The 72,089-nt window shown below is 45.7% G+C and overlaps 1 protein-coding gene and 1 long non-coding RNA gene across 2 annotated transcripts; both read right to left on the bottom strand.

Annotated features, from left to right (window-relative positions):
• Nucleotides 1-15,254: 15,254 nt before the first annotated feature.
• Nucleotides 15,255-54,883, bottom strand: LOC143784919 (uncharacterized). The gene is made up of 4 exons (XR_013217909.1): nucleotides 54,402-54,883; nucleotides 41,684-41,891; nucleotides 18,015-18,138; nucleotides 15,255-15,426 (listed from the first exon to the last, which is right to left on the bottom strand). It is a non-coding gene; the product is annotated as an uncharacterized LOC143784919 (long non-coding RNA).
• Nucleotides 54,884-64,592: 9,709 nt separating this feature from the next.
• LOC143786203 (odorant receptor 131-2-like) lies at nucleotides 64,593-65,492 on the bottom strand. Its single transcript, XM_077275491.1, has one exon. It carries the CDS (start codon nucleotides 65,490-65,492, stop codon nucleotides 64,593-64,595), a length of 900 nt encoding a protein of 299 aa, XP_077131606.1.
• Between the last annotated feature and the right edge of the window lie 6,597 nt (nucleotides 65,493-72,089).

Below are 72,089 nucleotides of genomic sequence, written 5' to 3'. Positions count from 1 at the left end.
TTGCAGTCTGGTATTCTGCCCCTGAGGGAGGTGAAATATGGAACGGATCACACCAGCTTGGCTGTCCCTCACTGTGAACATCTTTCTATGTGTACAGGCCTAATTTATAGAGTTAACTTGGATGTCAGATTTCTAGACCAGCCTCCCAGGTCACTATTCTAATCTTTGGTTTTTGGCTGGATACTGGCTATTTTCTAATGAATACATTATTTTCCTCTGAACACTCTTTGTGTACCATTCTTTCTCATAGTAAATAGAAATTGTCATGCTGCACTAGGTCCCATTTGGCATCTGCCTTTGAGGCATCAGAGGTGTTAAATGTTTCCAATTTTGTGTCTTCCCAAGAAGGCCCTCTGTGGTCTGAGAACAGAAAACTGCCTTTTCTCAGGATAGCATATATTATCACCTTGGTGAGACCTGCAATCTTCAAGACAGATGTTAATTAACTGCCAGCCACACATATACATATTTCACTACACCTCCCTCTTTATGAACATGCATGGAGTTGACTTACAGGTCAGCTCCCGAGAGCATATCTGGTTCCCCCCCCACCTTGGTGAGATAAGACATCAGCATTGCCGTGATCGATCCCTTTCTTATGTTGGATGGTAAAATCATATTGCTGGAATATTAGGCTCCATCTAAGCAATTTCCCATTGTCCCCAACTACTCTTTTGAGCCAACTCCATAGGTTATGATGTTATCACAGTGAATTTGAGGTATGGTTGCAGTTTCAGCAGAGCCCACACAATTGGTAAACATTCCTTTTCAATGGTGGCATAAGCCATTTCTCTTGGCAGGAGTTTCCTGCTTAGGTAGAGAATTGGGTGCTCCTCACCTTGCTTGCACTGTAGCTTGGTACAAACCTCTTATAGTAGCCAGCCATACCCAGGAAGGACAGTATCTGCTTCTCGGTTCGTGGGGTGGTCCAGGCTGTAATGGCTTCTACCTTCCCTGGATCAGGTTTTAGCAGCCCTCCCCCCACCCGATGTCCGAGGAACCTGGCTACCTGACACTTCCGTGGCTTAACAGCTGCGTTAATCCTTTGCAACACCTGGGAAAGATGTACGAGGTGTTCCTCCCAAGAATTACTAAAAAAATGGCTATATCATCGAGATTAGCAACGGCAAAGCCCTCAAATCCTTCCAGTTCCAGTAAGTGATTAAGCAACCTCTGGAAGGTGGCAGGGGCATTTTTCATACCAAATGGCATCACCAGAAACTCAAACAGCCCGAATGGCGTTATAAAGGCAGGCCTCTCCTGAGCTTCTCTGGTCAGAAGTATCTGCCAATATCCCCTACTTAGGTCCATGATGGTGAGGTACGATGCCTTAGCTAGCTGCTCTAACAGCTCGTCTATCCTCAACATGGGGTAAACCTCACATGTAGTCAATAGATTTAATTTCCTGTATTCTACACAGAACCGGGTAGTACGGTCCTTTTTCGGGACAAGGACCACAGGCGAGGCCCAGGCACTCTGGGATTTTTGTATTACCTCAAGGTTTAGCATCTCCTCTACCTGTTCCCTCATGTGTGCCTTCACCTCTGCTGACACCGGGTATGCAGACTGCTGTACTGGGGGATTAGTACCAGTGTCCACATGGTGAGTTGCTAAGTGCATCCTCCCAGGCTCCCCTTTGAAGACTTCTGGGAACTCACTAAGCACCCCCATCAGCTCAGACCTCTGACTGTGGGATAGCTCAGGGTTAAACTCTGCTGACTCCAGGGACTCCATGTGCTAAGTCCCAGCCCCCAGATCTAGTAACAGATCAGCCTCCCATTCTTCAGCCTGGCTACAGACAGGTAAGACACAGGTCTCCCTGTCATGATGAGCCTTCAACATATTTACATGAAATACTTTCTGACGCTTTGCATGTTCATCTAGGGTCACCACATAATTAACATCATTTAGCCACTTATGTACAGTGTATGTGACACCCCATGGTCCTGGTCGTCACAGTGGCATTGCTTTCCTCACGGGGAGAGTGATGTCACGCTTGGAAGCGATGAAAGATCTCTTTTGTCAGGTAATCACACACAACATGTTCGTACTCCAGGCCAGATGGAGGAGCTATGAACATGGATTGAGGGGAACTTCCCTGATATATTCTGGCTGGAGGGGAAGTTAGAGAACAGTCTGTCAGGAGGACAGGAAGAGAGCAGTCGGACAGTAAGTGTCAGCAAGACTGAAGGGTCCGTGTAGCCAGAGTCGCTACAGCTCCTGGAAAAAGAGAACAGAGAAGGAAAGGACAGCTTGTAGAAAGTGTGTCGGAGAGTAAAGCACAGGAGATTGATACCAGTGGAGCAGAGTAGTGATTTGGCTACCTCCCTGGCTGAGCGTAGAATTCTGGTAGCTGGTAGACCGAGGCTGTGTCAGTCTCTAAGAGGCATAGCGGAAACTGGCAGGACAGCTGGACTTTAATTTACCATTATACTCAGGAGGCACAGTGGCATATAGAGCCCGGGTCATGATAGAGACCCTGTAAATAGGCTCGAGCCACCTGTCATACGGGTTTGTGTCCTAACCTTCATGGGGGACAGAGAGGAACTGCGAGGACCTTATCAGAAGCCATAGGCAGTAAGGGACTACAACACCACCACGCTTTGAAGAAGGCTTTTATCTCCACCAGGTAAAGGGGACTCTGGATTCCCTTCCAAGCTGGCCGGACCCTGCCTGTACCTGTGATCTGGTGCCCTGGACTGCGGTTGCCTGAAGCTTCAGTAAACCAGGTAAAGAGACTGCAAACCTGTGTCCTCGTTCTTTATTGCACCTCTCACCATGTTCCATCTATACACCGGGAGCCCTGGGGACCTACTTCACCTGTGGGAAGTTACCCCATCTTTGCTGCCATAACATCACCCCAGAGGACCCATTTAAGCAGTGTCGGTCCCTACTGACCGAATACCACAGGTGGTGTCACGAACACAACATAGGGACCAATACCCAAACCTTCTGCCCCTCCTCGTAGGCCCTCAGTCTGGCATTGCGGTCATACCAGACCTTCTGGTTGATTTGGGCCTGGGTCACGTCCTCATGGGCTAGGTTGCTCAGTTTTTGCATTCTTTCTCTGAGTCGCAGTATATATTCAACCACTGAGACTCCTGTAGTTTTGGGGTCACCCTCCCAACAGTCCTTAAACAAATCAAGTGGCCCCCTTACCCTCCCATAAACCAGTTCAAAGGGGGGAAATCCTGTAGACCCCTGGGGTACCTCTCTGTACATAAAAAGCAGATGGGGAGGTACCGCTCCCTTTCTCTCCCTTCAGTCTCCACCAGCATTTTCAGCATTTGTTTTAATGTTCCATTAAAAAGCTCGCAGAGTCCGTTGGTTTGGGGATGATATGCGCTGGCCACAAAATGCTGCACTTGTGTTTTCTCGTAGAGGCTATCCATCAGACTGCACATGAATTGGGTTCCCTGATCGGTTGACATTTCCTTGGGGAACCCCACACAAGAGAAAACAGTCAGTAAAACATCCACCACTTTGTCTGCTCGGATGGAGGACAGTGCCACAGCTTCCAGGTATCGTGTAGCATAGTCCACCACTGTGATAATGAACATTTTGCCAGAGCTGCTAGGGATGGCAAGTGGCCCTATGATATCCACAGCCACTCGCTGGAAAGGCTCATCTATCACTGGCAGTGGTATCAATGGAGCTTTCTGTATATTCCCGAACTTTCCAACTCTCTGACAAACTACATATGACCGACAGTAATTGGCAATATCTGTACCCATCTTGGGACAATAGAAGTTATGTGTCAGTTGAGCTTTAAGGCCCCGTCTCACTTAGCGACGCTAAAGCGATCCCGACAATGATACGACCTGTCAGGGATCGTTGCTGCGTCACTATGTGGTCGCTGGTGAGATGTCAAACAGTGAGATCTTCCCAACGATCGCTGCTGCGATCTCACTGTTTGACATCTCACCAGCGACCTGTAGCGACCTGTACAACGATGTCACATGGGAGCTATTATGACGATTCAGTGTCTGAGTCGTCAACGAGGTCGTTGGTAAGGTGTCAAACACAGCGATGTGTGCTACCCAGCGGGACCTCAACGATCAAAAAAAGGTCCAGGCCATTCCGACACGACCAGCGATCTCACAGCAGGGGCCTGGTCGCTGCTGCGTGTCACACATAGCAAGATCGCTACTGAGGTCGCTGTTGCGTCACAAAACTTGTGACTCAGCAGCGATCTCGCTAGCGATCTCGCTTAGTGAGACGGGGGCTTTAGTCTTGTGTCAGTTGAGCTTTAGCCTTTTGTATTACAAAGTGTCCGGCCAGAGGAATTTTATGAGCAATTCTCAATAATTGTTCTCTGAATAGATAAGGAACGACCAGTCGCTTTTCACAGTCCCAAGATTCTGTAGTATCCGTGGGGAGTGTCTCTTTATACAGTCTGCCCTGGTCCCAGTATACTCTCTCTTTGTCAGAAGCAGTAGGGGGTTGGTCTGCAAGACATCAGAGCTTCTGCAGACTGACATGTGTCCTCAGGGCCTACTGGAGGCTCTGACTGTCAGTTTGCAGGCTCTGGCCTAGTGTGACTGCCAGGCCCTGGTCTGAAGCTGAGTCTTCAGTGTCGGTTATCAGGGACCTTGTTGGGTCTGCCATGTGAGGAGGTTCTGGGACCACAGTATGGTCCTCCTGTTCTGGCAGTTCTGTCTGAGACTTATCCTCTAATCTCTGGAGTTGATTCTGAGCCGTAGCCTGACTCTGGGTCACAGCTGCCACATACGTTCATTCCTGTGCACCCCCATAGGCAGCCTCTATAGCATAATGCACCCCCATAGGCAGCCTCTGAAGTGTAATGTACTCCCCAGAGGCATCCTCTATAATCTAATGCACCCCTATAGGCAGACTCTATAATGTAATGCACCCCCATAGGCAGCCTCTATAGCATAATGTACCCCCATAGGCAGCCTCTGTAGCATAATGCTCCCCCATAGGCAGCCTCTATAGTGTCATGCACCCCCATAGGTATCCTCTATAATATAATGCACCCCCTTATCCACCCTCTGTAGTATAATACACCCCCATAGCCACCCTCTGTAGTGTAATGTAGCCCCATAAACAAAATACTCACCTCTCTTCCTCCTGGTTCCTGCGCTGCTCCCGCTCATTTTTGACTGCAGGCGCCGAGTACTGGCATCATTGCAACCACTGTCAATGTCGGGGTCAGTGACATTAGATGCTGACAGAGGGATAATGGGAGAGGGAGCGTAAAGCTCCCTCTCTTATTACTGCGGTCAGCTGTATCGGCATCCAGCTGATACAGCTGGCCCTGCGATGATGTGCGGGGGGCCCACTGCTGGCACAGGGCCCCCCACCTGCTCAGGGGCCCCATTGTGGCCGGGCGGCAGAGCAGTGAGATCAATTCTCCCTGCACTGCTGCAGAATGTAACTGTATCGGCGCGATGTGCACACCGATACAGTTCCAGTAGTGTAGTTCCGGGTGGGCCCCCTCAGAACGAGGGACCTGGGGCGATGGCCCCCTCTGCCCCTGGTAGCTGCGCTGCTGAACTTGGCCTTACACATTATATAGCTGCTGGATTCACGATGGATCCGATCCCTGACCCATATACAGGAACATTCCTGTGTTCTCTATGACAGAGCCGGGTTTGGATGACTGTTATCTAATGTGTATGAGGCCATAACCCCAATTATGTATTTATGAACGAAGCTACAAGTCGTCAGTCATTACCTCCATCCCGCTGGCATAGTGCTGATGCCTCTTATTTTGTGCCATTGAACCTCAGTCCTCAATCCTACGACACCAATAAATAATGGAATTCTCATATATTTCTTAATCGTTTTTTATTTTTACATTCCAATCAGATTCATCTGATTTCCTTTTCTCACACTTCATATTCTGGATCTGATATCAGAGGAAGTTTTTGGTTCCTAAGGTTCGCGCTCAGGTGTAGTAGGCCATGTTAATGCTGGGTGGTGGTCAGAGCCCTGTGTAGGTACACAAGGTCTCCTTCGTAGCCTTACGGTACATAGCGGATTGGTGCTGGAGCCGCTTCCAAGGCAGGTATGTCCGCCAGGAGTTGGATGGCTGCCATATCAGTTCCCAGATCAGTGAGTAGAAGGTTTGATTTACAGAAGGTTTTTATGTTGTAAGAAAAGGAATAATAGTTGTTAGTGTCCTCTTTACGAGATGGGGATGGACACGAGCACATGTTGGGATTTAGGCTCTTCTCTGTCTGTTGTGTTGGAAACAGTTTTGGCGGCAGAGAGGACAGATGCGATTTTCGCGGAGCCACAGAAAATGTCATAAATGACAGGTAGAAATCTATCTATTATCTATCTATCTATCTATCTATCTATCTATCTATCTATCTATCTATCTATCTATCTATCTATTATCTATAATCTATTATCTGTCTACCATCTATTATCTATCTATTATCTAACTATCAATCTATTATCTATTATCTATCTATCTACTATATATGTATCTATCTATCTATAAATCTATCTATATTATCTATTATCTATCTTTTATCTATTATCTATCTATTATCTAGTATCTATCTACAGTATATATCTATTAATTATTATCTATCTATTATCTATCTATCACAGATGACACAAGAAGGAATCTCCTCCTGGCCTGTGGCGCTCCTGGTAGGAAGGCGTTGGATTTGCCATATCCTTCTCATTCCTCTCTGCCATTTTCTTTCCTGCAAGAGTGCAACCTGAGCTCCTGGATGGATCTCTAGCTCTTCTTCTCTCTGGAGAAGGTACAAAATTTCTGTCATCTTCTGTAAGCCGCCTCCTCTCTATTTCCATCCCTCCTCCTCCTGTCTGGGAAGACCTGAGTTATCCGACCACAGGGCTCTGATCTAAAGAGAAAAGTTGTATTAGAATGTCAGAAAATGTCATAAATGACAGGTAGAAATGTATCTTTCTATTATCTATCTATAATCTATCTATTATCTATCTATATTATCTATCTATTATCTAGAAGCCTCAGAAGAGCTGGGACGGTCAGTGAGCATGCTCGGTTGTGAAGACTCAGCAGAGCTAGGACGGTCAGTGAGCATGCTCGGTTGTGAAGACTCAGCAGAGCTGGGACGGTCAGTGAGCATGCTCGGTTGTGAAGACTCAGCAGAGCTAGGATGGTCAGTGAGCATGCTCGGTTGTGAAGACTCAGCAGAGCTGGGACGGTCAGTGAGCATGCTCGGTTGTGAAGACTCAGCAGAGCTAGGACGGTCAGTGAGCATGCTCGGTTGTGAAGACTCAGCAGAGCTAGGACGGTCAGTGAGCATGCTCGGTTGTGAAGACTCAGCAGAGCTGGGACGGTCAGTGAGCATGCTCGGTTGTGAAGACTCAGCAGAGCTAGGATGGTCAGTGAGCATGCTCGGTTGTGAAGACTCAGCAGAGCTAGGATGGTCAGTGAGCATGCTCGGTTGTGAAGACTCAGCAGAGCTAGGGCGGTCAGGAAACATGCTCGGTGGTGAAGCCTCAGGAGAGCTGGGATGGTCAGAAAGCGGCTTATGTGGCGAACGGCTCCTGTATCTGGTCTCCTTTGGTACCGAGCTCCTGGATGGATCTCTAGCTCTTCTTCTCTCTGGAGGAGGTACAGAATCTCTGTCATGTTCTGTAAGCCACCTCCTCACCATTTCTCTCCTTCCTCCTCCTGTCTGAGAAGACCTGAGTCTTCCAACCACGTGGCTCTGATCTAAAGAGAAAAGTCGGGATTCTGCTCGGACTCTAGTTTGTCTGTCCCGGATCCAACAGGAAAATATTGTGAGCAGAGCATTGGTGCAGAGGCTTTCCTCCTCTGGATTCTGTGAATCTATGGAGCAGACCTGTGATGCTTAAGGAATAAAATGTGTGACAGCTCTTCAGTATGGCCCATCTGTGGTTCCACACAGTCAATGGGGTGATTGGAATTTTGTGAAACAAGGGTGATTTGGGTGCAATCTATGAGGATTGTACTGTGTGTGATGCTAAGGTGGAGGAAGAGGAGGAGAGGCGAATTGATGCAGCGCTTGCAATCCACTGGAAAGGGACTCAAGTAGACCTTCAGGTAACAGATATTGTCAGTTGTCTTTGGATAGGACGAGACAGTGTTTGTTCAGTTGAGCTTTCATTAACAATAACACCTAACCCACGTACACGTCGAATACCAAGCCCATTCCCCTTCCATCAGGACCGCGCTTCTTCCCACTCATTTTGTATGTAGCCTTCCCCTCTAGTACCCTGCTGTTTAGCAACCTTAGGCTCACATCCGTCAGTCACCTGTCACTAAATGAACAATCACTATTTATTTTCTTAGATACTGTGATTGAACAATACTATTAGCCCTAACGATTTTGATTAGCAAATAGGGCCTCCTTGCTGAACCCCAATATTAGGCCTAACAATTTTGATTAGCCAATGGGGACTCCTGATTACTGACTACAACACAGTTTTTGCCCAAACAATTTTACATACGAAATGTGGACTCCTGCCTCCACAAAACTATTAGCAAAAACTAGTTAGATGCTGGAAGATCGATTTCAAGCAGGAGATGATCCTGTCTAACTTAATGGCAAGTTCACTTTCCGCAGCAGCAAGAGCGGCCTCTCTTCGCTGTTACACTAAGAAAATGGCCCCGGCAAAACAACATGTCAGCTTTGTATATGGAGGGAAACGTGACTTCGGTTTCTAATCACAGAAGCCCTCGTGTCATGACATTGTGGATGGTTTCTGGGCCCTTTGACTGCCGGAGTGTTCACATATTAAGTTATTTTAAAAAAATTACACTCAGCAGCTCCTCTGACTTAGATACACTCCTTCCCCTCATAAAACACATCTCCCTGTCCCCCCACTTATCTTCATCACTATCCTAGACAAGTGAAATCAAAAGCATTAGTAGAAGTGCGATCATTTTACCGATCTGTGGCCGAATTTTGCCAACTTTGAGGTAAAATGCTTGGAAAATTGAACACGAATCTGAATGTGCTACGTTCGTGTCGAACTTAAGATTGGCGAACGCTTTTCCATTCGCTGATCTCTAGTGGTGAGCTGTCCAATGGAAAAAGCTAACAATGTTCGTGACTAATCAGCTGAAGTTTCCAAGCTGCCTGATGATGATGATGATGATGATGATACACATGATGAGAACATTATACTGCCTCTGTAAAAATCCCTGGTTAGACTGCACATGGAGGACTGTGTACAGTTTTGGGCACCGGTGCTCAGGAAGGATATAATGGAACTAGAGCGAGTACAAAGGAGGGCAACAAAATTAATAAAGGGGATGGGAGAACTACAATACCCAGAGTGATTAGCAAAATTAGGATTTTTTAGTCTAGGAAAAAGACAACTGGTGGGCAATCTAATAACCATGTATAAGTATATAAGGGGACAATACAAATATCTCTCCGAGGATCTGTTTATACCAAGGAAGGTGACGGGCACAAGGGGGCATTCTCTGCGTCTGGTGGAGAGAAGGTTTTTCCACCAACATAGAAGAGGATTCTTTACTGTTAGGGCAGTGAGAATCTGGAATTGCTTGCCTGAGGAGGTGGTGATGGCGAACTCAGTCGAGGGGTTCAAGAGAGGCCTGGATGTCTTCCTGGAGCGTAACGATATAGTATCTTACAGTTATTAGGTTCTTTATAAGGACGTAGATCTGGGGATTTATTCTGACTAAATATAGGCTGAACTGGATGGACAAATGTCTTTTTTTGCTAGCTGTGTTACTGTGCCTGATCATCTGGATCACCAGGATCCCGGAAATCTCATCTTTTATGCAGTTTGCCACGTTGGATTTACTGTCATTAATATTGGCGGTGTTGGTGTGGACGCCTGTTGGAGTCATGAAGGCTTCTCGTAACTTTACAGCAGATATGTTCTTGGACGCCTTGACCTTACATGGCTCAAAATAAAAATGTCTGTGTTTTTGACAACTTGCCAGGCATACGTTTTTTTGGTTGTCAATGTCCCTCTAGTTTTACAACCACTAGTGGAACTCTGTGGCAATTGTAGGATATTTTCTATAGATCCTGTTCTAGTAATTACATTCTGCTTTTTAGGACAATAGAAGGGGTCGTTGTCCTCATTCGGCTTTTGTGACTTTTTTTGTTTTGAGATTAAATTGGATGTAGTTTTTGATCCCAATTGGGGGGACAAAAGCCATAGATGACTGGCAAATCGGAGACTGTTGTCCAATCCTGTATGTGATGGTATTTCCGCAGGCATTGGGATGTCCTTGACTCACCTCTCCAGCTGACCTGACATGACCAGATCCAGGGGCTTCAATTAAATCCATTTAGCATTCAGCGAGTTTGTTGTCACTTGAGAGTATATAACTCTTTTATTCCTATTTTTCTAAACTTGTATTATTAAATGGCCGAGAGGAACTTTTTAGAGCAGTGGTATAAAAAAAAATCAAATTTAAAAATAAATAATTATAAAGTAAAAATGAAAAAAAAGTTTGTTTTTGCTTCCATTTTTCGAGGCCCGTAACATTTTCGCTTCTTGGGATATAGGGCTGTGAGAGATTTTTTTTTTGTGCCCTGAGCTGACGTTTTACTGATATTATTTTGGGGTAGATATAATGTTTGGATCTCCTCTTTTGCGTTTTATTGCAGTGCGGCCAAAAAAACCCATAATTTTTTGCTATTTGCTTTTTTTTCTTCTTACGCCGTTTATAGAAGAAATTAATTTATTTTATATATTGACAGATCAGACTTTTACAAGCGCAGCGATAGCAAGTGTGTGTGTGTTTTGTTTTTTATTTGTTTGATGTTCTAATAGGGGAGAATTTGAACTTTCGATTTCTATTTTTTTCATATTTTTACTTCTCCCTTCTCCCTTTTTTACTTTATTTAATAGTCCCTTTAGGGGACTTGAAACTGCGATCATTTGATTACTTGTGCTATACATAGCAGGGCATCAACACTGCTATGTGTAGTGAAAATCATGATGATCTATGAATGCTAACTAAAAGCCAGCTTTCATGGGAGTATTGTAATTACAGGCATGGGGGTCATCAACCGAACCAATCCATCGGTGCTCCGCCATCGCATCATGGGTGTGCCAGTGAGAGTATTGAATGACTCTCCTCCCTGTTGGTGCGTGCTAAATGCTGCTGTCAAAGCGACTGTCGGAGGCACCCAATGACTGATTAAATCAGCTTTTTCATGGTGTTGTCTGAGCATGCTCAGGTAATAAATGATCGTCTTCGGCGTGCTCGAATAGTATGTTCGAGTCCCAGTGGCTGCATATTTCACAGCCTAACAAGCAGACAATCTTGGTATATGTTGTGGCTGTCGAACAGTCATGAGACATGCAGCCACGGGAACGCGAACATATTTTCGACTATACCGAAGACCCTCGGTTAGCACCGGAGCATCATAACACCTTATCCGAGCATGCTCGCTCATCACTAGTACACGTACACATCTGACTTAAAAGGAACCTGCCCGATGTGTTCATCATCTCCTGACTCCTCCTGTAAACACCCCCAAAATACTACTTGAATTGAACCCTTGCTGGATTTAAATGAGGGTGGTTGGTCTATTGGGCGTCTGTGCCTCCTCTCTGCTCCTCACGTCCATCCTCTTGCTTGGATTGATGTGGATGATGTGACCTACGTCACCAAAGTCTCGCACCTGCCCAGTAGCATCACCAGATTTGTGTAGAAAAAGAGGTATGTAAAGCCAAGAGGTCACCTACGGATATTAATATTTCACACATGAGCCAAAAACATACATTTAAAAAATGTAAATAAAATAACTAGAACAAAGGCCGAAAATAAGACTCCAGTCTCCCCCATCTGTCACTGTTTTGAATAAGAACCCGCTATAAATGATAAAAGCTGATCAGTCAGTAATGTCAACATAAATATCAGTATGATAAATGCTGGAATTGCGTAGCATCCCCAAATGACCTGATAATGAGGTATAGTCAAATGGTTCAAGACCATAACCAACATCCTACCGACACAGTCCAAGAAGCCGATGATAAGTCCAAGAGGAAAATACGGTGTCAACCTATAAAGAGATCGGGGTAGAGACCCACACGTATCGCCATGAAAACTGTGGCTTCATCAGAGGCAAAAGGGAACAAGCTGAAAACATATGAAGTTCTGTTTATATGCATATAGATAGATAATAAATCAATTAAATTATTAGCAGCTATGGAAGACAAGGTCCATGTGCTCAGCCTCACTGAGCGTTTGTTCAAAAATGATATGTTACTAAAGCTACATGAACAGTGAAAGTGTGTGATGAAATGAAGTAATCATGTTTGCATCTGGGTACACTCATGACGCGTGCGCAGTCAATCTTCCAAAGCCTGTTCAGTGCGCTCATGTGTAAATCAGCATCTGTAAATCCTTGCTAAATCTTTGCACAGGCGTGAAAAGTAACAGATGCCGATTTATCCATGCCTCTTGGTTATCCATGCCTCTTGGTTATCCATGCCTCTTGGTTATCCATGCCTCTTGGTTATCCATGCCTCTTCGTTATCCATGCCTCTTCGTTATCCATGCCTCTTCGTTATCCATGCCTCTTCGTTATCCATGCCTCTTGGTTATCCATGCCTCTTGGTTATCCATGCCTCTTCGTTATCCATGCCTCTTGGTTATCCATGCCTCTTGGTTATCCATGCCTCTTGGTTATCCATGCCTCTTGGTTATCCATGCCTCTTCGTTATCCATGCCTCATCGTTATCCATGCCTCATCGTTATCCATGCCTCTTCGTTATCCATGCCTCTTCGTTATCCATGCCTCTTCGTTATCCATGCCTCTTCGTTATCCATGCCTCTTGGTTATCCATGCCTCTTGGTTATCCATGCCTCTTGGTTATCCATGCCTCTTCGTTATCCATGCCTCATCGTTATCCATGCCTCTTCGTTATCCATGCCTCTTCGTTATCCATGCCTCTTCGTTATCCATGCCTCTTCGTTATCCACGCCTCTTGGTTATCCATGCCTCTTCGTTATCCATGCCTCTTCGTTATCCATGCCTCTTGGTTATCCATGCCTCTTCGTTATCCATGCCTCTTCGTTATCCATGCCTCTTGGTTATCCATGCCTCTTGGTTATCCATGCCTCTTGGTTATCCATGCCTCTTGGTTATCCATGCCTCTTCGTTATCCATGCCTCATCATTATCCATGCCTCTTCGTTATCCATGCCTCTTCGTTATCCATGCCTCTTCGTTATCCATGCCTCTTCGTTATCCATGCCTCTTTTTCTTTACACATTGTGCTTCTTCTGGTGTGTTCCCCCACTGTGGGCAGAGCAAAGGACATCACTGCTCGTGCACAAAAAACTCGTCATTCCAGCTCCAGTGGAAGTGCGCCTGCTCAGGCTGGTGATGCTACTGCGCAGCCGCAGCAATCAGAGCTGGAGGACGGTGATTAAGAGCAGAGAAGAGGCACAGACGCTGCAGTGAGGACGCACAGAGTGAATCGAAATAGTGAGGACTCCAGGAGTGAATTGAAATAGTATTTTGGGGGGGTCTACAGGGGAAGTTGGGAGATGATTAACACTTTTGTAGGAGCAGATAAAGGTGGTGGCATAGGTTGCGTTCACACGGTCAGTATTGGTCATTATTTCACATCAGTATTTATAAGACAAAACCAGGAGTGGAACAATTAGGGTATGTATCCATGTTCAGGATGGCCGGCGCTTTGGACGGAGCGGAAAACTCGCTCCGCCCAAAGTGCCGCCCCCTTCTGTAGACACAATGATTCCGGATGTGCATTGCACACATCCAGAATCATCGCACCCCACACATAGGGCCCTGTGTTTTACCTTGCGGCGGCGCAATGTCGCCACAAGGTAAACGGATATGCTGCGTTCTAAAAAGACGCGCCGCATGTCCGGAAATGCGGGGCCACTGGGTGCGTGTTCGCACACATAGTGGAGACGGGATTTCACAAAATCCCCTCCACTATGCTGTAACATCTGGACGCTGCGGATTGAACACTGCGGCTCTATGCAGCGTTCAATCCGCAGCTATTCCGGATGTAATATGGCCCATGGACACATACCATAAAAGTGAGATGATGCCATGAGCTTTACCTGTGTATAGAAACTTAATGATATTTTGCAGCCAGTGACGTTACGTTTTATTAGACATAGGATTCATGAATCCACCTAGCACAGGTGGTGGATGATGAATACTCCCATCAGCCACTCCTGCTGTCACTGTCATTAGCAGCAGCAGGTGAAGGCTGATGGGAGTAGTAGTCCCATCAGCCACTGCTTGCTCTCGCTGTTATCAGTTGAATATAACTCATCATTTTCACCTGCTCGCGCCAATCACTGGCAGAGCAGGGGAGAATGATGAGTCATCTTCAGCACCCGGCGCCGGGGAACAGCGCTTACTGTAGCGCCTCTTCCCTGGAGCCCGTCTGTGTGGTACTGATGTGGCACATGGTTGCCACACATGTGCTGCAAGTATTGGACACTAACACTGTCATCTCTGGTACTGGAAAATAACGGACGTGTGAAACTTAGTCTGCGCTTTCTCCAAGGCTTTCTTTTTTTTTCTCCCCTCCTCTACTGCTCATCTCAGTCTCCATTTGCCTTTTTTTTGTATGACCTCCGTGACCTACCAAACCTTTTTCTGTAAAGAATGTTGCAGTTCCATTGATGAAGGATCTACAGCAATTGCTGCAGATGGTGAACTAATTAAAAACCATGGAGGCTTAAATATAAAAAAAAAAACATAGCACCACATTTGGCCACAGGTTATGTCTGGTATTGCAGATTAGCTCTATTTAAGTGAATGACCCGGAACTGCAATACCACACATGACCCATACATGGAGGTGGCGCTGTATTTGTAGAAATTCTACCACTATTCAATTAAATCAGTAACTAAACAGTATGTGTCAAGCTGTAAAGGAAGTGTGGGGTCCGAGTGCATGCCAGCCCAGTGATATAAGATACTTATTCCAACTCCAGTATCGTTGATCCATTTGCTGTTTCCATTCATGATGGACTGCGGAGTGCAAGTCAGAGACATTTCTTTTTTCACATTGACACATCGGAACCTTCACTAATGAAATCTGAGACTACGGCTGATAAAGCTTCCTCTGCCCCTCTCCCAGCAGAAACTCCCAGCACTGAATACTTCTGGCCAGTGAGCAGCACCGGACACCTGGTCTCATACTGCCCGATACTGAGCACTCTCCATTAAGGTGACTTCGTCCTCAGCAGATCCTTTTTTCGTAGGGAAATCATGTTGGCCAGGGACAAGACCATGCATAAAAAAGACGGACCTGCCAACCGGATACACAGATTTCTAATAAATAAATTTTATTACTTCAGTATCTCGTTCACATTGTTGAGGGATTGGAAGGCTTCTGCTGCATTTTCTTTCTGTAACCGTCAGGCCATTTTTATGATTGGACCCGCAACTTGTAGGCGATCCTCAGTCTCAACAAGGAAGATTTAAGTCCCGGGGATGCAACATCTGGAAGAGCAGAGAATTCTGATCAAAGAACAGTATAACGATTGTCAGACCCCATTACAGATCCCTTGGGGGCGGGCACTCAGATTTTCTACTGTCCTGATTGGTGTATCCCTATCCAGACAGTTTTCTGTCTCTGTAGGGAATATATTGACTCCAAAAACTTTTTTCTTAGACTGTTCTTTTAAGAAATTGAGTAAATTTTATGCAGATTTAAGGAGGTTTCCGATCATATGTAAAGTTTTAAGGGAAAAAATGTTGTTTTTTTAAAAAAAGTGTTTCTCCTTTTAAAGGGAACTGTAACATAAGTGTTAAACTATCCTATAAGAAGCAGCTCGATCACAGATTCTCAGTTAATTCTATGCTAAATTTTCGATGAAACTCAATTGAAAAACAAAACAATTGAAAGCCCAAAATACAGTGGGGCAAAAAAGTATTTAGTCAGTCAGCAATAGTGCAAGTTCCACCACTTAAAAAGATGAGAGGCGTCTGTAATTTACATCATAGGTAGACCTCAACTATGGGAGACAAACTGAGAAAAAAAATCCAGAAAATCACATTGTCTGTTTTTTTAACATTTTATTTGCATATTATGGTGGAAAATAAGTATTTGGTCAGAAACAAAATTTCATCTCAATACTTTGTAATATATCCTTTGTTGGCAATGACAGAGGTCAAACGTTTTCTGTAAGTCTTCACAAGGTTGCCACACACTGTTGTTGGTATGTTGGCCCATTCCTCCATGCAGATCTCCTCTAGAGCAGTGATGTTTTTGGCTTTTCGCTTGGCAACACGGACTTTCAACTCCCTCCAAAGGTTTTCTATAGGGTTGAGATCTGGAGACTGGCTAGGCCACTCCAGGACCTTGTAATGCTTCTTACGAAGCCACTCCTTCGTTGCCCTGGCGGTGTGCTTTGGATCATTGTCATGTTGAAAGACCCAGCCACGTTTCATCTTCAATGCCCTTGCTGATGGAAGGAGGTTTGCACTCAAAATCTCACGATACATGGCCCCATTCATTCTTTCATGTACCTGGATCAGTCGTCCTGGCCCCTTTGCAGAGAAACAGCCCCAAAGCATGATGTTTCCACCACTATGCTTTACAGTAGGTATGGTGTTTGATGGATGCAACTCAGTATTCTTTTTCCTCCAAACACGACAAGTTGTGTTTCTACCAAACAGTTCCAGTTTGGTTTCATCAGACCATAGGACATTCTCCCAAAACTCCTCTGGATCATCCAAATGCTCTCTAGCAAACTTCAGACGGGCCCGGACATGTACTGGCTTAAGCAGTGGGACACGTCTGGCACTGCAGGATCTGAGTCCATGGTGGCGTAGTGTGTTACTTATGGTAGGCCTTGTTACATTGGTCCCAGCTCTCTGCAGGTCATTCACTAGGTCCCCCCGCGTGGTTCTGGGATTTTTGCTCACCGTTCTTGTGATCATTCTGACCCCACGGGGTGGGATTTTGCGTGGAGCCCCAGATCGAGGGAGATTATCAGTGGTCTTGAATGTCTTCCATTTTCTAATTATTGCTCCCACTGTTGATTTCATCACTCCAAGCTGGTTGGCTATTGCAGATTCAGTCTTCCCAGCCTGGTGCAGGGCTACAATTTTGTTTCTGGTGTCCTTTGACAGCTCTTTGGTCTTCACCATAGTGGAGTTTGGAGTCAGACTGTTTGAGGGTGTGCACAGGTGTCTTTTTATACTGATAACAAGTTTAAACAGGCGCCATTACTACAGGTAATGAGTGGAGGAAAGAGGAGACTCTTAAAGAAGAAGTTACAGGTCTGTGAGAGCCAGAAATCTTGATTGTTTGTTTCTGACCAAATACTTATTTTTCACCATAATATGCAAATAAAATGTTAAAAAAACAGACAATGTGATTTTCTGTATTTTTTTTTCTCAGTTTGTCTCCCATAGTTGAGGTCTACCTATGATGTAAATTACAGACGCCTCTCATCTTTTTAAGTGGTGGAACTTGCACTATTGCTGACTGACTAAATACTTTTTTGCCCCACTGTATATGCATTTAAAGAGAATTGGAAATCGGGATTTCTATACCCCAAACTAATTTCATGTATGTAAAGACACGTTGCTGCTGAGAAAATCCTTACCTTGCAGATTTCTTTGTGCGAATATAGGATTTAATCAGGATTAAAGCCCCTTTACCTACATGCCACTAGTTAATGACAGGCTCCCTTTAAAGGAGAAAGAAGCCTTCAAAAATTTTTAGGCTATCCCTTTAAATTTAGCATTGAGTTAACTGAGAATCCATCAGTGAGCGGCTTCTGATGGGAGAGTTTAACACTTACCTTCCGTCCTCTAAGCTCCTTTTGGCTGATTTATTTCTACAAAGTTCAGTCCAACCATCCTATAGTCATAAATTGGCTATAAAAAGCTCAGAAGAAGGAAGATAATAAGTTATAAACTCTTGCTATCAAGATTTTATTTTGTGCAGTTAAAGATGAATAATCTACTAGACAAAGACAAAAAGATAAGACAGAAAAATGACTGTAAAAAAAAAGTGTGGACCTAATTTACAAGAAAATATTGCGACCGCTCCAAGCACCAGGAAAACTTTACGCTACCTGAATTTTCGAGGACAACCAAATGCCCCTACGGAGCTCTCATGGGTAAAGCAGTAGCGACGACAGTAACCCTGGTGGTTTCCACATGTCCATAAGGAGAACTTCAGGTCCTTACTGCTGCCAGCTGCAATAATAATGACTTTATTAAAGGGGAACTCCATCGACACTCTGATTTCTGTCACAGGATTAACAATGTTCCTAAGATACTGAGCCCTAGTACTAAAGCATCAGCCGCTCCATGTGCAAGTGTTGACAACCTGCCTCTCTACATAGTGTAAATCGATAGGAAGTTGTCACATCATCGCCCCATTTCCCAGCATAACTGATTAGCAGGGTGTGACTTTGAGTGGCAGAAACCTTATGTGTAATTGTTTTGTACCATCTGCATCCATTTCTAGAAGAGGACCCCGATGCGCGCTCTCAGTAATTGAGTGATGGACGCGTTTGAGCACATTTTTTCCATTGCTGTGAAAGTTCTGAAAATTGCTGAGTGAGAGCAAAGAAAGTGGCTAAAACTCTCGTGAGAAATATGTTCTACCACCCCCATAAATCAAGAAGTGGAGTTATCTGGCTTCCTTAAGAAGAAAACTTGTTAAAACATCCTAAAAAGTAGGCCGAGAAGCTCCTGGAACCATATGGACTCCAGAGCCACCATTTACGAGAAGTGCAATCTTCTTGAAATTTAGACCTAAAGCTAATTTTACAAACGACTCAAGGCTTGTGACCCAAAGGCTAATCTTAAAATGTAGTTTTGTCACCGAGCATTGAGAGGAGGAGGACTCTTGATGGATAAGTAGTTTATTAATGGATATGGAGTCCAAGTTTTAGAAATCTAGGAACCGAGAGTCCATCCAAGGTAGATGTTCTGAAGTGTCCTCCAGACATTCATTGCTGGTGTCTGACCATTCAATAAATGATGATCACAAAATGTAATTACTTTAAATCTGACTAGATGTTCTGCACAATAAATTCTGGTTAACGCAAATATATTTTCCAGTAATGGAATCATTTTGGAGGTCTTCCATATGTTTGAGGGTCATGACCCAATGTCAAGAAAAGCCTTAAGATCTCAAAGTTTAGCAGATGAGTGGAGAAAGTGATAGGAAGTGGATCTGTAGCTACAAGGGATGTGATACCAGTTTACACTGGACCTGTCACATGCCAAAAATTTGGAATTTTGTTACCTGGTGTAAATGCCGCTGTTCTCCTGAATCCAGCATTGCTTTTCTTTCGTTCCTGCTCCTCTACATTCCTGAGATGTGACCTCCTCTTTCATGCACACTTGGCCAAAAGACAAATTTATAGACAAGGAAGATGGGGCCGTATCTCGGGAACGGAGAGGAGCAGGAACAAAAGAAAAACATCGCCAAATTCAGGAAAACAGCAGCATTTATACGCTAGGTAACTAGGGTTGAGCGAAACGGATCGGTCATTTTCATAAGTCGCCAACTTTTGGCAAAGTCGGGTTTCATGAAACCCGACCAGATCCCAGCATGGGATCGGCCATGCGGTACGCGATCTTTGTGCCAAAGTCGCGTTTCATATGATGCTTAAAGCGCCATTTCTCAGCCAATGAAGCTGCACGCAGAGTGTGGGCAGCGTGATGACATAGGTCCTGGTCCCCACCATCTTAGAGAAGGGCATGGCAGTGATTGGCTTGTTTTCTGCGGCTTCACAGGGGCTATAAAGGGGCGTTCCCGCCGACCGCCATCTTACTGCTGCTGATCTGAGCATAGGGAGAGGTTGCTGCAGCTTCGTCAGAAGCAGGGAGAGCGTTAGGCAGGGTCCATTAACCCCAAAACCGCTTGTGCTGTAGCGATTTCCACTGTCCAACACCACCTTTTCTTTGCAGGGACAGTGGAGGCAAGATTTCTGTGCAACAGCTCTGTAGCTTATAAGGCTCCCTGATAGCTGCATTGCTGTGTGTACGCCGCTGTGCAAACCAACTGCTTTTTTAAAAGCACAAATCCTGTTGCTCCTTCCTTTCTGCACAGCTATCTTGTTTGTTTGTCCTCATTTTTTGTGTGCAGCAGTCCTTTTTATTGCTGCCTGCCATACTTTTCAGAGATTATTGTAGGGAGATAGTGATTGTAGTACAGTCCCTTTTTTTTTATTATTATTATCTTCCAGCCACTTTCAGCCCCTGAAACTGTGTAGTGTAAAACAGTGGGCCTGTATTTTTCTGCACTGTCCCACACCTAAAAAGGGAGATTTATATTGCCAATCAGTGCATCTGTGCTTGTGCTGTCTGTGGTATCTGTCTTTCATTTTGTGCCACAGAAACTATACTGTGATATAGTGGGCCTGATTAAATCACTTGTCTCCCATATAAAAAAAAATTTAAATAAAGGGAGAATAATCTTGCCAAATCTGTGCATCTGTGCCAGTGCTGTCTGTGGTATCTGTCATTCATTTTTTGCCACAGAAACTATACTGTGACATAGTGGGCCTGATTAAATCCTGCATTCTCCCACACATAAAGAGGGAAATTTCTATTGACAGTGTGTGCATCTGCATCAGTCCTGTTAGTGGCATATCTGCCAGCCTCTTTCTGCCAATCAAACTGTGTAGTGTAATCCAGTGGGCCTGATTGTTCCCTGCATTCTCCCACACATAAAGAGTGAGATTTCTATTGCCAGTGTGTGCATCTGCGTGCGTCAGTCCTGTTCGTGGCATATCTGCCAGCCTCTTTCTGCCAATCAAACTGTGTAGTGTAATACAGTGGGCCCCATTTTTTCCAGCATTCTCCCACACATAAAAAAGGGAGATTTAAATTCACAACAAGTTTACGTACACCTTCTACCTGCTTGTACAGGACCACATAATGGTTGTTAGTTTGGTTAAATTTTTCCAAGAATGAGGAAGTCTGGTGGAAGAGGTCGTGGCCGTGGGCGGTCATTGCCAGCTGGTAATGATGGTGGTGGTGGAGCATCTGGTGGTAGTGGGAAAAGCAAAATAGCACCTAAGGCTCAAGTTGTTGAGCCAGCGGCATCGTCTGGCTACACAAGGCCTCGAAGGCTCCCTTTTCTGGGAGTAGGAAAACTGCTTTTAAAGCCGGAGCAGCAGAAACAAGTTTTGGCTTTCATTGCTGACTCTGCCTCTAGCTCTTTCGCCTCCTCCTCGGAAAGTACCAAATGTAAAAGCAGTCAGTGGATGTTCCTGGTCAGGGACAAGTCGCTTCTTTGTGTTCTTCACCCAGAACAACAGAGAAGGATACTTCAGGCGACACAACAGGTTACTCCATGGAGCTATTTACACATACCATTCCTGGGTTAGAAAGTGAAATTGTTAACAGGCCATGCCCATTACAAGATGAATCGGACATGGAGTGCACAGATGCACAGCCAGATTATTATGCTGTTCCTTTGACTCAGATCAGAACATTGCCCTCGCAGTGTACTGATCCAGAATCTGACCCTGATGACACTATTAAGCCCCATCACGAACACTATAGCACCGGCTTACACGGTGACCCACAGGAAGATGCCCAGGACATAGAAGAGGAGGTCATAGATGACACAGTTGTTGACCCCGATTGGCAGCCATTGGGGGAACAGGGTGCAGGCAGCAGTAGCTCTGAAGCGGAGGAGGAGGAGCCGCAGGAGGCATCAACATCACAACAGGTTCCATCTGGCAGGCCCGTATCTGGTCAAAAACGTGTGGCAAAACTAAAACCAGTTGTAGGACAGCGTGGCCATCCGGTTAAAGTAGCTCAGTGTGCAATGCCTGAAAAGGTATCCGATAGTAGGAAGAGTGCAGTCTGGCATTTTTTTAACCAAGATCCAAATGATCAGTGCAAAGTCATCTGTAAGAAATGCTCAAGGACCTTCAGCAGAGGTCAGAATGTTAAAAATCTAAATACAAGTTGCATGCGTAGACATTTAACCACCTCGCACTTGCAAGCCTGGACTAACTACCAAACGTCCCTTAACGTTGTAGCACCCTCTCGCAATGAAGCTAGTCAGCAACGCTACATCCCTTCCCTCACTGTAAGCCCACCGTTTACCACACCACCTGCAGTAAATGTGGCGGTTTCGTCGCAAGGCCAAAGCCGTCAGGGAATCACCAGGTTCGTGGTAGGAAACACTGTATGTAGGGCAACAGCAAGAATACCATCACCAACACTCTCTCAGTCTGCCATGTCCACCGACACCCCCGCTAGTTCCACCCTATGCAGCTCTCCAGTCCAGCTCACCCTACATGAGACTCTCGTTAGGAAAAGGAAGTACTCATCCTCGTATCCGCGTACACAGGGTTTGAACGCCCACATTGCTAGACTAATCTCGTTAGAGATGATGCCCTACCGGTTAGTTGAAACCGAAGCTTTCAAAGCCCTGATGGACTACGCTGTACCATGCTACGAGCTACCCAGTCGACACTTCTTTTCGAGAAAAGCCATCCCAGCCCTCCACAAGCATGTAAAAGACCGCATTGTCCATGCACTCAGGCAATCTGTGAGTAGAAAGGTGCACCTGACAACAGATGCATGGACCAGTAGGCATGGCCAGGGGTGTTACGTCTCCATCACTGCACACTGGGTTAATGTGGTGGATGCAGGGTCCACAGGGGACAGCAATATTGGGACAGTTCTTCCTAGCCCACGGTCTAGGAAACAGTTGGCTGTAGGCGTTCGTACCCCTCCTCCTCCTCGTCCTCCAGCAGAAGTGAGAGCTCGTCCACAGACCGCAGTCGCACGACCAGTCCATCCGCAGCTGCCACTGTTGCACATGAGGTGTCCCATTATGGAACAGCTAGTGGCAAGCGTCAGCAGGCTGTATTAGCAATGAAGTGTTTGGGGGACAACAGACACACCTTACCGAAGTACTGTCCGAGTTCTTGCAGCAAGAAACTCAGTCATGGCTGGGCACTGTACATCTTGAGGCAGGCAAGGTAGTGAGTCATAACAGAAGGAACTTTATGGCTGCCATAGCCCTTTCACAACTGAACACATTCCTTGCCTGGCTCACACCTTAAACCTGGTGGTGCAGTGCTTTCTGAAAAGTTATCCGGGGTTACCCGACCTGCTCCTGAGAGTGTGCAGACTTTGCTCGCACATTCGCCGTTCGCCCGTACACTCCAGCCGTATACAGAACCATCAGCGGTCTTTGCAACTTCCCCAGCATTGCCTAATCATCGACGTTGCAACAAGGTGGAACTCCACACTGCACATGCTTCAGAGACTGTGCGAACAGAGGCGTGCTGTTATGTATTTGGGAGGATACACATACACGGGCAGGCAGTTGGATGGCAGACATGGAGTTGTCAGGTGTGCAGTGGTCGAAGCTACAAGACCTGTGTCAAGTCCTTCAGTGTTTTGAGGAATGCACACGGCTGGTTAGTGCAGACAACGCCATAATAAGTATGAGCATCCCCCTAATGCGTCTGCTGATGCAAAGTTTGACGCACATTAAGGAGCAGGCGTCTGCAGCTGAGGACGAGGGAAGCTTAGATGACAGTCAGCCATTGTCTGCTCAGGGAAGTCAACAGGACGAGGTGGCGGGCGAAGAGGAGGATGATGGGGATGAATATTTTTTGGATGAGGAAGCTTCTCAGGGGGCAACAGAAACTGCTGGCGTTGCAAGGCTGGGTTCTGTTTTTTTGAGGAAGACAAGTGACGTTGATTTGCCCGAAAGTGCTCCTCAACCCAACACATGCACAGATTTGACAACTGGAACATTGGCACACATGGCGGATTATGCCTTGCGTATCCTCAAAAGGGACCCACGCATTATTAAAATGATGACCGATGACGATTACTGGTTGGCCTGCCTCCTTGATCCTCGCTATAAAGGCAAATTGCAAAATATCATGCCACATGAGAACCTTGAACAAATATTGGCAACCAAACAAGCAACTCTTGTAGACCGTTTGATTCAGGCATTCCCAGCACACAGCGCCGGTGATGGTTTTCACACGAGCTGCAGGGGGCAACAGGGCAGAGGTGTTAGAGGTTCACAAATCAGAAGTGGCGTTGGACAGAGGGGTTTTCTGACCAGGTTGTGGAGTGATTTCGCAATGACCGCAGACACGACAGGTACTGCAGCATCAATTCAAAGTGAAAGGAGACATTTGTCCAGTATGGTTACTAACTATTTTTCCGCCATTGTCGATGTTCTCCCTCAACCGTCATTCCCCTTTGATTACTGGGCATCCAAAATAGACACCTGGCCTGAATTGGCCGAATATGCATTGCAGGAGCTTGCTTGCCCAGCAGCTAGTGTGCTATCAGAAAGAGTATTTAAAATAGGCAGGAATAAAAACTCAAAATGCACTGTACCAAATTGTTATGCACAGTAGGATTTCTAAACATTTGATATGTTTTAAAGAACTGAAAATGCTCATTTGTGGAATTTGCAGCATTAGGAGGTCACATTCACTGGACAAAAAAGCTATTTAACTCTAAAACATCCTAACAGGCCAAGTTACATGTTAACATAGGAACCTTTCTTTGAGATCACCTTCACAATTCTTGCATCCTTTGAACTTGTGAGTTTTTGGAGAGCTTCTGCTTGTATTTCTTTGCATGAAGTCAGAATAGCCTCCCAGAGCTGCTGTTTTGATGTGAACTGCTTCCCACCCTCATAGATCTTTTGCTTGATGATAATCCAAAGGTTCTCTATAGGGTTGAGGTCAGGGGAGGATGGTGGCCACACTGTTATGATACCCCAATGGCAGGGGGAAAAAATAACAAACGGACTAGCTCTCGGGTGATGGAAACTAAGTTGACCGTGACCTGAACCTGACACAACACTGGAAGTAGCCAGGGGATGTACCTACGATGCCCTAGACACCACGCGCCAGCCGGAGATCTAACTACCCCTATAAGAGGAATACACAGGCCTGCCTTACCTCCAGTGATGAACCCCAAAAGGTGATAGTAGCCCCCCACAGATATTGACGGTGAGTTCAGAGGAAATGACATACGTAGGATGAACAGCAGATTTAGCACAGTGAGGTCCGCTTACTAGATAGCAGAAGGACAGGAAAGAGTTACTTCACGGTCAACTTAAAAAACACTACTCAAAAAACACCATCCAGAAATTACTTTAAACTCCAGTGACAACTCATGCCACTGGAGTAGTGATTTCCGTCCACAAGAGCTTCCAGCACTGAAGAGTCACATTGCAGATAGCTGGACAAAAATAGCATTAACAAGAAACGAAATTCAACTTAGCTGAACTGGAACTTGAGGCAGGAGAATGCAACAGAATGCTACTGATACATTGTTGGCCGGCATAAGACTAACAGCCAAGCAGCCTTAAATAGGAAACTCCCCTAAAGGGTGGCGACAAGTAATCAGAGATGGAGGAAGGCACATAAGAGGCACTACCATAACAGACCACCGGGGGAGCCCACAAACTGAATTCACAACAGTACCCCCCCCTTAAGGAGGAGGCACCGAACCCTCACCAGAACCACCAGGGCGATCTGGATGAGCACTATGAAATGCACGAACCAAATCGGGAGCATGAACATCAGATGCTGTCACCCAAGAATTATCCTCCTGGCCATAACCTTTCCACTTAACCAGATACTGAAGTTTCCGTCTGGAAACACGGGAGTCCAAGATTTTTTCCACCACATACTCCAATTCACCCTCAACCAACACAGGAGCAGGTGGATCAGCAGAAGGAACAACCGGTACCTCATACCTCCGCAATAATGACCGATGGAAAACATTATGGATAGTAAAAGATGCTGGGAGGTCCAAACGAAAGGACACAGGATTAAGAACCTCCAGAATCCTATAAGGGCCGATAAACCGAGGCTTAAACTTAGGAGACGAGACCTTCATAGGAACAAATCGAGAAGACAGCCACACCAGGTCCCCAACACAAAGACGAGGACCAATACGCCGATGACGATTAGTGAACTGTTGAGTCTTCTCCTGGGACAACTTCAGATTGTCCACAACCTGTCCCCAAATCCGATGCATCCTATCAACCACAGCATCCACTCCAGGACAATCCGAAGACTCCAATTGACCGGACGAAAACCGAGGGTGAAACCCTGAATTACAAAAAAATGGAGAAACCAAAGTGGCAGAACTGGCCCGATTGTTAAGGGCAAACTCTGCCAATGGCAAAAAGTCAAGCCAATCATCCTGATCAGCGGACACAAAACACCTCAAGTAAGTCTCCAAGGTCTGATTAGTACGCTCAGTCTGGCCATTAGTCTGAGGATGGAATGCAGACGAAATAGACAAGTCGATGCCCATCCTGGCACAGAACGTCCGCCAAAATCTAGACACAAACTGAGTACCCCTGTCAGACACTATATTCTCAGGAATACCATGCAAACGCACCACATTCTGAAAAAATAGAGGAACCAACTCAGAGGAGGAGGGCAATTTGGGCAAAGGTACCAAATGAACCATTTTGGAAAAACGGTCACAAATCACCCAGATGACAGACATCCTACGAGAAACCGGAAGGTCAGAAATAAAGTCCATAGAGATGTGCGTCCAAGGCCTCTTAGGAATAGGCAAGGGCAACAACAACCCACTAGCCCTAGAACAGCAGGGCTTGGCCCGAGCACAAACATCACAAGACTGCACAAACATGCGCACATCTCGAGACAAAGAAGGCCACCAGAAGGACCTAGACACCAAATCCCTGGTGCCAAAAATTCCAGGATGACCTGTCAACGCGGAAGAATGAACCTCCGAGATAACTCTACTGGTCCAATCATCAGGGACAAACAGTCTACCAGGCGGACAGCGATCAGGCCTATCCACCTGAAACTCCTGCAAAGAACGCCGCAGGTCTGGGGAGACAGCTGACAATATCACCCCATCCTTCAGGATGCCGGTAGGTTCGGAATCACCCGGCGAGTCAGGCTCAAAACTCCTAGAGAGGGCATCCGCCTTCACATTCTTAGACCCAGGCAGATATGATACCACAAAGTTAAATCGGGAGAAAAACAACGACCAGCGCGCCTGTCTAGGATTCAGACGCCTGGCCGACTCAAGATAAATTAGATTCTTGTGGTCAGTGAGGACCACCACCTGGTGTCTAGCACCCTCAAGCCAATGACGCCACTCCTCAAACGCCCACTTCATGGCCAGAAGTTCCCGATTTCCCACATCATAATTTCGCTCAGCGGGCGAAAACTTTCGGGAGAAAAACGCACATGGTCTCATCACTGAGCAGTCAGGATCTTTCTGCGACAAAACTGCACCTGCTCCGATCTCCGAAGCATCTACTTCAACCTGGAACGGAAGCAACACATCAGGCTGGCGCAACACAGGAGCGGAAGAAAAGCGGCGCTTAAGCTCCTGAAAGGCCTCCACAGCCGCAGAGGACCAATTAGCAACATCAGCACCCTTTTTGGTCAAATCAGTCAAAGGTTTAGCAATGGCAGAAAAACCCGCTATAAATCGGCGATAGAAATTAGCAAAACCCAAGAACTTCTGCAGACTCTTCAAAGAAGTAGGTTGTATCCAATCACAAATAGCCTGAACCTTGACAGGGTCCATCTCCATAGATGAAGGGGAAAAAATATATCCCAGAAAGGAAATTCTCTGAACTCCAAAACTACACTTTGAGCCCTTTACAAAAAGAGAATTAGCTCGCAAAACCTGAAAAACTCTCCTGACTTGTTGAACATGAGATTCCCAGTCCTCCGAAAAAACAAGAATATCATCCAAATACACAATCATAAACTTATCCAGATATTCACGGAAAATATCGTGCATAAAGGACTGAAAAACGGAAGGAGCATTCGCGAGACCGAAAGGCATTACCAGTTACTCGAAATGGCCTTCAGGCGTATTAAATGCGGTCTTCCACTCATCCCCCTGCTTAATCCGCACCAAATTATACGCACCACGTAGATCGATCTTAGTGAACCACTTAGCCCCCTTTATGCGAGCAAACAGATCAGTCAGTAAAGGTAACGGGTACTGGTATTTAACTGTAATCTTATTCAGAAGTCGATAGTCGATACAAGGTCTCAATGAACCATCCTTTTTACCCACAAAGAAAAATCCTGCCCCTAGTGGAGACAACGAGGGGCGAATATGACCCTTTTCCAAAGATTCTCTAATATACTCCCGCATAGCAGTATGTTCAGGTACAGACAAATTAAACAAGCGACCCTTAGGAAATTTACTACCGGGGATCAATTCAATAGCGCAGTCACACTCTCTGTGAGGAGGGAGAGAATCAATTTTAGGCTCTTGAAAGACATCATAAAAATCTGACAGAAATGCTGGGATCTCAGAGGGAGTAGATGAAGAAATGGGAACCAAAGGTGTATCCCCATGAATACCCCGACATCCCCAGCTCAACACAGACATAGATTTCCAGTCCAAGACGGGATTATGAATCTGTAACCATGGTAATCCAAGCACTAAGACATCATGTAGGTTGTATAACACAAGGAAACGAATAATCTCCTGATGGTCTGGGGTAAGACGCATAGTCACTTGTGTCCAATATTGTGGTTTATTGCTAGCCAAAGGTGTAGAATCAATACCCTTCAGGGGAATAGAAACTTCCAACGGCTCCAAATCAAACCCACAACGCTTGGCAAAGGACCAATCCATGAGACTCAGAGCGGCGCCAGAATCCACATAAGCATTCACAGTAACAGATGATAAGGTACAAATCAATGTCACGGACAAAAGAAATTTTGACTGCAAGGTACCTGTAGAAAAAGATTTATCAACCTTTTTATCAACCTTATTTATACGTTTAGAGCATGCAGATATAACATGAGCTGGATCTCCACAGTAGAAGCACAACCCATTTTTGCGCCTGTAATTCTGACGTTCGCCTCTAGACAAAACACGATCGCATTGCATATGCTCTAGTGCCTTTTCAGCGGTCACCGCCAAATGGTGCACAGGTTTTTTCTCAGAAGACACCGCCATATGGTGCACAGGTTTTTGCTCAGAAGATACCGCCATATGGTGCACCGATTTTTCCTCAGAAGACACCGCCATATGGTGCACAGATTTGCGCTCCCGTAAACGCCGATCAATCTGGATAGCCAATTTCATGGCATCATTCAGACCTGTAGGCACAGGGAACCCCACCATGACATCCTTCACGGCATCAGAGAGACCTTCTCTGAAATTAGCTGCTAAAGCGCACTCATTCCATTTAGTAAGCACCGACCATTTACGGAATTTCTGGCAGTATATCTCAGCTTCATCTTGCCCTTGGGAAAGAGCTATCAAGGCTTTCTCAGCCAAACTCTCTAAATTAGGTTCTTCATAAAGCAACCCCAAAGCTTGAAAAAACGCATCTACATTTAACAACGCAGGATCCCCTGGCGATAATGCAAAAGCCCAACTTTGTGGGTCACCCCGCAGTAGAGAAATAACAATTTTAACTTGTTGTATATGATCACCAGCAGAGTGAGATCTCAGAGACAAAAACAATTTACAATTTTCTCTGAAACTCAAAAACCGGGATCTGTCTCCGGTAAAGTATTCAGGCAGAGGAATCTTCGGTTCAGACATTGGAGCAAGTATAACAAAATCTTGTAAGTTCTGTACTTTTGTCGCAAGGTTATTCAAACCTGCAACTAAACTCTGTGGATCCATGATTCAGATGGGTGTAACCCAAGCCATTCAGAGGTTAAGAGGAGAGGAGGAAAAAAAAAAAAAGGCTGAAGACTGCAGTTTAAGCAAGAAATACAATGAGCAACCAGGGTGCACTTTCAAACACAGAAAAAAAAAAAAAAAAAACTTTTCTCCTCCTTCCTGCTTTAGTGCATATTTTACACATAGATTTTTTACTGGCCGGCCAAACTGTTATGATACCCCAATGGCAGGGGGAAAAAATAACAAACGGACTAGCTCTCGGGTGATGGAAACTAAGTTGACCGTGACCTGAACCTGACACAACACTGGAAGTAGCCAGGGGATGTACCTACGATGCCCTAGACACCACGCGCCAGCCGGAGATCTAACTACCCCTATAAGAGGAATACACAGGCCTGCCTTACCTCCAGTGATGAACCCCAAAAGGTGATAGTAGCCCCCCACAGATATTGACGGTGAGTTCAGAGGAAATGACATACGTAGGATGAACAGCAGATTTAGCACAGTGAGGTCCGCTTACTAGATAGCAGAAGGACAGGAAAGAGTTACTTCACGGTCAACTTAAAAAACACTACTCAAAAAACACCATCCAGAAATTACTTTAAACTCCAGTGACAACTCATGCCACTGGAGTAGTGATTTCCGTCCACAAGAGCTTCCAGCACTGAAGAGTCACATTGCAGATAGCTGGACAAAAATAGCATTAACAAGAAACGAAATTCAACTTAGCTGAACTGGAACTTGAGGCAGGAGAATGCAACAGAATGCTACTGATACATTGTTGGCCGGCATAAGACTAACAGCCAAGCAGCCTTAAATAGGAAACTCCCCTAAAGGGTGGCGACAAGTAATCAGAGATGGAGGAAGGCACATAAGAGGCACTACCATAACAGACCACCGGGGGAGCCCACAAACTGAATTCACAACACCACACCATGAGTTTATCTCCTTTTATGCCCATTGCAGCCAATGACTCAGATGTATTCTTTGCAGCATGACAGCATGAGATAGTGCATTGTCAGCATGAAGATGCTTCTGCTCCTGAAGGCACATTTCTGCTTTTTATACCATGAAAGAAAGTTGTCAGTCAGAAACTCTATATACTTTGCAGAGGTCATTTTCACACCTTCAGGAACCTTAAAGGGCCCTACCAGCTGTTCTGGACCAAAACATGACTCCTCAACCTCCTTGCTGACGTCGCAGCCTTGTTGGGACATGGTGGCCATCCACCAACCATCCACTACTCCATCCATGTGGACCATCCGGGGTTGCTCGACACTCATCAGTAAACAAGACTGCTTGAAAAATAGTCTTCATGTATGTCTGAGCCCACTGCAACCATTTCTGCTTGTGATCACTGTTTAGGGGTGGCCGAATAGTAGGTTTTTGCACCAAAGCAAGCCTTTGAAGGATCCTACACCTTGAGGTTTGAGGGACTCCAGAGGCACCAGCAACTTCAAATAACTTTTTGCTGCTTTGTAATGGTATTTTGGCAGCTGCTCTCTTAATTCAATGAATTTATCTGGCAGAAACCTTCCTCAATATGCCTTTATCTGCATGAACTCTGTTTCAGTCATAAATCTCTTCATAGTATGATGATCACTCCTAAGTTTTCATGAAATATCTAATATTTTCAAACCTTGTCCAAGGCATTGCACTATTTAACACTGTTCAGCAGCAGATAGATCCTTTTTATTTCCTATATTGCTTGAAACCTGTGGCCTGCTTAATAATGTGGAACATCATTTTTAAGTAGTTTTCCTTTAATTAGAATCACCTGGAAAACCAATTATCACATGTATTTAAGATTGATTTCAGTGATCCATTGAGCCCTGAGATACAATACCATCCATGAGTTTATTTGAAAAACAAATTGATTAAATCTTTATGACACTTAAATCCAATTTGCATAATAATTTGGAACACAGTGTATTTAGTTTTTTGGAGTACTTACTGTCTGCGGTCCCTCCTTCCAATTGTCCTCCACCGAGCACACCAATGCTGCCTGTGTACTCCTGCCACATAATGGAAGCTGCATAGCACCTTGGTGTTGCCCTGTGTTATTTTCCAGAGCTTCAATCTTCAGGCTTTCGGCCTTTATTTGTAATATTAAACTGCATTTGGCCTACTACTGTGGTTGGGCCCTTAAAACGGTGTCTGCCGCTCCTGTGTTTTATTCTCCACTAAACAAACCAATGCCGCCTGGTTAGTCCTGTTACCAATTTTGAACTGCATTTATCCCACTTTATTATTTGGGCCTATATCTGTGTTTCATCCTCATCCTGCCCATTGCCCAGCCAGTGCTAGATGACTCTTGTGGTACATTGACCCAGACCACTACATTCCCCTTGCACGCTACACAGCCACAATCTGACCCTGCTGAAAGTCAGGCTCCGCTTCCCGCATACTATACCACCTTACACAGGGACAAAGAGAAAGGTGCAGAAGAAAGTGCATACTCATTGACGACGTCACAGGCACAGGGCCCGCAGAAGTGTCGCTGCCGGTGGGAGGCGCCCCCGCCATGCAAACACACCGCCATACTTTGAGGGGCCCTGTGCCAGTGCCAATGCGAACGAGTGCCCCCCCCCCTGCTTGCTCAGGATCACAGCACTTGCAAAGTGGAAATACTTACCTCTCACTGCTCCACCGCCGTGACGTAGTGCACCTTTCCTGGGCCCACTAAAAACTTGAACCGGCCCTACCCCCACAACTTTAGCCAAATGACCTCCAATTTCCAATGCCTAACTATTATTATAAAGTTAATTAAGATTGACAAGCTTCACAACCAAGAATGGATGTTTTTGCCATCAAAATGGGCACTGTAGGTGTTTTCCTGGCCCCCACTCACTGCCGACTATGCTTCCCCATTGACTTGCATTGGGTTTCGTGTTTCGATCGATCCCCGACTTTACGCGATTATCGGCCGATTGCACTCGACTCGACTTTTGAGATAGTCGGGTTTCGCAAAACCCGACTCGACCCCCAAAAAGTTAAAGTCGCTCAACTCTATAGGTAACAAGATTACATTTTAATGCCGGTGTGCTAACCAAGTGTCTTCGGCATGCTCGAAAAATATGTTGGAGTCCCCGCAGCTGCAATTCTCGCTTGTGTTCTCTTATCACTACTGCTCAGTAATTTTTGAATAAAAGATGTATTTAAAAATCTACATTCTGTTTTTGCTTTTTTCTCCAAACAAAAGGGATACAAGAAGGAAAAAAACAATAAGACCACAATATTGTTTGAGGACACTGTTGTTTTTTTATGGTCCAAAACCAATCTGCATCCTGCAAGAAAAATAAAGGTTCCTTCTAGGAGGTCACTCTTCTTTCTTTTGGTGGGATCCCTTTCTCCAGATGTCAAAACTTTGAATAGCGACTCGAATTTTAGATTTAATCCTCATGCTCCAATTCTGGAAAAAAAATCTGCCAACGTTAGTCTGAACAGGGACTATAGTGAATATTTTCTTGGAGATCTAGCGGCGGACACCGCGTTGTGTGGCGTTTCAGCACCAGGCACATAGAGGTACGCCTCTTATTTCAGGTCCCACGTATACTCTACCACACTCTGGAGACCCTTACATTACGGCTACATACCGTATCACATGGCTACATTTACATGTCCTGTATGGTCCAGTTGTCATGCATAAGGATTCCTACTGCTAATAGCTACGCCATTCCTGGTTGGAATTCCATTATCCACTTACAACACGATCCTTCAGACCATAACGGAGCGACCACCTCTAATCCTCCTCACTGGTCCAATATATGGACTCACGTTATATCCTGAGATATATTTTCCATCTATCCCCTGAGCAGTCGGTCTACTGAAGAAGGTCTAGGTAGACCGAAACGTTTAATTTTGGGACTGCTATTTGAAATAAAAAAGCATATTCAAAACCATCTACATATCCAAGTTGAGTGCCAAGTTACTTTATTTTGTCTGGAAATTTCCAAGCACAATATTCTGAGGTTTTCACCAGTGTCAACTCATGGGTCCTCACAGATTAATCGTTGATTCTATGTGTCCCTCATGAATCCACAATACAAAGGGTTGTCCACCATGAGTTGTCCACCATGACTCCACCGTGCACGAGGTGTAATGGCTTCCATGAAGGTCGTATGATAAAGGTATACAACTTCTATGGCAGGATAAATCTACATGATAAGCCCTACCTTACCCCAGGCAGGTGTCACGCTCCACAAATAACACATGCAGCTCTGCTACATCCAACAGAAGGCAGTCATGCTCTGAAGACAACAAGTATACGAACCAAGCAGCAGAATCGCAGTAAACAAGAGCAGCAGGGCCAGCGTCCCGAGGCAGCGCATGGTGGTGTGGTGCTGATGCCCAGATGATCACACTGCCCCTGCATTTATCCCCTGATACCATACAATAGAAGGGAGGGGGCAGCGTGCCAGGGCTCAGATAATGCACAGTGTCACTCCGTGCCCAGTCTAGACAACAAGCAAGCTGGATTTCTACATGTTCCGAAGAGAAATGGGTCAAAACAGACTTTTTTTTGTACTCGGAAAATGCAAAAAAACCCATCAATATTTCAGAAAATTTGAATTTAACCAGTTGTTGTAATAATTAGTGCACTGTGTATGATCAGCTCCTGTCTTGGTGACGGGTGGTCCAGTAAGGAGTGGCTGGAGACCATCTTTGTGAGAACATAGTGTCCTGGAGCCCTCAGGTGGAGCAATGTTGACAATAATTACAAACCCAGTAGGTTACATTCCCATTAGGCATCTCCACTGTGAATCTCCCGTAGCGGTAATTGATTCTGCGAATAACGCTGCGGCTTTTTCTGCTGCAGATATCATTGCAAGTTAATAACTGGGGGATCCGCACATTTTAATCTTTTGCATTGCAAAGGTTGAAATTCACGAGTACATCTGCAGCATAAATTGACATGTTGCGCCTCTCACCCGGAGTGAGTGCATTCTGCAGCATGCGTTGTCATATGATTCTGCTTTAAAATGCAGCAGGTTTTCCATAAGTGTATGTTTTTGCACAATGGGAGCATAGCCTTGCAAAGAAGCCTATCTAGGTGATGCATTTGCCCTGGGTACATCTGATTGGACTGTCCGGCTGCCTGATGTGGTGGGTTGAAGTGTCTCCCAGGTGACTGCATTTCGCTTGCTCCCCCTTGGCCATTCTCCAAACTGTGGAAAATGCCGACTCCCTAGATTGAATTGCCTTTCAGGAACTAGCACAATTGAAGCAATTCGGGGTCAGGGCAACGTCAACATCACTTCTGCGTTGCACAGATGGAATACACTGCTATATAAGTATCAGAAGAGAAGAATATATGGCTTGGTATCAGTACTGATAATGGTTCTTTTTATATATTCATGTACTGATAGTGGTTATGGTAATGTATTTATATACCAATAGTGATTATGCTGCTATATTTCTGTACTTTTGGTTCATCTGTTAATGAATTTCTGTACTGATGGTGGTTCTGGTGATGCATTTCAGTACTTTCAGTACTTTTGTATTTATGTACTGTTGATTGTTCTAGGGCTTCTGATGATGCATTTCTGTATTTTTTGTTGTTCAGGTGATATACAGTGGGGGAAACAAAGTATTTAGCCAGCCACCAATTGTGCAAGCTCTCCCAATTTAAAAGATGAGAGAGACCTGTAATTGACATCATAGGTAGACCACAACTATGACAGTCAAAATTGAGAAAACAAATTCAGAAAATCATCTTGCCTGATATGGCAAGATTTATTTTGCCTATTATGGTGGTAAATATGTATTTTGTCACCTAAAAACATGCAAACTTTCTGGCTCTCACAGACGTGTATCTTCTTCTTTAAGAGGCTCCTCTGTCCTCCATTCATTACCTGTAGTAATGGCTCCTGTTTGAACTTGTTATCTGTATAAAAAGAAACCTGTCCACAACCTCAAACAGTCACACTCCAAACTCCACTATGGTGAAGACCAAAGGCAATTAAATGAGCATTTGAAGAATGGCGCCATTTTTTGGAGGGAACACTTCACCCAGTCATGGTGATCACAGATCACAAAAATCTGTTGTATTTAGAATCTGTGAAGCGTCTCACACCTAGGCAAGCTAGGTGGTCTCTGTTCTTCGCCAGGTTCAATTTCTATATTACGTATAGGCCAGGAAGCAAGAATGTCAAGGCTGATGCGTTATCCCGCTGTTTTCCGGGGGGTGGGGATAATTGTGAGCCAGGTCCTATACTACAGAAGGGTGTAATTGTCGCCGCAATTAATTCGGATCTTGAGAGAGAGGTGGTAGAGGCGCAGGGGGACGCCCCAGCAGCCTGTCCTTTAGGTAAACTTTATGTTCCTGCTAATCTTCGTCTTAGGGTCATCAATGAACATCATGATTCGGTTTTGGCCGGACACCCTGGAAGTAAAGTTACCACGGACCTTCTCACTCTGCGTTTTTGGTGGTCTGGGGTAAATCATGATGTACAGGAATATGTCGCTGCCTGCAGTGTGTGTGCGCATTCCAAGACCCCTCGTACTCGCCTGTCTGGGTCTCTCCAACCTCTGGAGATGCCCAATAGACCTTGGACCCATTTGTCAATAGACTTCATCACTGACTTGCCGGTTTCTGAGGGTAATACAGTTATTTTAGCCGTAGTTGACAGATTTAGCAAGATGTCACATTTTATTGCCTTTCCCGCGTTACCTAATGACAAGACTCTGGCACAGATCTTTATCAAGGAGGTTGTGAGACTGCATGTGTTCCTTCAGATATTGTGTGAGACCATGGGGTGCAAATTATTTCTAAGTTTTGGAGGGCTTTTTGCAGCCGGCTGGGGATTCATTTGTCGTTTTCTTCAGCTTTTCATCCTCAATCCAATGGTCAGACTGAACGTGTAAATCAAAATCTTGAAACTTCTCAGGTGTTTCATTTCAGAAAATCAGGAGGACTGGGTTAAGTACTTACAGTTGGCAGAGTTTGCAATAAACAACTGTACTCATGAGTCTACTGGTAAGTCCCCGTTTTTCAGGGCATATGGTTCTCATCCTCAATTCAGTTCATTTAATAGGAAGGATTCCTCAGGGGTTCCTGAAGAGGAGAGGTTTTCTTAATCCATCACGTCCGTATGGCAAGGGGTTCTTGATAAATTAAAGAGGATGAGTTCCAGATATAAGAATGCGGCTGATCGGAGACGTATGGAAGGTCCGGACCTATGTGTGGGTGATTGAGTTTGGTTGTCCTCAAAGAATATTAAACTGAGAGTTCCCTCGTGGAAATTGGGCCCTAGGTTTATTGGCCCTTATAGGACTGTGGCCGTCGTCAATCCTGTTGCATTTTGGCTGGCTTTACCTCAGTCGTTTAGGATCCATAATATTTTTCATCGCTCCTTACTCAAGAGGTTTGTGGCGTCACCTAATCCATCACCTTTACCTCCCTCTCCGGTCCTTGTTGATGGAAATCTCGAGTTCCAGATAGCCAGGGTCATGGATTCTCGATTTGTTCGCCGGTCTCTACAGTATCTAGTACATTGGAAAGGGTACGGTCCTGAGGAGAGGATGTGGGTACCTGCAGCCGATGTCCCTGAGGTTAGGTTAGTCAGGGCATTTCATACAGCTCATCCTGAGAAACCTGGTCCTGAGGTTCTGGAGGTACCTCGTAGAAGGGGGGGTACTGTCACGGGGCTACTGCGACAGAGAGGTTCCAGAGAACCGCAGCACTCTGGGCCTCGTTCACACACGGTGAACAGAAGCTCTTCTGAATTCTGACCTGGCTGTCTTGTACCTACGCATTAAGTGTGATCTATAGAATAAATCGATCTCCACTATGGTACTGATATAAAACAATCAATTTTGTGGATCCTTTTGTGGATTTGTACCTTTCTTACATGTAGTAATTCAATTTTTTATGTTTTTATTACTATGTTTAATAAAATTGATTGTATTATATCAGTACCATAGTGGAGATCGATTTATTCTATAGATCACACTTAATGTGTAGGTTCTAGTTGGATGGTACATATACCCTTCGTTTGGGAGGGATTTGCTATTGTGGTATATTGAGCAACTGTGTGTGAATATACTGGCTGTCTTGTGCCAGCAAGGCAGGAGTTAAACCTTGTTGCTGAAGTTGCTGAGAGCTTGGTTTCTCAGCTGAATTGGTTTTGGTAATCTCCTCTCCTATATAGACTCAGCTTTGACTACAACTGTTGTCAGTGATCAGTTATGCTCCCTGGCTTGAAGTGGGAAGCAGCATGGTGTTAGGAGCTTGGAGGTTTATTTACAGAGATTGTTGTCTGCTGTTTTGGTTGCATGTTAAACCTGTTTTCCTTCCTAAGTTTTTTCCTCCCTCTTCCCTTCTCTGTGTTTCCTCTGTGGCTGTGTGAGCATTTGGTGAGTTTGAGATTTTAGTTACCTTGTCTGCATACCCTGTTTACTTGTCATATTAATCCACTGGTGCAGTCCTCCTCCCTGGGGGGGGGAGAGGGGGCCACTGATAGGGCCTGCACAGGAGACAGGGATACGCTGGCGGCTCAGGCCTCCTAACCATTATAGGTACCCCTGAGATAAGGGTAAGCCAGGGCCCCTTTATAGTGGCAGGGACAGGTGTGAGTCCCAGTATGCCGTCCTGCCCCTTTATCACCGTTAACGGCATGAGATCCCCGGTCTGGTGTTCACTGGTTGGGCCCAGTCCTTTTGTCTGCCCTTAGTCACAATGAGGTCAACATTGACACATGGTAAAGTTTTAATATTATACAGTGTAGGACTGTCCCGATCAGAGTTACCTTTACGCGGTGGGATGGCTTTTGTGCTATTTTTTGATCAAAAAAGAGTATTACTGAAAACTCTGTGTTATTTAAATGCACTTTTGCTTTTTTACTTAGTTACATCAGGGTTTTTGCTTACTTTTTCTCTTGTAGGTTTTAACAACTGAAAATATGTCTTATATTTTAGGTTCTTCAAAGTAGCCACCTTTTGCTTTGATGACTGCTTTGCACACTCTTGGCATTCTCTTGATGATCTTCAAGAGGTAGTCACCGGGAATGGTTTTCACTTCACAGGTGTGCCCTGTCAGGTTTAATAAGTGGGATTTCTTGCCTTATAAATGGGGTTGGGACCATCAGTTGTGTTGGACAGCGTTCCATATAAATTCCAGTCAATTTTGCATTGAAAAGTAAAATGGCGCTCCTTCCCTTCCGAGCTCTGTCATGCGCCCAAACAGTGGTTTACCCCCACATATGGGGTATCAGCGTACTCAGGACAAATTGTACAACAACTTTTGGGGTCTATTTTCTCCTGTTACCCTTGGTAAAATAAAACAAATTGGAGCTAAAATAAATTTTGTGTGAAAAAAGTTAAATGTTAATTTTTATTTAAACATTCCAAAATTCCTGTAAAACACCTGAAGGGTTAATAAACTTCCTGAATGTGGTTTTGAGCACCTTGAGGGGTGCAGTTTTTAGAATGGTGTCACACTTGGGTATTTTTTATCATATATACCCCTCAAAATGACTTCAAATGAGATGTGGTCCCTAAAATAAAATGGTGTTGTAAAAATGAGAAATTTCTGGTCAACTTTTAACCCTTATAACTCCCTAACAAAAAAAAATGTTGTTTCCAAAATTGTGCTGATGTAAAGTAGACATGTGGGAAATGTTACTTATTAAGTATTTTGCGTGATATATCTCTGTGATTTAAGGGCATAAAAATTCAAAGTTGGAAAATTGCGAAATTTTCAAAATTTTTGCCAAATTTCCATTTTTTTCACAAATAAACGCAGGTAATATCAAATAAATGTTACCACTATCATGAAGTACAATATGTCACAAGAAAACATTGTCAGAATCACTGGGATCCGTTGAAGCGTTCCAGAGTTATAACCTCATAAATGGACAGTGGTCAGAATTGTAAAAATTGGCCCGGTCATTAACGTGCAAACCACCCTTGGTGTTAAAGGGTTAACCCCTCTGATGCCTCTGTCAATAGCGACAATGACATTGAGGAGCATCGCACAGGGAGTGAGCACCTTGGGTGTTTCCATTACACATTTGTGCTTCCATGGTGACCCCGGGCCACAAGATGGCTGTGGGGTCCTTCAGGGTCCTGGAGGAAAGGTGGCTTGTATCCCATCCTGGGACAGTATAAAAAAAATTAAAAATATATTAAAAAAAAAACCCGAAGAACAAAAAAAATTGAAAAATATTATTCCAATAAATACATTTATGTAAACGACCCGACCTATAGAACTGTCTCACTCGTTAACCCCTTCAGTGAACACCGTAAAAAGGAAACAGAGGCAAAAAACAATGCTTTTTCATCATACCGCCGATAAAAAGTGCAATAAATGTGATCAAAGAGGCGAGTGTAAAAAAAACATGGTGCCGCTGAAAATGTTATTTTGTCCCACAAAAAAACAAGCCCCCATACAGCTCCATCAGCAGAAAAATAAAAAAGTTATAGCTCTTAGACTAAAGTGATGCAAAAATAATTAGTTTTTCTATAAAATAGTATTTATTGTGTAAAAGCTGCAATGCATAAAAAAATAAATGTGGTATCGCTTTAATTGTACTGACCCGAAGAATAAAGCTAAATTATCAATTTTATCACATGTGGAATGGCATGAAAAAAAAATCCTGAATTGCTGTTTTTTTTTCTTTTTGCCTTTCAAAAATCAGAATAGAAAGCGATCAAAAAATGTCATGTGCGCAAAAATGGTACCAATAAAAACGTCAACTTGTACCACAAAAAAACAAGACCTTACATGACTCTTTGGGCCAAAATATGGAAAAATTATAGCTCTCAAAACATGGTTATGCAAAAACTATTTTTTGCAATGAAAAGTGTCTTTTAGTGTGTAACAGCAGCCAAAGATAAAAATCCAATATAAATCTGGTATCATTGTAATTGCACCAACCCAAAGAATAAAGTCGCCAAATCACTTATACCGCACAAGGAATGGTGTAAAAAAATGAATAAAACCAATTCTTCACCTGCTGTGGATTTGTTCATTCTGCCTCCCAAAGATCGTAGTAAGGCCCAACTCAAATTTATCCTGCTCTCTGCTCTGAGCGCTTACACTGGGGTTTCTGTGTAAATCTCTGAAATCCTTGATTCAGGTGGAACCTTCAATGGAAGATTCCCTATAATGAGGCACAAGCAGTTCCTGTGGAGGCCATAGGATCTGTGGTCTGGCAGTGTTTGTCTTTTAGGTGAGCATAAAAGTTTTCTGCACTTCTGAAAAGAAGGACACGGCTGGACAGAGGCCAGATGGAGTCCAGAGTAACTCTGCTGCCTCATTATAGTGAATGGATCCCTTGGGGGATTCACCCTTCAAACCACTCAGAGATTTTTATGGAAACCTCAAAGTAAGTGCTCAGTGTAGAGCGCTGGATAAATGACATGTCGCGGCTTTAAGGTGGGCTCAGCGCCGGAGCCCACCTTAAAGCCGGGGATCTGCCAGCTGATGTACTATTCCGTCAGCTGGCAGAAAGGGGTTAACATAAAAACACAATTTTTATTTAGAAAAGTCAATAAACTTTTTTTTATAATAAAATTCAGGAATAGGTCCTGGAAATAATAGAAGGCTGTAAACTCCTATATGTTGGTAGCAGCGAGGAGTACAATGACAATATGGTTGTGCAAATCACAACTAATTGATATCAGAATAGGCATACAATTGACTATTGGATCTAAGAGTTTATTACATGAAGGATAATAAATGTATCACACAAGGAACTGCACACTCTTAGTTTTATAATCCTGCCATTTCCACTAACAACTCATCAGAAAAGCAAATAACCAATTGCAGCAACTTAGTGTTACCAGCAGATGGCATGAAACATTTATAGGTGTAAAGTGCTTGTTCTTATAGAAACCATCGGACACAAACAATGAAGATCACTGTAGTATACTGAGATAACCATGTGTTTAGAAATTAAACATAACTATCATCATCATTGAACCTCATTAATAATACATACATGGGTGCAATTGTTTTAAATCTTATTAAGTAGACAAGAAGACATATTGCTGATTAGTGCAATGATTAAAATTATATCTGCGCATGTCAGATGTCATTAGCTGGCTATCTATCATGAATACGTTACTTGTAAATGCTAGCTGAAAAAATGATAAACGACTTTTAGCATACCTGTTTGGTAAACCGCTGCGTAAACAGAGTGTAGGGAGCTCCTGCCTTCTGCCTCGACGCGCACTTTTCGCCCAGCTTCTTTGGGGACCGATGTTCGCGAATGTCCCTAATGTTCGTCAAACATGTTCGTTGTACATACTGAACCCCACTGAATTCAATTGGAGGCAAAACCAAACGCATAGATAACACCTTCAGGTGGGCCAAAAAGCTGCCAAAAGAGCTCAAATTAGGGTGAGACACCAGGAAAATGGCATAAATTGACCGAGATTGCAAATAGTATAATTAGGTAGCATGGAGGCCTGGGACAGGGCCAAGACCAGCATTTCTGGCTGAAACATTGATTAGCAACAGGTGGAGGAGTGACAGGTGTAGGCCTGGTGCTCTGAGATGTCTGCCAAATTCAGGCAACACACATGAAGGAGATCTAACTTGGAGTCCAAACATATCTAAAAATTAGAGGTGCACACCAGGAAAAGTGACAAATTGACCCAGAGTAGAAATTTGATAATAGCACAGCAGCAGTCAGGCATGGGCCATGCATGAAGTATCGGGGTCTGGGCCAGCATTTACAGCTTAGAGGTTAAAGGTACTGTCACACTAAACGATATCGCTAGCGATCCGTGACGTTGCAGCGTCCTGGCTAGTGATATCGTTTAGTTTGACACGCAGCAGCGATCAGGATCCTGCTGTGATGTCGCTGGTCGCTGAATAAAGTCCAGAACTTTATTTGGTCGTCCGATCGCTGTGTATCGTTGTGTTTGACAGCAAAAGCAACGATACCAGCGATATTTTACACTGGTAACCAGGGTAAACATCGGGTTACTAAGCGCAGGGCCGCGCTTAGTAACCCGATGTTTACCCTGGTTACCAGCGTAAAATGTAAAAAAAACAAACAGTACATACTCACATGCGTCCCCCGGCGTCCGCTTCCCACACTGACTGAGCGCCGTAAAATGAAAGTGAAAGTACAGCACAGCGGTGACGTCACCGCTGTGCCCTGCTACTGCCGGCGCTCAGTCATTGCAGGAAGCGGACGCCGGGGGACGCATGTAAGTATGTACTGTTTGTTTTTTTTACATTTTACGCTGGTAACCAGGGTAAACATCGGGTTACTAAGCGCGGCCCTGCGCTTAGCAACCCGATGTTTACCCTGGTTACCCGGGGACCTCGGCATCGTTGGTCGCTGGAGAGCGGTCTGTGTGACAGCTCTCCAGCGACCAAACAGCGACGCTGCAGCGATCGGCATCATTGTCGCTATCGCTGCAGTGTCGCTTAGTGTGACGGTACCTTAAGTTTCAATTAAGATGAGGTGGGTGAGGGATCTGTGTAAGCCTTCTTTGCTGGGAGCTCTGATACCTCATGCAACAGCTCAAAGTGCTTCTCTGCTCAGCTACACTCAGGTGGCAGAAATATCAGCTTTGTAGACTCCTATTGGTATAAAGATTAAGGAAAGTAACACAGCTTGTTGACTTAATGTAAGTGCAGGCCTGCCTGTCTGGGAGCAATACTGCTACAGGCAACACACATGAAGGAGACTCCACATTTCAAAAAATTATTGCCACACATCACTAAAGTGGCATCAATTTCCTCAGAGTAGAAACCGTAAATTAGGCCTGTGACACAACATCCATTACAGGCAACCCGCCAGATGAAGACCCAGCTTGAAGTCTCCACATTTCAAAAAATTGTAACATCAGCAGCAACAGCAACAGCAGGCACAGAAGCCATGGCAAAAGCTTCACAGGCTGCAATAATGCGTGATCAATGCATCACAATAAAAATGACACCATCGCCTAGTCTGCCCAGTCTAAGACTGGGTTGCAGAAGTCATTGGAGATCCACAACTTGTTCATCTTGATGAAAGTTAGGAGGTCTACACTTTCAGGGGACAGCCGAGTGCGCTTGTCCATCAGGACACCACCAGCAGCCCTGAAGACACGTTCTGAGAGAATGCTTGCTGCCGGACATGACAAAATCTTCAAGGTGTGACAGGCGAGCTCAGGCCACTCTTGAATTTTTGAAGACCAAAATTCAAAATGGTCAAATTCACCTGATGGTATTGATACTGAGCTCCAGATACTCCTGCACCATCCCCTCCAGTCCCTCACTCCACGTGTCAGACTTGTACTCTGTTCTGCTGGTGCGTGGTCTGGTCTAAAAAATGTGGGAAACAACTTACAGAATTTCCTTCTGCCATTTACATTGTTGCTGCTAATGTTTTTGCAATGACACCTCGATGTTCCCTGGGTTGGAAGTTTAGACCTGTGTTGCACACTGTGTGTCTAACTGCTGTCTTGGGGAAAACCACTCTTAAATTTGTCTACAAATGTGTTTCAATACTGCAGCAAGTGCACATCCCTCTCCGGGGGAGGAAGCATCTGGTAAAATTTACTATTGTACCGTTGATCTAACCAAGAGATAACCCAGTAGTCGGCGCTATTTCTAATGCTAACAATATGGGCATCATGTTGCAGATAGTGCAGCAAGAAGGTGCTCATGTGACTTGCGCTTCCATGAGGTCCAAGTCCATGGTGTGTTGGTGGAGGGGTAACACTCAAGGTTGCTTCCTCCGTGCCCTCCCGTCAACCACGGACAACAGAGAGGAGATCATTATCCTCTCTATCTTCTGACTATTGCGCACCCATCACTATAAGAGCCCCTCGATCGTTGTAATCCACCCTCCCATGGCACCCATCTGTGCGATGACAGTCCGGAACTTAGAGATTGTCAAGGATCCCGGGTGTAACTACTGCTGGGAGGCTACTCACCGCAGTAAGGGAGCCCAGCGCAAAATGGCGAAGAACTCACTGGGCAGCAAGCCGGACCTGAACTATGTGACAGAGGGGGAGTGGCCAGGGTTGGAGCCAGATGCCGGGGTGCAAAGGAGGCGAACAGCGCCAGAGAGTAGTCAAACGTGCCGAGGTCAATAACTGGGAGGTACTGGAGGGTGAGACAGAAGGGTAGTAAGGTGGAAGCCGGAGGTCAGAAAGCCGAGAAAATCAACAGACCAGATCGAGCACGGAGACCAAAGACCACAGTATGCACACGCACACCAGGGGTCAGGCACTCAGAGCGAAAGTATAATTGACAGAGAATCCTAGTCCAGAGTGGGTATAAATATCCCTCCCGGTTCCAAAAAGAGGCCACAACAATTAACCCTGAGAGGGCAGGGTATTAACCCTGTCCAAGCCATGACAGAGATCTTATTATCCGTTCCGCATCTTCCTCTGCTTCCATCTCTCTCTGACCACCACCTCCTCCTGCAGACTATTTTAAAACTGCACAGAGGGGTGAAGAGGTCCTTCATCTGTTCCCACTCCACAAGTGTGATTTGCACCCCATCAGTACTGTGTTTGCTCAGGCTATGCAAAAGGACCTAGTGCACCAGGGCTCATTGCTGCTGCCACAGTCGGTGCAAAATGTGCAGAGTGGAAGTCCACCATGTCTGTACATCGCATGTCAAATGGCTAACTGGTAGGCCGAAAGACCTCTGTAACGATGCAAGTCAATTACCTGCTGTGTGCGAATGATAGAAGTGAGCACACAGTGATCGTGATTTCTGCAGCAGTGCATCCAGGCTGGGATAGTGGCGGTGAAATTGCTCTACCGCCAGGTTGAGGACATGAGCCATGCAAGGCACATGTGTGAGATTGCCCTGGCGTATGTCCACCACCAGATTTGCACTCAGTGGAGACATCCTTTGCCCTAACTTGTCCTTGATAGCTGTCCGCAACTCTTGAGCTGTGTATCTGCGATCTCCAAGGCATATTAATTTAAACACTGCCTAATTGCAGTGAGCCCTGGCTGCGCAGTACAGGGTTAGGGGGGATTCTCTTTGCACTATTGGAACATGTGGTTTATTAAGGGAGAGGTTGAGGGTGCAGGTGGACGCCCTAGAGGAGGTGGAGAAGGTAGAAGCAGCGGAGGAAGTGTTAGATACAGAGGTTTGTCCCGTAAGCCTTGGATTCCAAGACATGTGGAGCAGTCCCTTGCCCCCCTGCCCGCAAAGCCACCTCAGTCACCCAGTTCCCAGTCAGCCAGATTTAATTCCCCTGGCCATGTTTGCTTGTTTGTGTGTCAGTGGTGGAATGCACCCTGGCAGACATAGATATTTTCAAGGAACGGGTGATGTTGTCTGTGACATGCTGGTGTAGCACAGGCGCAGCTTTCTTAGAGAAATAATGGCAACTGGGCAACTGGTAGTAGGGGACTAACTTGGCCATCAGCTTTTGGAAACTGTATGTATCCACCAGGTAGAAAGGCAGCATTTACGCGGTCAACAGAATGGAGATGGTGGAGTTAAAGCTCTTACCATTGGCATGTGTAGGAGGAAACATTCTTTTACGTGACCACAACTGCGGGACCGAGAGCTGTGCTGCTGTGAGTATGGAGAACAGGATGGCTGGACTGTGAGTGAGGCGCAGGTGGAAATGTTATGGTGGTTTGAGAAAGGTGTGGTGTGCTCTGTGAAACAAAAACAGCAGACATCTTTATTTCCATAATAGCTGATGGGTCATCACTCACCCTGACTATGTAGGGTCAAACAAGTGGAGATTCTGTGTCCAGAGACCTGTGCGAAAACACTTGCCATTGTGATGGAGGAGGAAGAAGGAACAGATGCGGTTGATGGGACGGCCTGTGGTTGGCGAGTCTCGCTGGTCCGCATTTTAACGCAGTGAGAATCTCAGAGTAAGGTATGCATGTAGTAGTCAAATTATTGCAATTTTTGCTTGTACTGAGTCTCACAAACGAGTTAGATTTGGAAATGTGTCCTCCTGCCTGCCCCACAGTATTAACACAAACGAGGTAGATGCTGGAAGGTCGAATTCACACATGTTCCTATCTAGTTGAAGTAGCTGACAATAAAATTCCTTTCTAACTATCGGACCACTTGCAGCAGGATCAGCCTTTCGGCGCTGTTACATTGAAAAAATGGCACTACCAAAACAACATGTCTTTTTTTATATGAAGAGGAACTTGTGACTTCAGCAGCCAATGACTGAAGCCTTTGTTTATGGACATCATGGATGATTTCTGCACCCTGATTGGCTGCCGGAATCTCCACACGTTAAGTTAATTAAAAAAAGAACAGTCCGCAGCTCCTCTGATCTCTCGCCACCTTCTCCCTTCATAAAGCATGTACCCCACCTCTGACCACACAGCACCACTATCCTAGCCAAAGTCCTAATAAAAGCATTAGTGAAAATGCGATCATTTACCGAACTGTGCCCGAATTTTTCCAACTTTGAGGAAAAATGCTCGAGAATCAAAACATGAATCAGAATGAGCTATGTTTGTACCGAATTTGAGATTGATGAACATTTTCCGAACAAGGTCACTCATCTCTAGTTTCCACTGTACTGTTTAGGCACATCAGGGGCTGTTCGAACGTGACATGGCATCTGCTAATTATTTCAGCAAATTTGGCATTCATTAAGTCAAATGGCGCTCCTTCCCTTCCAAGCTCTGCTGTACGCCCAAACAGTAGTTTTCCCCACATACTGTATGAGGTATCGGCATACTCAAGAGAAATTGCAAAACAAATTGTATGATGCAATTTCTCTTGTTATTTTTATGAAAACTCAAAATTTGGGGCTAAAATCATTCTTGTGGGAAAAATGTGATTTTTTTATTTTCATGGCTCAACTTTATAAACTTCTGAGAAGCACCTGGGGGTTCAAGGTGCTCAATACACGTCTAAATAAATTCCCAAAGGGGTCTAGTTTCCAAAATGGTATCACTTGTGGCGAGTTTCCACTGTTTAGGAACATCAGGGGCTCTACAAACATGACATGTCATCCGCTAATTACACCAGCAAATTTTACATTCAAAAAGTCAAATGGCGCTCTTTGCCTTCTAAGCCCTGCCATGCGCCCAAGTGGCTTTCCTCCAGATATTGGGTTTCAGCAGGAGACATTGCACAACAAATTTTGGTGGCAAATTTTTCCTGCTACCCTTGTGAAACTGAAAAAAAAATGTGTCTAAAAGAAAATTTTTGTGAAAAAAAATGAAATGTTTATTTTTTCTTTCCACATTGCTTTATTTTCTGTGAAGCACCTGAAGGGTTAATAAACTTCTTGAATGTGGTTTTGAGCACCTTGAGGAGTGCAGTTTTTAGCATGGTGTCACTTTTGGCTATTTTCTTTCATATAGACCCCTCAAAGTCACTTCAAATGTGAGGTGGTCCCTAAAAAAATGGTTTTGTACATTTTGTTATAAAAATGAGAAATTGCTGGTCAACTTTTAACCCTTATAACTTCTTAACAAAAAAAGTGTGGTTCCAAAATTGTGCTGATGTAAAGTAGACATGTGGGAAATGTTATTTATTAACTATTTTGTGTTACATGACTCTGGGAGGGGGGAATGAGTAGTGTTCACAGAGTCTGGTATTTGCAGCGTAGCTATATAAATTCTTGTGGGATGAGGGAAAAAACCCGCTCTGACAGAACACTAGTGGCAGGGCAGGCCAGGACGTCCAAGGTGTAGAGAGCCAGTTCATGCCTCGTGTCCAACTTGGATACCCAATAATTAGAAGGCACAGAGGAATCACCGAGGACGTTGGTACGGTCAGCAAGGTACTCCCTCAGCATCTTCCCAAACATTGCACTCCCAGTGACAGTACCCGCATTGCCTTTTCTGCGGCATTCTTTGCTGCTCCATTCCACCCCTTGGTCCTGCCGTGGGTTCAGCACTAAAGTTGTGAACAATTAAAAAAAGTTGATAAGTCTGCGCTATTTTCTCGACTTTAAGCACGATGTTGGGACCTTGATGTCTCCAATTTCTTCACCAGTAAGATTGTTAGGCTAGGTTCACATTAGCGTTTCTGTGCGCAGCATATCATCTGCATGCACAAACGCATGCTTGCGCCTCCACATCTTATGCATGATGCCAAAAAAACACTGCGTGTGCATGCATTTAAATGCGTTTTGCCATGCGTTTTCGTTGTTTATGCGCATGGTGGAGGCGGTGACATCATTTCCTGGACATGCACAGTCTGAAGTACACATGCGTATCGAACGCATGCGTATGCATGTCCTTGCGTACCAATGCATTTCCATAGACAATGCGCTGTTTTGACGCAATTGTCCCCATGCGCATGATTGCGCAATATTTGACGCCTAAAAAAAATGCAACACGTTGCGTTTGCCGGACACCGTGAAACGATGCATGCATGTTAATTTGCATGCAAATGCATGTCTCTGTGTGCACCATGTTAAAGATATTTACGCATGACGCATGAGGATGTATGCGGATCATACGCTGCGCACAGAAACGGTAATGTGAACCCGGCCTTAGCTTCTACTGGGTTATGAGATAAGGCTCTACCTTTGATGAAATTACAAATAAGGGAATACATTAGAGTGGAATTGAATTCTACATTACCTGAATGCTCCAAAAATCTGTGTTCTCCAAATTGCAGATTTTTCTATTCCTCATGGATTTTATCATCACTGCTGCTTATACTGAAATCCCAAGGTTTCTGGCAGTGAGCCAGCATTCTGCTCTGCTGAGGCTTGGGATGACTCTACAAATGTGTGTGCAAGGTCATGGTGCACCTCGATATGTAATGACATTGTGCCCTAATTGTGCACCTGTGCAGAATCTTCCCTGGCTTCATCAGAGCCGGGATTTCAGCACAGACAGCAGGGATCAGAATATGCGTTGAGGACCGGACCGGTGGGGCCGGAGAGGTGAGCGGTGAGGTAAGTATAAGGATTTTTATAATTTTTTTTAATGTTATGTTTAATATTACGCTCTAAGCTCTGCAAAGACCCCAAACCAGGAAAAACTGCACAAATTGGCGAATTTGAAATTTCCCTGATCCCCTCATCGTTAGATGCAACCCATCTGGTATTGTACCTTGTACTTAGGTTTATAGAGTTTTGCCTTCTGGCTCTGTTACAGGACCCCACCTTGGCATTTTCCTTACAAACTAATTGGTTATTGTCGGTATTTAAAGTGAATTCTACTACAATTAGGAATTCAGCACATTTTTCACAGCCCATCTGCTATGAGTAACTCTGGCTTGAATGAACTGCAATTATCTCTTTTTTCCAGCTCAGTGATTTTGAGCATTGATGATACCTCTCAGTCATGGCCATCTTGTAACTTGGTCTTCAAGGCCTTCAGAAATGTTGAGCTGACGATTAGAGATGAGCGAACTTGTTCAGAATAAGTTCGCCAACCTCAAATTCGGCAAGAACCTTGAACATTCGGATTTGTGTTAATGTTCCGCAGCATTTTCCTCAAACTCGTCAAAATTAAGCCAAAGTTAGATAAATGATCAATTTTCCAATAATGCTTTTGTGAAGACTTTGGCTTGGATAGTGGTGCTGTTTGATGAGCGAGGGGGACATGTTTGATGAAGGGAGGTGGTGACGAGAGGTCAGATGAGTGGCGGACTATTATTCTTTTTTTTTTTTTATTAACTTAATGTGTGGAAATTCCGGAAGCCTAATAAGGGCACAGAAACCATCCACAACGTCCACACACAAGGACTTCTGTCATTGGCTGCCTAAGTTACATGTCCCTCTCCATATAAAAATTGGACATGTGGCTTCTGGTCTATGAACTCTGGGTGTGATACTGGAGCCTTATACCAGAGGAAGAGGTGCCCGCCAGCATTGCGGTGTGCCAAAAGCAGCCAAACCAGACTCCGCTGATGCGGCCAAAAGAACACTTCTTGAGGCAGTCAGTTTTGTGGCACCACCCTCTGAAGAGGCCGTTCCAGTTCCAGCAATTGTGTAGCAAGCTGTTGGAATGGACGCAGAATCTCCGTAAGAGAAAGAAGAATCTGGAGGGGCAACAGCCAGACTAGTAGAGGTGAGCTAATTTTCACTATATGGTGACCTAGTAATAATAAGAACTGATCCACCACAATAGTATTAGATAGATAAAAATCATTTTTATTAATTAATATTAAAATCAAAAACAAAAAGTAAACATAAAAGGAAGGGTGCTCAATCCTACAACGAGGGACTATACAGCCATAGAGTCTTCCTAAAAATTCTATGGGCTATTAATAGAGTAAATACGATTTATTCACACTGAAGCAGAAATAGCATAATGACTATAAGGTATAAGCTAACTGGGCATTTCCATATAGCTGGGTGCCTAAATATTTGACCCTTATTATTTTAATGTATAAAGTGCTATAGTGCTGCAGCTATAAATATATGTAAAACTACACTATTACCTTATGTATAGCCACGTGGAATTCTCTCGGCGTCCCTCTTCCCCGACGCGCGTTTCACAACTGCTTCTTCGGGAGGCGTGTCAGGGCAGGGGGTGTGCCGGTTTAAATAGTATGCACTGCGATGTTAATTTGCTGCTGCCTGTTTGTGTAAGAGGAAAGAAAACTATGTGTCTGGACTGCACATGCGCCCGTGTGTAATTGCGTATGGACAGGGCATATGTCCTAATGTTGAGATAGCTGTACTTCCGTATGGACACCGGAAACCACATATGAAGTGGCAAATGTGGGCCTCATGCGCATTCGCCTAAGTGGTAGACTTATAATGAACCCAATATGTTCAGCAGTACATTCGGCGCATGCGCCGTCCTAACGGCACCTGAGACAAAAGGGGGTATTGACTGCCACCGGTCACACGGTCGGAAGCCCCAGATCATCTGTTTAGAAGACGTAGGAGCACCACTCGCAACTGACCGCCAGCCGCCAATCCCACAGGTCCATGGGCAGCGCATGCGTACCACTGCTAAAAGATATATGGGGCAGAAGTGCCCAAGCTGGAAATTTACTGGAAGAAGATGTGATTCTATTCATCCCCACTAGAGTGTACCCCTAGCCATCCTCTGAAAAGTCTGTGGTGGGAATGTCTAGCAGGGTATGATGACGTAGTGGAGGGGAGGAATTGGATGGATATTTAATATCTATATTAGGGAGTGGCTGGAAGGTTCAAACTTAGACTGCCGCATGACCAGGTAGGAAGCCCAGACAAAGGGCCGAGTGCTAGAATTTGATATTAAGTGAGGCTTCAGTTTCTTAGAGAAAAAAGAGACCAAAGACCGTATTTATGTGATCAGAAGCACTGTCAAGTGGAGGTACCTTCCCCCTTTGGCTACACAGTCTCTACCCCGGGGAGATGGTCGAATTCATAAAGTGCTGGTGCCAAAAACGGTGGTATGCAGTGGCATTTGTCCGGCCCTTCATGGTCAGTTTTTTTTTACTCTGGCTGGTCACGAGGAGAGGTTGATCTGCAGCAGCTAATAATTCTATGAGCCTGTGTTTGGGCTCTATCTGGTGAGTAAAATCTGATTAGAGGTATCTCTTATCTCAAAGTAAAAAAAGTTGTGGGTAAAGAAGCAGCTTGAATAGACTTATCTCGTATTCAAAAGAGTATTCTGCTTCAAAACAATGACCACCTGATACATACCTATTGATTTCCAAAAAATGTCTACACAGGGATCCCTTACTTTGCAGATCCAAATATTGCACTTATTATTTAAACACACCCAATGATATTATTAAATGCCCTACGGAGTACAAATCAGAAATAGTAAAGACACAATTCCAATAGGACACAAATCTAAATACCTAAACGCTGACAAAATGTGTACAATTCATCATAACAGATCGAATCAAGGACCCACAATCGATCCAAGAAAAAAAAGTCTCCCATCAATCGCCTTACACATAGCCTCCACCCGGAAAAAATATCACAGGGGGCCGGTATCAGAGAAAATAGAAAGTCAATACTTATCAGCGGGAGGTAGAAGAAGGACCCGACGCGTTTCCCCCTCCAAGTTGTTGAGGGTTCATCAGGGGTCAAAAACAACGGTCACATTACCCCATGGCCGAGAGATCAATGCAGTGTGCGGCCAGACACCCACAAGGCCAGATGAGTCTGTAATAGCCAAATTGGTTAGATCTTTGTTTTTGATTTTTGTTTTGATATGCCTTTTGTAACGTTTTCTGCTGGACTGCAGATGCTGGTGCATCTGTGGGTGTCTGATACCCTTAATAACAGATACTGTTATTTTTAGGGACACTGGTGGTTTCTGGGGTCCTTATCAAAAAGGACCAGTCTTAGTAGAAATTTTAAAAAGTTATGGACTGTGCTCAGGACTGTATTGTTGGTCTTCTGGGGCCCTTAACCTATAGGAGCCAATCAGTGGAGGAGAAGACATCTATATTAAGCCTTCAGTCCTGATCGATTTACTGTGTTTTATTGTGTATACGCTCACCCTTCTTACAGGTCCTGGATGGTCACGGATGACCATCATTAAAGAATGGAGGAGTGTGAGGGGTTAGAGGATGGCATTCCACCTCTATAACAACTCCCAATGTTTTATTTAAGTTAGTTAAGTAATAGGAAGAGAGAAGTACAGATACCCTATGGTTAAGGTGATCAGAACCTGGGGGGGTGTTTGGATGAAAAGAGCAGAAAGGAAGAGGAAGCAAATAAGAAGAACTTCATCAGTGGCAGCAAAATACTTTTAGCAGGCGAGTTGCTGAAGGGGATGTATTGCCAGGAACTTTGGTAGAGTCCCTAAAGGTCTCTGGGGAATGAATAAGTGTCAGACAGGTCTTTGAAGCTGCAGTTCTGAGAAGAGATGAGTCAGCAAGGATGGGGACACATTCAGTATGGTAGCAGCCACACGTGCATCATTATGTGGTTCCCGAAAAGTAGCCTGAAGGGTAATGGTCACTGGAAGAGCTAGCTATATTTAGAAAGGTTGAAGGTCTTTAACATGTTCTTTAATTTATCAGCTATGCCGCTGAAAAATGTTTATTGAAGACATAATAATAATATCTTTATTTATATAGTGCTAACATATTCCACAGCGCTTTACTGTTTGCACACATTATCATCGCCAGGGCCGTATTTGCCACTAGGCACTTGAGGGCACGTGCCTAGGGCGGTAAGATGCGGGGGGGGGGCGGCACCTGAGCAAGGCAAGGTGTTTTTTTTTTTTTGTTTTTTTTTAAATAGTCCGGGTCCGCCCGCCCTCCTTCCCTCCCATCTCCCGCCCTCCTTCCCTCCCTTCTCCCGCCCTCCTTCCCTCCCATCTCCCGCCCTCCCTTCTCCCGCCCTCCTAAGTCTTATGGCTGCTGCGGGGGTGTCAGATACAGCGCGCCGCCCTCATGTGTAATGCACAGGGATCCGGTGTTCTGAAATTTGTCGGCATGTCGTAGATAGTAGGGATGGGCGAGGCTACGGAGTCACGTGGCGCAAACTGACCAATCACGGCCAAGCAACAGCTGAAGATGCAGGGTGGAGAGAAGAGGAGCTCTGGGCGGCAACATGCCTGAAAATTTCAGGGACGGGCGTGAGTATGGCACCTGGGGGCCTGGTTAAAACCACAATAGTGAGGGAGGGGGCGTGACAAAGGGAGGGGGACGCCCTGAAATTTCTGAGCATAGTAACGCCCCCCTCCCTTTGTCACGCCCCCTCCCTCACTATTGTGGTTTTAACCAGGCCCCCAGGTGCCATACTCACGCCCGTCCCTGAAATTTTCAGGCATGTTGCCGCCCAGAGCTCCTCTTCTCTCCACCCTGCAGCTTCAGCTGTTGCTTGGCCGTGATTGGTCAGTTTGCGCCACGTGACTCCGTAGCCTCGCCCATCCCTACTATCTACGACATGCCGACAAATTTCAGAACACCGGAAACAAGTCACAGTGCAAGCCCTACCCCCTCCTCGCTGAGGCGCCAAGTTCAGTTTCTGCCTCATAGTCCTGTGTCGGGCCGCCCACCCACCTGTCTTCCGGCTGCTGTGGGAGTATCGGATCCCACCAGGGGCAGGCTGGGCTGGGGCGCAGGGTTCAGATGCCCCTGGGACGGTCCCCCAGCTTCTGGCTGCTTGCTGGGTTAAAGGCTGGGTGTCGGCAGCTGCATCCCTGCACTACAGACACGCCCACTCTGTGTGCAGTCAGTGTCTGCCGAACTCACCTGACTGGAAGGAGGAGATCCAGAGTGGCACAGCGTCCCCAGTCCACATCGCAGCTGGTTAGGACGGTCCTGGGGTCTGACAGGTAGTGGAGAACACTGGGCCAGAGCCAGACCTCGGCTTGAAGTGAGGCACTCATGCCGGCACACTGCTGCGGGGTTATCCTGCTGAGGCTCTGCTCTACTGCTCACTGGAGACTGCTGAGCTCTGGTGGCACTGGCTTGTGATGGGTGTGTGCAGTCTGTGTGTGTGCCTACTGTGCCCCCCTGTGCAGTCTATGTATGTGTGCCTACTGTGCCCCCCTGTGCAGTCTGTGTGTGTGCCTACTGTGCCCCCCTGTGCAGTCTGTGTGTGTGCCTACTGTGTCCCCCTGTGCAGTCTGTGTGTGTGCCTACTGTGCCCCCCTGTGCAGTCTGTGTGTGTGCCTACTGTGTCCCCCTGTGCAGTCTGTGTGTGTGCCTACTGTGCCCCCCTGTGCAGTCTATGTATGTGTGCCTACTGTGCCCCCCTGTGCAGTCTGTGTGCCTACTGTGCCCCCTGTGCAGTCTGTGTGTGCCTACTGTGTCCCCTGTGCAGTCTATGTATGTGTGCCTACTGTGCCCCCTGTGCAGTCTGTGTGTGTGTGCTTACTGTGCCCCCCTGTGCAGTCTATGTATGTGTGCCTACTGTGCCCCCCTGTGCAGTCTATGTATGTGTGCCTACTGTGTCCCCCTGTGCAGTCTGTGTGTGTGCCTACTGTGCCCCCCTGTGCAGTCTGTGTGTGTGCCTACTGTGCCCCCCTGTGCAGTCTGTGTGTGTGCCTACTGTGTCCCCCTGTGCAGTCTGTGTGTGTGCCTACTGTGCCCCCCTGTGCAGTCTATGTATGTGTGCCTACTGTGCCCCCCTGTGCAGTCTGTGTGCCTACTGTGCCCCCTGTGCAGTCTGTGTGTGCCTACTGTGTCCCCCTGTGCAGTCTATGTATGTGTGCCTACTGTGCCCCCTGTGCAGTCTGTGCGTGTGTGCTTACTGTGCCCCCCTGTGCAGTCTGTGTGTGCCTACTGTGCCCCCCTGTGCAGTCTATGTATGTGTGCCTACTGTGCCCCCTGTGCAGTCTGTGCGTGTGTGCCTACTGTGCCCCCTGTGCAGTCTGTGCGTGTGTGCTTACTGTGCCCCCCTGTGCAGTCTGTGTGTGCCTACTGTGTCCCCCTGTGCAGTCTATGTATGTGTGCCTACTGTGCCCCCTGTGCAGTCTGTGCGTGTGTGCCTACTGTGCCCCCCTGTGCAGTCTGTGTGTGCCTACTGTGCCCCCCTGTGCAGTCTGTGTGTGTGCCTACTGTGTCCCCCTGTGCAGTCTGTGTGTGCCTACTGTGTCCCCCTGTGCAGTCTGTGTGTGTGCCTACTGTGTCCCCCTGTGCAGTCTGTGTGTGTGCCTACTGTGTCCCCCTGTGCAGTCTGTGTGTGCCTACTGTGTCCCCCTGTGCAGTCTGTGTGTGTGCCTACTGTGCCCCCCTGTGCAGTCTGTGTGCCTACTGTGCCCCCCTGTGCAGTCTGTGTGTGTGCCTACTGTGTCCCCCTGTGCAGTCTGTGTGTGCCTACTGTGCCCCCTGTGCAGTCTGTGTGTGTGTGCTTACTGTGCCCCCCTGTGCAGTCTATGTATGTGTGCCTACTGTGCCCCCCTGTGCAGTCTGTGTGTGCCTATTGTGCCCCCCTGTGCAGTCTGTGTGTGTGCCTACTGTGTCCCCCTGTGCAGTCTGTGTGTGTGCCTACTGTGTCCCCCTGTGCAGTCTGTGTGTGTGCCTACTGTGTCCCCCTGTGCAGTCTGTGTGTGTGCCTACTGTGTCCCCCTGTGCAGTCTGTGTGTGTGCCTACTGTGTCCCCCTGTGCAGTCTGTGTGTGTGCCTACTGTGTACCCCTGTGCAGTCTGTGTGTGTGCCTACTGTGTCCCCCTGTGCAGTCTGTGTGTGTGCCTACTGTGTCCCCCTGTGCAGTCTGTGTGTGTGCCTACTGTGTCCCCCTGTGCAGTCTGTGTGTGTGCCTACTGTGCCCCCCTGTGCAGTCTGTGTGTGCCTACTGTGCCCCCCTGTGCAGTCTGTGTGTGCCTACTGTGTCCCCCTGTGCAGTCTGTGTATGTGTGCCTACTGTGCCCCCTGTGCAGTCTGTGTGTGTGTGCTTACTGTGCCCCCCTGTGCAGTCTATGTATGTGTGCCTACTGTGCCCCCTGTGCAGTCTGTGTGTGCCTACTGTGCCCCCTGTGCAGTCTATGTATGTGTGCCTACTGTGCCCCCTGTGCAGTCTGTGTGTGTGTGTGCCTACTGTGCCCCCCTGTGCAGTCTATGTATGTGTGCCTACTGTGCCCCCTGTGCAGTCTGTGTGTGTGTGTGCCTACTGTGCCCCCTGTGCAGTCTATGTATGTGTGCCTACTGTGCAGTCTGTGTATGTGTGCCTACTGTGCCCCCATGTGCAGTCTGTGTGCCTACTGTGCCCCCCTGTGCAGTCTGTGTGTGCCTACTGTGCCCCCCTGTGCAGTCTGTGTGTGTGCCTACTGTGTCCCCCTGTGCAGTCTGTGTGTGTGCCTACTGTGTCCCCCTGTGCAGTCTGTGTGTGTGCCTACTGTGTCCCCCTGTGCAGTGTGTGTGTGTGTGTGTGTGTGTGTGTGTGTGTGTGTGTGTGTGCACATACATACACATGTCCCTGCCCTGTAATAGCGTCCCCGATCCAGTAATAGCGGTCTCCCGCCTTGTAAACAGGATCACAGGAGGCTGAGTCCCCTCCTCTGGAAGTCTGCAGTGGCAGAAGTGGGACAATGCAGCGGACCCTGAATGGGAGGAGGGGGTGTCACATCCGTGCAATGCTGCGGGCCCAATGTTGGCGGTAAGAGCTAAGTGAAGCGCATTGCTTTCCTGCCGGCCATATTTCTGAAGCTGTGAGCCACCGAAGGTGGAGATTCGGATCTTGGTCCAGATGCGATCTCAGTCTGCACATGCGCCGCCTGTGGCGGCCGTCTTCCTGAATCCCTCCACAGGGAAAACAATGCACTTACGCTGTAGCCTGGAGCCCTCATTATCGTAGGAATGTCGGTTAATAAATTGTTTTTCTAAAGCTTTATAGTGTAGTTTTAGGTCAGAGAGGGATGCTAGGGATGAGCTAGCAAGGTGCAGGGACAGGTAGTGATGTCTACTTGCGGACATGTGCGGCACTTGTGGTGATACAAAAAACACTGCTAGCAACTTTTCTTTCCATTGCTGCAAGTACCGCATTTTCTGGATCACGGCAAAACCGCAAGTGCTGCACATGTCTGCAAGTCCCATAGGGAATGAATGAGGCCGAACACAGTGTTGCCGTAAGTGATCTGCTATGTGGCAGATGCAGAAAAACTGCCAGATCTTCCGCAAATGGCAAAAATCGCTGATGTGAAAGTAGCCTAAGGCTACTTTCACACTAGCGTTGTGCACTGCACGTCGCTATGCGTCGTTGCGGCGCACCAACGCTAGCGTTGAAAGCGCCGCACAACGGGGGCAGCGGATGCTGTTTTTCATCGCATCCGCTGGCCAATTGTGAGGTGCGGGGAGGCGGGGGCGGAGTTCCGGCCGCGCATGGCCGATCGGAAAAGACGTTCTCGACGCACCAAAAAACGTTACATGCAACGTTTTTTGGTGGCGACGCAACCGTCGCACTGCGTCGCTGATGCAAGTCAATGGAGAAAAAACGCATCCTGCAAGCACTTTTGCAGGATGCGTTTTTTCTGCAAAACGACGCATAGCGACGCAGTGCACGGCGCTAGTGTGAAATTAGCCTTAGTCACTGCCGACAGGGTCTGCATTAGTCATACTCACCAATGGGGGAGGCACCACGAAAAGTGCCTAGGGCAGCATAAACTCTAAATACGGCCCTGATCATCGCTGTCCCCGGTGGGGCTCACAATCTACATTCCCTATCAGTATGTTTTTAGAATGTGGGAGGAAACCGGAGGAAACCTGCGCAAACATGGGGAGAACATACAAACTCCTTGCAGATGTTGTCCTTGGTGGGATTTGAAGCCAAGACCCCAGCACTGCAATGATATCCACTGAGCCACCGTGCTGCCCCATACATGCCACTGTATTGTAATCAAGAGAAAGGCATCTCCTGCTGTTCTTTGTGTACAAGTCAAACTGCCATTTAAAGAAGATTTTGTTTTTATGGATGGGTGTAGTTTTCTGTTCATGCGGTCATAGTAATTGGAGTTGTGCAATGGGTCACAGACCAGAAGAGCTGGGAGTAGTGATGAGCGAGTGTACTTGTTACTCGAGTTTAGCCCACGGCTACTCCCCCATCCTGAACCAGGACTCCATTCACTTGAATGGGGGCTTGAACATCCAGTGTTTGCCACGCTGTCATGCATGACAATGCAGCAAACACGGCTTCTGATCGGCTGCAAAATCATCACCACCGGTCAGAGAGCCACGGTTCCACGCTGTCAAAAGACAGCGTGAGGGCACGGCTGTGATCAGAGGTATAAAGTTTACCTCCGGTCACTAGTGTCAGCTGATGGAACTACTGCTCCCATCAGCTGACGCCTGCTGCCACTAATAACAATAAGAGCGGGAGAGGCGGATGGGAGTATTCATCAGCCGACTCCTGTGCTGTAAATAATTAATGAAAAAAAATGGTGTCGGTTCCCCTGTATTTTTGATAACCAGCCAGGCAAAACTCACAGTGGGGGGCTGCAACCCTCAGCTGTCAGCTTAAGCAATGCTGGTTATCAAGAACAGAGGGTGTGGGGTCACCAACATTTTTGACAACCAGCATTGCTATAGCAGACAACTGGGGGGCTGGTATTCTCAGGCTGGTAAGGGGCCATAGATATTGCCCCCACCAGCCTAAAAATAGCAGCCCGCAGCCGCCCAGAAAAAGCACATCTATTATATGCAAAAATTCTGGTGCTTTGCCTGGCTCTTCCCATTTGCCATATAGCAGTAGCAAGTGGGGTTCTTGTTTGTGGGGTTGATGTCACCTTTATATTGTCCAGTGACATCAGGCCCACAGATTAGTAATGGAGAGTTGTCTATAAGACACCTAGCCATTGGTAATCCTGTTGTTATATGGTAAATAAAGACACAGCCAGAATAAGTCTTTCATTTGAAATAAAACAAAGCATCGTGTTAGGGGTGGTGGAACGCACCAAATAATATAATGAGTGATAAGAGGTGCGTTCGCAGCCCGGGGTACACCATGCAGAGATGGAACCTTCTGCTAAGTAATGGCGGTATAACGTGTTGACACACGGGTTAGCTTCACCCGGTATGAAAAGGGAGACGAACCCTGTTACTTCACAGGGCCGCCAAGCCGCAGAGTGAGCACTAGAGCCAAGTCACAGAACTCTGCCCCAAGGACAGGGGGAAGAGTCTCTCTAGACCACTAGTGCTCGGTGCCACAACCGTGGTGCCAGGGGAAAACTAACTAATATTTACCACACAAGAGTGCGTACATCGCCGCACTGGCGAACGCCACTAACCACCCTGTCTAGGGCCAGGAAAGCGCACTGATTGCGCATGGCGCCGCACTGCCGGTCGCTGCTGGATAGATGCTGTAAGGATCGTGGTCTTGTGCTTGAAAAGCACTGTCTGGCGCTAGATTAGTCCATCAACAGTCAACAACTCAGCTTACCGCTGAACAGTGCTGGTTACTATGGCTGAACCTGGAGGAGCAGCAGTAACCAAACGCACAGCATCTGCCTGAGCCAGGTGCTGGGACCAATGTCTCTGCTGAGCAGGCTCCACTGCGGCAGGAGGAGAATGGGAGACCGCAGCAGAGGTGGTTCGAGATTCCCCCTGGGCTGTGGTGGGACCTTGACACTTAACACATAGTTTTACTTTTCTATTTAAAAATAACAAACACAGTTATACTCACGTAACGCCTACTTCCACTGAATCCCTCGTCTCCTGTCAGAAAACAGACTGCATTCCCAACCGGGCTGAACTGCTGTGACCTTGGTAAGATCCCTGCTAGTATCGTGAGAAAGTCTCACGGTGCAGAGGTGAGTTCACCACAGTTCAAATCCACCACAGTGAAATTCTCCTCGTGAACTACGATGAACTCGCTTCTTGACCATGAGATTTTCTCACGGTGCTAGTGGGCATCTTACCGAGGCCACCACAGTTCAGACCGGTTGAGAACGCAGCCTCAGTGACCTGCGGTAACCTCAGTTATGTCACTGTTAGTCACTGATGCTGCGCTCGCCGCAGCTCAGTCACCAGTGGTTCTCAGCCTGGATGGTCAAATCTTGGCACCATCCAGGTTGAAAGCTGTTTATCTCCAGACATGGATTATGTGGGACAGAACGAAGGACAGGTGAAGGGTATGGTTGTTTTTTATTTTTGTTTTATTACAGGAGACGAGGGATTCAGTAGAATAGGCATTAGGTGAGCATAACTGTTATTTTTAAATAAAAAAGTAAAAGCGTGTTTTGTTTTATTTCAAATAAATACTTTATTCTGGCTGTGTCTTTATTTACCATAGATATATAGGATTAGTAATGTATAGGTGTCTTATAGACGCCTCTCCATTACTAATCCATCAGCTTTATGTCACCGGACAATACAAAGGTGACATCAACCCCACAAATATGAATTCTACTTGACATTTCTAACAGATGTGTCTTTTCTAGCTGTGGGCTGCAATTTTTAGGCCAGAGAGGGCAATATCCATGGCCTCTTACCAGCCTGAGAATATCAGCCCCCAGCTGTCTGCTTTAGCAAGGCTGGTTTTCAAAATGGAGGATATACCACATTGTTTTTTTTAATTATTTATTTAAATAATTAAAAAGATATGGCATGGGGATCGCTCTATTCTTGATAACCAGCCTTGCTGAAGCTAAGAGCTGAGATTTGCAGCTCCAGCTGTGAGTTTTGCCTGGCTGGTTATCAAAAATACAGGGGAATCCACACTGTTCTTTTTTCTAATTACTTATTTACAGTGCAGGAGCCGGCGGCAGTTGGTTGGGAGCAGTAGTCCCATCAGCTGACACCAGTGACCGGAGGTGAAGTTTATACCCCTGATCACTGCTGTGCGCTCAAGCTGTCTTTTGACAGCGTGAGAACCGCGGCTGTCTTACTGGCGGTGATGATTTTGCTGCCGATCAGAAATGGTGTTTGCCATGAAAGGGCGACAAAATGTTTGGGGGGCCGAACCTGAACAGTTTCACTTCCTGGCGAAGTCCGTGTTCGGTGTTTGTGACCGAACAGTAGGTGTTCGGTATGAACGCCGAACTTTACTGTTTGGGTTCGCCCATCTGTAGGTACGCAGATCACGAAAAATGTCATAAAGGATAATGGTTACTGAAAGAGCTCAGCTAAATTGTCTCTATATTTAGAATGGTTGAAATGCTCTAACCTGTTCTGCAGTTCACCAACTATACCACTGAAAAATGTTAATTGAAAACATTTCACTGTATTGAAACCAAGAGAAAGGCATCTGCATCTCCTGAGTGTCTTTACAGAGTGTCTGTAAAGAGGAGCGGAGCCGTGCAATGCATGGAAGACCAAGAAGAGCTAGGAGGTGTCCATTATGGTAACATGTCCACACACATACGCACGCATGCACACACACACACACTAACGTAAGACCCCGTTTTTCTCTAGTGGGTCGGGGCGCAGAAGACGAGTACCTCACCTGCAGCTACCACCCTGAGCCCCGTTACAATGGCTTACTTCAGCGTGTGGTATAACATTAAGTCAGGTTATAACTTGTGACTCTTCTACGCTAACCTGATCCTCTACAGTTACTGGCTTATGAGGCCTAATACAAAGTGATCTTGGAGCATCTTCTCTGTTTTTGTAAAGGATATATCCCCCCCCCCCCCCCCCCGTTATTCTACTTCTGTAAAATAGTTGAAAATTCTTGCAGAATAAAAGGAAAGTGCTTGCCCCTTCTTCTGGGAAGATTGTGCTCCATGCAGCCAATAAATTTAATAAAGCCGTCATAGGCCTGCTGTTCGGTATGTCACTGGGGCCAACTAGTGGACCAATAACGTCGTTCAGTACATACAAAAGCCGAATCATGGAGGATCAAGAGGATTGTGGCAATGACTAAAGGAACAACATCATAAATCACAATGTTGAGCATGCAGAAAATGCAAAAGGGACAATCTACTAAAATAGCATAAAACCTCAAAACAGACCGATTCTGGGCCGATCCAAAACAAATGTCCATAGTCTGGTCATCGAATAAGGGCAGGATAGGGAATTCTAGCATTTGTACCTGAGCCCTGGTGTTCCATGGTACCCACAAGCCCTTCTGGCATATAGAAGGCACGTGTATTATATGCATTTGGTAGGTTGCGGGACCAGTTCAGGTGCTGAATCAGGGAAGATAAGCTTTTGGTTGCATCTTTGCTAGGCACAACGCTACAGAATACAATGTCTTGTAGGTACAGCACGGTACTCAGGATGTAGAGTTATAAGGCGCCTTTCTATTCCTCATATGGCTTCCCCAGTGTCGCACAGTCATGTTCTCACCCTCCTTAGAGTACGCTGCACATCTATACATCACAGAGTCCATGATACATGAGTAACGCTTCATTTCTCTTTTGGTGGTGCTATTGGAAGAAGGGTCAAATGTTGAGCGTTACCCAGATTGTCGCTGTGTATTAGGAACACCATGTAATCAGCTTTTTCTCTCTTGACCCTGTACTAGAAAAGGAAGCAAGTAGGACAACCCCTTTAAGTATGACAATGTTGATCTTTTTTTTCTTTATTATCCTCATAGAAAATAATACTATAGATTACACTCTGGTTTCACATAAGGCTGATGCTTTTCGTTTTCTGTAGCTCACTCAGTCAGTTTGTCTGTACAGACTGTGGCAAGATGAGCAGAGTCCTCTCATTCTCATTAGATGATAATAAAAGTTTTGTGGTATTTGTGGAAGCCTTCGATAAAGCAGAATAACAACATTTTATTCTATACACACAAATCTGTATGCAGTTCCCTGTTTTCTTATTTGTCTCTGGAGACTATAATGATCTACAACTAGAGTTGAGCAAAAGATTCGCTCTCCCCTAATCTGGCTTCCAGTCTACTGAGGAGTTACTCCGGGGCAGACTGCATTCCTGGGGCCAGCATCCCAGGCATCTCATAGAGTAAGACATAAAGACGTCGCAAAATCCAGATACAGGGCTGAACACATCGGATACAGAAGTGAACACTGCCCCTCCTGGCCTGACTTCCTTGGAGGACTCAACACCGAATATGGGCAGTACAAATCATTTTGCTCAATTCTATCCATAAGATTGAATTATTCAAACATTAATAATGTTTTCATTATTATTAAAAATTTCAAATTATTGAAATTTTACAAATTTTTGAGTTTCACAAATTTTTACATTCCACAAGATTTTTCAATTTTTTTTTTTTTAAGTTTTTCATGTTTTTTTGTTTTCACTTTTACAGTTTTACTTGGTTCTTAGAAATGGAAACACAGAATATCAGTCTCTAAGATTGGAGTATTGTTCACAGATATCTCGAATGTGGCTTCTCAGGACCAAACAAGAATACCTGAAAATCCTCCGGTGAGCTTTGGCTGTATGATAATAATAGTACTGGTCACGTGTTTTTCATAGTTGGAGGGTCCTCTGTTGGCTCCCATCTACAATAGTCATATCGGGATCAAAGCAAAATGTATTTTTCAACTTCTCATGGAGTGAAAAGGCATTCTACACTGGATACTGCTTGTTTACAGGAGTAGGATCTGCCCACCAATGCCTGAACTAAAGTAGAACCAAAAGATGAATACTATACATACTGCCAACCTACCCAAGATTTGGCCCACCTCTACTAAAACATATTTTTTAAGTAAAAAAAATTAAATTGGGTGATTGGGACAAATTTATTATAATATGTGTTGTATTATTCCTGATAGTGGGCATGTAGATATGGGTCCTTTCATTCCTAGTCTACCTAATAAATATTGTCCAACCATCCTTTTGGGCTGCACCCATTTTGCAAAAAGTTGTAAAGTTTGGCCTTATTTAGTGACATCCATCCAACTATACAAAGAAGTTCATCTTCCTTATATATTTTCGGAACACTTCATCCCTTACACCATAAATCAAAGGACTGATATATCTGGGGATGCACATGAATAAGAAAAAGTTGGTTATTGGTATAAAATAGAAATATTTCCTCAAGTAAGCATCAGTGAAGGAATATGAAAAATACATCATACAGAGTCCGAGCTGGAAGGCGTGAAGAAGAACAGTTTTCTCTGCCTTAAAAGCAGAAGACCTCCCAGATCCAATCTTCCGAGCCACCACCATAACTTTCACATAGGTGTAAAGGATGACCAATCCCACCAAGATGAAGGTGGTGATCTCCATCAATGACCTTAGGGTTAATTGAAAACTGTTCATTGCAAATGTTGACCACTGACATATCAAGCTGGTGGAGAAGAAATTCTTTGGCATTGAATAACACATGGCGATAAAGTCAGGCACCAGAGGAGTGCTACTCAGAAGCCACATGACTCCAATGACCAAAAGAGACCTCTGCATGGTGCAGACTTGTGCATGTCTTAACGGATAGCAAATGGCAAAGTAACGTTCAAAGGACATGATGGCCAAGTTGTAGGCTGTCACCTTAAATGAACTTGTGGAGTACATGACGAGGGCATAACATATCGGCACAGGGATGTACACATCAAATATAGCTACAAGAGAGACGAATATCAACACAGAAAGTAGCAAGGTATCGTTTATGAGCATGTGGACAAACAGGATGTAGCGAGCATTCTCCCGAACATGAGGAGTGGTGAAGAAGACGTACAAGATGATTGTCACAAAGTAGATGAAGACACAGAAGGACAGGAGCACTAAGGCAAGCAGGGTACTCCTCACGATTTCTACAGTTTGATTGTTCGTCTTGTTGCTGACCTCAGTGAAGTTGACCATTATCAGAATAGTAACAGAAAATCTTCTGGTTGAAGTCCTCATGCTAAAGAAAAAGGACAGTCATAACCTAAAGCACAAGCAACAGTTAGGCAATAGTTATCAGACCTAAATTGATGGTCCTCAAGTTGCAGAAAGTTTGCTACATTGCTTTTCTCATTGAAATTCATGAAAGTCATCAGAGTAGGACAACTTGTAGGCAACCAAATGGACTCTAGAGATATTAGAGTCCTAGTGAGGAATTCTTCTTCTAGTGACTGAAAGTATCTATACACATTAGATTTCTGGCAAAGGATCCCCCCAAATTATTACTAAAATACAAGGGGCAGGTAATTGCACCATGCCTTTTTAAGATGACACTTCCTACAACTGAAATCACATTCTGCACATGTGAAAAAAAATGAATTTGAAGGGAAATTTCAGCTATGAAACCTCCAGAATGTAGCTCTGGCTGCAGGCTAACCTCCCTCAACCATCGTTTACCATGCAGCAAGTCTAACAGACATCACATTATATACAGCATAAAGTGACACTCATAAAGTACCATCAAAACTCATAGTATTTGTCCCCCATACCCTAAATATGGTTCCTGGTGCTATTGTTACCTCTGCACCCATATATCTGGGTTTTGCCTCTGGGCATCACAGGTTTCTAAAGACCTACTGGAATGGTTCTAGCTACCCCATTATCAGTTTCTACTACTTACTGTACGAGGATTATGTAAGTGTTTCCATTTACATCAACAAGCTGCATAATCTATATAGTGAGAAGGATACGGGACAATGGAGGGGCTGAGCTCTATATATCTGCTTCTCAGCCCCTGATGTATTCCAAAGGATGAGTAATGTCAGAGATTGGTTTTGACATCAAAATTCTGTTTCTGAACATCATGGAAGTAATAACCCACAAGAGACTTCAGCCTTACAGATGTTGAACCTTGATTTATCCTTATGGAATTGTGAGGAGATCCGCAGTATAAGCACAGAAAATAGATAGAAAGATAGATAAAAGGTAGATAATAGATAATAAATAGATAGATAATAGATAAATAGATAATAGAAACATACTAGTTAGATAGATAATAGGTAGATAATGGATCGGTGATTGATAGATAGATACCAGGCCCTGGTAGAACCTGTGTATTCTGATTGTAGGCCGACCATCCTGACAGCCAAAGGGGTAGTTGATGTCTGCAAGGGGAGGGTACCGATACACATCCTGAATTGTGGGGGAAAAGAGGTCCATTTATCCAGATATGCCACCATTGCTAAACTGTTAACTGTCAGTAACAATGCCATACAAACAGCAGAGAGCTTGGTCCCGTCCCAACCAGGAGGAGGACAATGGCTCTGCAGGACAGCTGGAGGATTGGTGTCAGAAACTGCACGTAGGCATTGACTCCACTCCTTTGCACCAAAAGCATGGGGCTTACCGAGTGGTCCAGGAGTATGAGCGGGTATTCAACAAACACCCACTAGACTTTGGGCAGGTAAAAGGGGTTCAACACCATATCCCCACTGGAGAACATACACCCATTAAAGAAAGGTACCAGCCTGTAACCCCCGCTCACTATCATTGTGCCAAAGATATGTTACAGGAGATGAAGGAGACTGGTCTGGTCAAAGATAGTTGTAGCCCCTGGGCAGCTCCATTAGTCCTCGTTAGAAAAAAAGATGGTACCATGAGAACGTGTGTTGACTACAGGTGAATCAACAGCATTGACTACAGGTGAATCAACAGCATTACACACAAGAATGCCTACCTATTACCTAGAATTGAGGAGCCGTTAGCGGCACTGAGATCCGCTAACTATTTCCCCACCTTAAATCTCACCAGTGGGTATTGGCAGCTTCCCGTGGCAGAGTCAGATAAAGAGAAGACTGCCTTCACAACACCAATGGGTCTTTCCGAGTTCAACTACATGCTATTCGGGCTGTGCAATGCACCAGGGACGTCTAAGAGGATGATGGAGTGTTGCCTCGGGCACAAGAACTTTAAGACTGTTCTGCTGTACCTGGATGACTTCATCGTATTCTCCAAAACCTAAGAAGACCATTTGAAGCACCTGGCTGAGGTGTTTGAAGCCCTGTCCAACTTTGGCCTGAAGGTGAAGCCGTCCAAATGCCACCTGCTGAAGCCCAAGGTCCAGTACCTAGGTCACGTGGTAAGCGACTAAGGTGTGGCACCGGTGTGGCCAAAACCCAGCAACATTCATGATGTATGGCAGTTCCTCGGGTTGGTAGTCTAATACCAAAGATTCATCAAGGACTTTACCAAGCTAGCCGCACCCCTGCAAGACTTGCTAGTGTGCCAATCTAAGAAGGCCAAGAGCAAGACTCCTCCGTTCGAGTGGAATGACAGGTTGGAAGAATCCTTCACCCGTTTGAAGTTGGCTCTCATGGGAGATGAAGTCCTGGCCTATTCTGACTATGACCAACCGTTTATACTCTACACAGATGCCAGCAACATGGGTTTCGGAGCAGTGCTGTCCCAGGTGCAGAAAGGCAGAGAGAAAGTGATTGCCTACACCAGCAGGAAGCTTCATCCCACCGAAAGGAACCCCAACAACTATAGTTCCTTTAAGTTGGAGTTTCTCACCATAGTCTGGGCTTCAAGCACTACCTAGCTTCAGTAAAATTCACCGCTGACTCACCTGGAAACGGCAAAGCTAGGTGCATTGGAACAGCGATGGATAACCCGTTTGTCTAACTACGAGTTTACCATCAAGTAAAAAGCAGGGCATAAGAACAGTAATGCTGATTCAATGTTGAGGATGCCCAATTTACCAGAAGAGGAAGAAGATCCGGAAGCACTCAAAGAGATCAAGTTACCAGCCTTCCACCGCCCCGGAGGCCCAGTACTCCCATTGTGTGAGGAGCCAGCGCAATGACAGGCGAGAAGCCACACTGAACCCATTGCCCCACCACAGATGGGCAGAAACGCAGGATAGTGATCCAGCAGTCCGCCTAGTAAAGGAGCTACTGACACAAGCTGATTCACACCGTGGTCCAGATGCTCCACAATAGACACAAAAATTGTGGAAGGAGAAGGGCAAGCTGTTCATCTATGAGGGTAAGCTGTGTCGGAGGAACATCGACCAATGCACTCACGAACTGGTCTGGCAGGTGGTGGTCCCTAGGTGAGATGTGCCAATGGTCTTGGAAGTGTACCACGATGGAGCAGGACACTTCAGATGGAAGATGTTGGAGGTTCTACTTCGTGAAAGATTCTACTGGATTGGCATGAGGATAGCCATTGAGACATGGTGCCGAGAATGTGGCCCCTGCAAGCTGCACAGGAAAGACCGTAACAGCCAGAGGGCTCCCCTACAGCCCATGGTCACCAAACAGCTGCTTGAACTGGTAGCCTTGGACCACGTGAAGCTGACCCCAAGCCATTCAGGCTATGTCTACGCCCTGACCATAGTGGACCATTACTCAAGGTTCCTGGTAGCTGTGCCCATCAAGGACCAAACAGCAAAGAGGGCAGCCAAGGCATTTCAACAACACTTTTGTCGACCACATGGATACCCTGAAAAGGTGCTCCTTGACCAAGGCCCAGCCTTTGAGGCAGAAGTGTTCCAGGAGTTCTGTAACCTGTACGGATGCAAGAAAATCACACAACGCCATATCATCCACAGACAATTGACATGTGTGAGAAAATGAACCAGGTGGTAATTGACTTGTTGAAGACCTTGCCCCTGGAAGAGAGAAACCAATGGCAAGAGAAATTACTGGACTTTGTAGATCTATACAACCATATCCCGGTAAATTCCACCAACTGAATTCCAGCCTGGCACATCACCAAATGCAGACTGGGATACAGAGCAGCAGCAGCAATACCGCAAAGTGGAAAGAAGCTTGTACCAAGCAAGACAGAGGCAGGAGAGGAACTATAATCAGCATGCCCCTGCAGTTCCTTTATCACCTGGAGAACAAGTTCTAAAAAGAAAAAGAAGAATTCACAAACTAGATGATCAGTGGGAGGCAGAACCATACACCGTCATGCCTTCAAACTTTGATAACACCAAAGTGTGCCTCATCAGTCAAGATGGAGGAGAGACCTCAAAAGCAGTATCAAGAGATCATCTGAAGGTATGGCCTGACCAACTTAGAGACAGAGAGAAAGACCAAGATACCCCTCAACCCATAGAAGAGAAGGAAAAGAAAATCCATACCATTCTTGGAGACTTTCCCCAGTCATAGAAACAGGTAAATCAAGCCATCATAGTACCTGTCCTGATCTTTCCCAAACCAACTGCACCTGAAGCAGCAGAGACTGAAGACCAACCTGAAAACCAGCTTGGTTTTTGTAAATTTTTATATTTTTGAAACCTTGTAACCCTTTAATAATTGTTCACCTGTTAACATGTTTTCTTTATGTTTCCTCAGTCCGGGAGTACTGAATTGTACTAGGGGGGAATGTGCCACCCCAGGTGTCTGGTTGCCACATTGGCATTGCCTTCTTCATAGGGAGGGGTGATATCTGTTGTGAATTTGGTTTTTGGGCTCCCCCGGTGGTCTCTGGTGGTACTGAACTTGTGTGCTTCACCTGTTTCCATCAGGATGTGGGAGTTTTCTATTTAGCCTTGCTCCTCAGTCACTCCTATGCCGGCCATCAATGTAACCAGAAGCCTTTCTGTTGCATGTTCCTGCTCCTAGTCAACTATCAGCTAAGTTGGACTTTTAGTCCTAAGTTTGTTTTGCATTTTTGTTCCAGTCCTCAGTGTTTGATTATTTCTGTGGCTGGAAGCTCTTGTGAGCTGAAATTGCCACTCTGGTGTCATGAATTGATATTAGAGTCTTTAAAGTAATTTCAGGATGGTATTTTGAAAGGGTTTTCAGCTGACCGTGAAGTTCCCTTTTCTGTTTTCCTACTATCTAGTAAGCGGACCTCCATTTGCTAAACCTATCTTCATACTACGTATGTCAATTTCCTCTGAAATCACCGTCAATATATGTGGGGGCTTCTGTCTGCCTTTTGGGGAAATTTCTCTAGAGGTAAGCCAGGTCTGTATTTTCCTCTGCTAGGGTTATTTAGTCCTCCGGCTGGCGCTGGGCGTCTAGGGGTAAAACGTAGGCACGCTACCCGGCCACTGTTAGTTGTGCGGTAGGTTTAGCTCACGGTCAGCTCGAGATTCCATCTTCCAAGAGCTAGTCCTTATTTATGCTCTTCTATGTTCTCTTGCCATTGAGAACCATGACAGATATCATGCCTGGACACAAGAAGGGATTTCCTAATCAGGTAATACAAACACACAACACCTTCCTAACTCCAGACCAGAAGGGGGAGCTCTAATCCTGGTTTCAGGGTAGCTTCCCTATAAGTTCTGGTCTGGAGATGGGGTTAGTGAGTTTAGTGTGAGACACTGAAGGGAAAGGAAGCAAAAGATAGGAGCCTGGGGTCTGGAGCTGTGATTGGGTTCACCCCAAGATAAAGCGCAGAGACCGGACACCAGGGTCCGTGATGGTGAGAAGATTTCATATTCAGCCACCGAATCCGGAGGGCAGGAGATTCCAAGTCTCCAGGCCCCACCTGACATCCAGAGGCAACACAGCAGGTCAGGAGCCTGGGGCTCCCATGAGAAGGCAGTGTCCAAGACAAGCTCAGGCTGTCAGCCATACGGGTTGGAAGTACAGACACTGAGAGGACTTGTGTAGAGCATCGGGCAGCGAGGGTCAGATATGTGGCGCAGAAGGAAGGCCTCCGAACCCACCTGGCTAAGTGAATCCCAAGTTGTTTCCAGGCTGCCCGGACCACATCGCCTGTTGCCTGTACCCTGGACTGTACCTGCATTTCATCAGTAAAAGGTAAAAGAAACTGCAGCTCTGTGTCCTTCAATTATTTCCTGCACCCTCATTCCTGCACCCCACCATCAATCATCCCTCTTACCAACTGTACCGGTAGCCCTGGGGACTAAGCTCTACTTGAGGGGAGCTATAACAACTCTGCTGCAACTCCATCAGCCCCAGTGGACCCCTTTAAGCAGCGTCGGCCTTCCCTGGCCGAATACCACAGTTGGCGTCACAAATTATCCTTTATAGACTTTATTCTCCACTTCCATTCATCCCCTTTAACCGGACGCCCAGGGCCACGGACTGGGTCATTGCCACTGTGACAACCACTTTAAGTACCGCTGGACCCGGCCCTAGTACTCCACGGCCCTAGCGGGCGCTCAATAAACATTATTCTTCATTGGAGTATGTAAATGAAGAGGTTGGACAAGAAATGACATCACAAATCTTTTTTTTTGTTCAATAATAGTTTTTTATTCAGCTTTCAAAAACGCATGAAAATCCACATAAAAACCGCATCAAATCCGTGCTGATGTTTCCGTGGCAAGAGATGCAGATTCTGTGCAGAAAATTCTGCAGGCAAATCTGCATCGTGTGCACGTACCCAAAGACATGATGAAGAGGGGGACACCGCACAGACAGGACTGCGCCACTTTCTGTCCTGATTGCTGTGTGGTGGCCCCTTCCCCTCCTTCTCTAACTCTTCTTTGACTGTGGAGGATGCATGGCGTTACACTGTAAGCAATGCTGGACATCTTCTCTACACTCCATGGTGGGGCTGAAGAAGCAGGAGTTCCCTTTCTGG

Source organism: Ranitomeya variabilis, chromosome 7 (genome assembly GCF_051348905.1).
Source record: "Ranitomeya variabilis isolate aRanVar5 chromosome 7, aRanVar5.hap1, whole genome shotgun sequence".
Classification (NCBI taxonomy): domain Eukaryota; kingdom Metazoa; phylum Chordata; class Amphibia; order Anura; family Dendrobatidae; genus Ranitomeya; species Ranitomeya variabilis.
This window is presented reverse-complemented; position numbering and strand designations above follow the sequence as displayed.

What these genes read in the sequence shown, in the direction of transcription:
- LOC143786203 (XM_077275491.1), bottom strand. Translation starts at nt 65,492, where the DNA reads ATGGTCAACTTCACTGAGGTCAGCAACAAGACGAACAATCAAACTGTA.